This window comes from Colossoma macropomum, unplaced genomic scaffold, assembly GCF_904425465.1.
Source record: "Colossoma macropomum unplaced genomic scaffold, Colossoma_macropomum, whole genome shotgun sequence".
NCBI classification, from domain to species: Eukaryota; Metazoa; Chordata; class Actinopteri; order Characiformes; family Serrasalmidae; genus Colossoma; species Colossoma macropomum.
In genome coordinates this window covers 33,418,002-33,490,090 of record NW_023494787.1, presented here as the reverse complement: position 1 = coordinate 33,490,090, position 72,089 = coordinate 33,418,002, and the positions used below count along the sequence as shown (strand labels likewise).

Below are 72,089 nucleotides of genomic sequence, written 5' to 3'. Positions count from 1 at the left end.
TTCTAAATAGAACCATTCCCTTTATGAAAGAATCCTTGAAGAACCATGTTTTTTAGGAGTTAAGTTGTACCCAAGAGTGTATTCTTGTCACATCTGGCTCTGCGAAACTACAGATATACCAGCTGCAACCTCTAGCATTACATAATACAGCAATGTATGTCTAAGTCTCCAAAAATAGATAATAAAAATGACTTGCCAAGGGACCTACCAGCCATGGCTGACTGGAAGGGATCTTCGTGGGGGGTCTTGTCACACATCCACTCCTCGCAGCACTTGCCAGGGATCTGGATACGTCGTGGGTATGGGCAGTTTGGAGAAGGCAGGCGAATGTCGCTGGCACAGGTTGGCACACAGCCGATTTCGCCATTCATGCAGACGCACTGGTGCTTGCAGCTCGGTTGAAATGTCTCTCCACTGCGGTAGATCACTCCACCCAGATCACAGATCTGACCTTCCTGAGCTACCATAGGAAAAGGAAGAGAGACCACTGTAAATGGGGAGATTTGATTAGTCATCAGGACTTGTTTTGAATTTTTGTTTGCTCTTCATGCTCTGGGCCAGTGTTTCTTAATTCTGTTCCTGAAGACCTGCCACCATGCGCAGTTTTCAACTGTTCCCAACCCCAATCCACCTGATCCAGCTTATTAACTGAGTCATAGGTCCAGGGCAGTGGGTCCCAGAAGCTTTATTAAGAAACACTCTTCTTGGTGGTTTAGAGAGGAGTTATTGTTTATTTGCTTGTCAAAAACAGACCCCTCCAACAACACACTTCCCACCCCTAAAAATCCTAAAAGTTATGAATGAACGGTAGGGGTCTGTGGATACATACTTAAGCGCACTGGTTTTGTAGTAACAAAGAGCTCCCAGTGGCGAAAAGATCCACTTCTAACATTCTGCCTGGAAACACCTCTGTCCTTTACCACAACTGAAGTAATGTCATGTTTCAATAATAAAGACGCTTTTTATGACGCAACACACAATTTAGTCATGCAACGGCCCACTCACCCATGCAGATGCCAGTTTCTGTGTCACTCAGCAATGCATAGTCACAGTAAAGGTCCTTATGGTGGTCACAGGGCTCCAGGAGAGAGCAAGGTTCTCCCACTTGCCGGGCACACACTTTACAGCAACCACAGCTGTCCAGCACCAGGCTGGTCCCAAACAGGCAAAATGGTGTCTCTGCAGGACAGTCACAGGCCTTGGAACAGTCTTCACCCACCACCTGAATAAGAAAAATTAGGAAGAACTAGAGTAGCAAATGAGGGAGCATTTCCAGCGATTTGTAATGCTTTTTGGTGGATTTTTCTGTTTTCCCAAATAAAAAATGCACTAAAATAAAAGTTACCTCACAAGCTACAGCTGTGATACTTTATATTTGAGAAATACTCAGATGAGCTACCCTTAACTTCATAGTTCCTCAAGGCTAACTTTGGTCATATATTACACACTTGAACTGAAGAGCTTTCCACTTTTGTTGAGAGCAATATGAGGGTCAAGATTCACTGCAAACAGTCACAGTCACTTATCTGTTTTTGACAGGAATGTCGTACTGGATCCAGGAATAAATGCAAAACCAGAATCGAGAGAGATCTTGCATCAGGTGAGTTTCTGCAATACTCATCATGGCCACAGGATGGAGACAATCAAAACAGCACTGACAATCCTAAGTAGGGTCCAGTTACGCCACTGCACAAAGTAGTATTTTACCTGCTTAAACACACCTAACACAACCCCTGACAAGCTTGATAATTTTAGTCTACTGAGAAATGTTAGAACTGATATGTTGCGTCAGACTTGATCTTGAAATGAGGAATACTTGGTCACTAAACAGAAGTGCAAACTACAATGCAAACCTGTCCAAGCATTTTTGGTGGAGCCATGATGTAAAGCAATTTTTAGCTAATGCCCTGCGTTCTAAAAAGCAGATAAAAGTGTTGATAATTTATTATCAATATAAAAAAAAGTCAATTAACTTAATGAAAAATTGTTTCTGTAATACCAAACTTTGAAGCAGTTTTCACTACACGTTAAACTATCCCTGCATGGCAAGCACTCCACCATTACACAGCACTGCCAACATACCCACTTTATTACTTGACTAGCATTCATTATATAAATTCACTCCATTCTGGATTACTTTATTACATGGTATTACTCTGATTCAACACATCGTCACAACACTTAACACTGTAGCTTATGAAGAAGTATGCAGTTACACAGGCTTTAGACGAGTTTGTCCAATGCAGAAAGGTTCCAGAGCGTGCGGGTACTTTTTGACGAACAGAAGTACTTTCGATTGCTTACCATGTGAGTTAGCAGCAGAAAAAGGCAGGAAGCGGCGAATGTTTTCGCAGACATGTTTAGAGGCGTGGAAAGCGCGTGGGCTGCTGCTGCTTTGTGTTCCTTTTCGGATTTGCGCGCCTGTGTTTGCCGTAGAGAAGCCGCTTAAGTAGCAGCAAAACGGGGTGTAGCCCGGAGAGGCGAGGTTCTGCCACGCGACCCAGAGGGGTGAAAATAACTGAATTCCAGATGGCCTTTCCTAATGTTCGGGCATTCTGATCCTATCGAATCTGTCGACTAGCTCCTCAGTCAACCATGTCTCAGATTCCAGCTAGCTGCCAAATACCTATGGCTTTCCTCTGGTTTTCTCATTGGGAAGATATGCGCTATAGTAATACGCAAAATAATATGTGGGCTCACACATACACACACACACACACAGATCGGCACCTCTGGTAAACATGAGCAAAACAAGCTGTAAAAACAGCTTTTCCTTTTGATGTTGATGTTTCAAAATATTAACAAAATATAATTAGTTAATTAATTAATTAATTAATTAATTAGTTCAATGGTTAAAAAACCTAAATCTTATCAGAAAATAAATATTTTTCCCAAACCTGTGTTATAACCCACAGTTATTGGCACCCCTTTGTCTAATACTTTGTGCAGCCTCTCTTTGCAAAGATAACAGCTCTGAGTTATCTCCTAAAATGCTTAATGAGACTGGAAAACACATGATTAAGGATCAAACACTTGATAAGAGACCATTCCTCCTTACAGAACCTCTTCAGAGCCTTCAGGTTCTGAGATCCACACTGTGGACTGGAGTCCTCAGCTCATTCCCAGGTTTTCTATGGGGTTTATGTGAGGAGATTGGGGTGGCCTTAGCAAAACCTTAATTTTGTGGTCAGTGAACCATTTTGTGTTGATTTTGAGGCATGCTTTGGGTCATTGTCCTGCTGGAAGATCTAAACTATGGCTCAGTTTAAGCTGAGTGAGGCAGTCAGGTTTTGATTTTATTTCTGCTGGTACATGATTGAGTCTGTGATACTATGTACCCAAATAAATTGTTCAGGGTCTGTGGAAGAAAAACAGCCCCACAGTATCACAGATCCACCACCATACCTCACAGTTCTTTTCTGCATGGCTATATTTGTGTCCATGCCAAACTCACCTCTGGTGTTTGTTGCCAAAAACCTCTATTTTGCTCTCATCTGCTCATAGAACACAATCCCACTGGACTCTGGAGCAGTGGAAATGTATTCTGTGGAGCAGGGGTGCTCATTCCTAGTCCTGGAGTCACATGGTCACATGCAACACACATCTGGCTCTTAGATCAGAGTCTACCGAAAGTCTTCATTACCTTGACCAGGTGTGTTAGCTCAGGGTTGTAGCTAAACTCTGCAGGGTAGTAGATCTCCAGGTCCAAAATTAGACACCCCTGCTGTGGAGGGACGAATCACGCTTCTCTATCTGGCAGTCTTATGGATGAGTCTGGGCTTGGCGAATGCCAGGAGAATGTTACCTGCCTGACTGCGTTGTGCCAGGTGTCAAGTTTGGTGGAGGAGGGATAATGCTATGAGGTTGTTTTTTCAGGGGTTGGCCTAGGACTCTTTGTTCCAGTGAGGAGAAATTCTAATGCCTCAGCATACCAAGATATTTTGGACAAATTGTATGCTTAACTTTGTAGGAACAGCTTGGGGAAGCCCCTTTTCTGTTCTGGCATGACTGTGTCCCAGTGCATAAAGCAAGGTCCATACAGACATGGTTGGGTGAGGAGTGAATTTGGTGTGGAAAAACCTGACTGCTTGCATCGAACACCTTTGGGATGAACTAGAACGGAGATTGTAAGCCAACATCAGTACCTGACCTCACCAATGGTCTTCTGGATGAATTCCCACAGACACACTCCAAAGTGTTGTAGAAAGCCTTCCCAAAAGAGTGGAAGCTGTTATAGCTGCAAAGGGGGGGACCAACTCCATATTAATGTGTATGTATTTAGCATGGGATGTCATAAAAGCACCTGTAGGTGTAATGTGTAGGTGCCTATAAAAGAATACTGCAGTGGACAAAATTGACAGTGGACACATCAAGCCTTTAATAGGACAGTGTGAGTGACTGAATTATATGCATGTGTCAGACTGTCAGGCTGTCACACTAACCATGGCCCAGACTGTCGAGGCAACAGAGATCCAAAACAAGATCATTAAACAACAGCCTGTCCACTTTCTCTCTCTCTCTCTCTCTCTCTCTCCACCTGCCCCCCCTGCTCTCCCTTTTGTCAGGTGCAGAACAGGAAACATGCATGGGGAAGCAAAAAAATCCACTGTTGTTTTTTCTCCCCCTCTCTCCCTACAGCTATTTCCTGAAGCATGCCAATCACATGAAGTTTTGTTTGACAAGTTCACTTTCAGAGGAGAGTGTGCCAAACCACCAGCAAGTACAAAAATACCTGCATGCAGTTTTAATGAGAACATCTGCTCCACAGCAACCATGCTTTGTGCGTGTTTACCAATATTTGATTCCACATGGCTAGTGCTTTGTGTTTGTGTTTGTACTGCATCTGAGGGACAGTTCTTTGCGGCTGCTGTCCGTTTTAACCAGGGCAACTGGTTGGGTGATCTTACTGCTAGCTTCTTTTCTCCTACTTCCAGAGTGAGTGGATAGGAATTACTCTTTGGCAGTGAAAGGCTTGGGCCCAGCCCTCAAACATGGACATACATTCAAAACACACCCGTAACTAAGGAGTGTCGTAAATATTCCTCAGACTGTAAGGCTACAGAGTTGCTGTAATCATAGTGCAACAGGAAACCCTCCTGACAGTCCTTTGCTGGGTTCCCTCTCTCCCTGTCTCTCTCTCTCTCTCTCTCTCTCTCTCTCTCTCTCTCTCTCTCTCTCTCTCTCTCTCTCTCTCTCTTTCTTTTTCACGGTTTCATCTCCCAGCAGCTCTAGCTCTACTTAGAGGGAAAGGAGACCTCATTTAGCATGGCCCAGATGTTGGGTGAGGAACTTGCATGGCAAACCAATATATTATGAAACCCCTCCCAAGGAAGTGGAGAAAAGCGATCCAATAGTTGTCACAAACAGAGCTGAGTTATTAAGATTGTTGAGCGCATTGATGGCATGAAAGTACTGTTCAAATAGCATCACAACCAAAACCAAACAAACATATACTGTTTTATATTTTAATTGGTGTTGCACTGGTACCGGATCGGTGTCAGTTTCGGCAGGTCAATACACTATTGGCAATAGAGAATTCTGATACCATGAAACAGTTTTTGATGTGCAAACACACTACTGAGTGATGCATGCATGTGTGCCAGTAGATGGACCTCAAGTGAAGCAAGCAACAAATCAGCAGTAGCAAAAAAACACACTAATGGTAGCACTAAGTGGCTGGCATCTTTCAGCAATTTCCCACTGTATAGTCAGTCAGAGTCTAAGTTAATGTTAGTCCAAGATGTTATCAAGGGATCAAACATTAGAGAGATATATGTATGAAACAGTCAATATCTATGGCTAAAGATTAGTTTAATCTATTAACAAACTTTAATCTATTTAGCCTTTAAGCAATTTAATCTTTTATCTTTGATCATTCAACCTTGTTTTCTTTAATAGTCTCCTTTCCTTACATAGCTCATCCCTCTGAGTAAACAAGGAAAAGATGCAAGGAGATGTGAGGACAGAGGAATCAATGTCAAACAGACTTGCCAAACAAGACATCCTTCACTTAATCATAACTTTCACGGATCTGCCAATAATAAACACTTATATCCTGTTATCAACGGACTTTTAACATAAGAATGATTTATTAAAATTCAGCCACATCAACAATTTATTTTCATACTTTTGTGGCAGTAGCATCCTGTTAACTGTAATCATACAATGACATCTAAGTCACAAGTTGCAATAAAAAACTCAGGATGGCTTGTTTCTTCTCTCTGCTATTTAAAGAATTGATACGTCCTTAAATATAGCAAAGTACAAAAGAGTTACTGTGTCATGGGCTGGAGGAAGTAGGACAGATGGAATTGAGGAGGCAGCAGTTAGATATATGAGATCCACCCATGATACCATGACTGCTGATAGCATGAATGACTGGAATATTTCATACTATAGATGTAAGCATGAGTGTTTGGAATGCACATAATAATAGTAATAATAATAATAAAAAAAAATAAAATAAAATAATAATAATAATAATAATAATAATAATAATAATACTCATCATCATAATATTAATTATATATTTAGATATGTAGCAGTTTTCGTACTGGTGCCAGCTCAAAGTACTTTACAAACAGGTGATTTAACAGTAATAGAAGAAATTAAAGTTGAGTTTGATTCCTTCTATAATAGATACTATTTGGTAACCACAATATAAGGGAAAAATGAAATAAATAAAAGTCAAGAGAATAAATTTAAAATCACCTGAAGCAATGGCATCAAATTAAAAGATAAATACAACTTCATTTCTAAAATGGGACGCTGTGCAAAATGTAAACAAAAATAGAATGCAATGATGTGCAACTTATTTAAACCACATATTTAACTGAAAATAGTACAAAGGCAACATATCAAATGTTGAAACTGAGAAATTTAATTGTTTTTTTGAAAAATATATGCCCAGTTTGAATTTGATGCCAGCAAACATTCCAAAAAGCTGTAACGGAGGCATGTTTATCACTGTGTTGCATCACCTCTTCTTTTAACACTCTGTCAGCATTTGGGAACTGATGAGGTAAATTGCTGTAGTTTTGAAAGTGAAATGTTTTCCCATTCTTGCTTGGTATAGGATTTTGGCTGCTCAACAGTTCAGGGTTCTTTTTTGTATATTTTGTTTCATAATGTTTTCAACAGGTGACAGTTCTCGACGGTAGGCAGGCCAGTTTAGCACCCGGCCCCTTTCACTACAGAGCCATGCTGTTGAAATACGTTTGGAATGAGGTTTGAGAATAAGCATTGTCTTGCTGAAATAAGCAAGGCCTTCCCTGGAAAAGATGTCACCTGGATGGCAACATATGTTGCCAAAATCTGTATATATTGTTCCGCATGAATGGTGCATTCACAAATGTGCAAGTCACTCATTCTATGTGCATTAATGCAACCCTATACCATCATGGATGCTGGCTTTTGAACTGTACTCTGATGACAAGGCAGATGGTCTTTAGCCCAGAGGACACAGTGTCCATAAGTTCCAAAAAATTTTAATTCATCAGACCACAGGACACTTTTCAATTTCACCTCAGTACATCTTAAATGAGCTCGGGCCAAGAGAAGGCGGTGGCATTTCTGGATCCTGTTTGTTATGTGGTTTCTTCTTTGCAAGGTAGAGTTTTAACTTGCATTTGTGGATGCAGTGATGAGCTGTGTTCACAGACAGTGGTTTTCAGCTGTTATTCTGAACCCGTGCTGTGATTTCCACAATAGAATCGTGTCTGATTTTAATGCAGTGCCGTCTGAGGGCCCGAAGATCATGGCCATCCAGTTTTGGTTTTCGGCCTGGTCCCTTGCATACAGAGATTTCTGTGGATTCTCGAAATCTTTTAATGTTATTATGTACCGTAAATGATGAACTCTCCAAGTTCTTTGCTATTTTATGTTGAGAAACATTATTCTTGAAACAAGAATTACAAGATATATTTTTTCAAATGTTACTTAAAAGTGTGTACCAAGCCTGACTGCCGAATAAAAGATGGAAAAGGGGTTCCACAGTTTAAAAGCATGATAACGGAAAGAGGTCTCTCCAAATTTTCAGCATTTTATGGATGGTATTTGCAGAAGGAGAGTATATGCATATCTAAGACTATGACTTGGAATATAAACATATAAACAGAAAGACATTCTGTGAGATATGCAGGAGTTGGGCTATTTAGTAAAAGTAGTAAAAAACTAGTAAAAGAACTTTAATACCAAGTTTCAATATTTCAGTATTTCAGGGTTCACTATTTTCTTTTCTTTAGTTGTAGAAAAAAATCCATCCACAGAAATTTCCATCCACAGAGAAATATCTGAGACACAACTTGTAACCCTGTCAACAGAGTTTTGATTTTCAGAAGGAATGGAAATTACATCTCATCAGCACAGCTATGAAAATTGACATTATGTTCCTGATGACATAGCCTAGAAGTAACAAGTGAAGGCCTAAGAGTGAACCTTATTGGACTCCACAAGAAATGTTGAATTTTTTTGATGAATGATTTCCCAGTGAAACCAAGAACTATCACTTGTAATGTAAACCATTCTAATACCGTGCCTGAGAGTCCTGCCCAGTTTAGAACAGGATAGAAGGATTTTGTGCATCTGTTTATTTGCTAAATTTAACGTATTGTGAAAAATAAATAAATAAAACATAAAATGTGGTGTGTACATAGTTTATGGCAGATTTAATATGTAGATATGAGTTATTTTTTCTAATATGTTTAATTTAGCAACTATTTGATGTTCCACCCTACATACTTTTTGTTGGTAAATACATGCTCATTCCAAATTTGATGCCTGCAACAAATTTCAAATTTCTTTCTTTTTTTTTTACCAGTCTCATGTCAGCTGTGCAACTGTATGGGGCCTTCGTTGTCATATTTTGTGCTACATAATGCACTATACTTTTTCAATGGGAGACAGGTCTGGACTGCAAGCAGTCTAGTTCCCACAGTCTCTGATTACACGGCCATGCTGTTGTAATACATGCAGAATGTGGTTTGGTGTTGTCATGATCAGCAAGGATCAACCATGCTTTTCCACTCTATCACATAGCCCTAAATATATTCCCATAACTTGAATGCATTCCCAGAACTGTATACCATTGCTAGAGGTCATAATAAAAGTCCTAAAAGACAAATAGTATAGTATGAAGGGAGATTGAACTATTTCTGAACTGATATCACATCTCTTCCTCTCACACTGTATGGCCAGCCTTTCCCTGCTGATCAAGACATTATTGTAAGACAGTGATCTTAGTTTGAATCCCCATGTTTATTGTTCAACCATGTTCTGCTGTGGGGAAGTTGCAAAGTAAACCCACTGCTCATAAAGGCGTCTTTTACCAGGTCTGGATCTACCTCATGCGTTCTCACTTCAAAGGAGTTCAGTAAATGCAGTGCTTTGAATGTGTTTTCATGCTTAATGAAAATTTGACCTTTTCAGACCCCTTTCTCCTTCTTGTTTAGTTCCCTAGAGTTTTGTTGAACATTTTCTTGCTGATGTAAGCACCTGTTCCCATGTCTTTGTTGTATTTCTCACTTGCCTTTCCTGTGTATCACATGTTTTTGCTGCAGAAAGAAGATTTTTATATATATATATATATTCACCCAAAGGAGTACACTAGAATTTGAGTGTTTTTGTGTTAAGTGTTTGCTGCTATTTTCTATTGTCTTGTTTTGTCCACTGTGAAACAGGGGTCAAATTCATGGGGCACTTGTATGAAGCCAATTCAGCAGCACAAAAAAATATTTAGCCCTGGTCTTTAGAAATGACTTTGTGAACTTATAGATACTTTTTGGAAAAATATTCTATTTTGACACAATCAATCAGATTCATCATTTTGACACAATCAATCAGATGGTACACTTAAAATGAAGGGGTCTCAAATCACCTTTAAGTTTTCTGCAACCCCAGCAACCCCTGCTGTGCTTTTCTGGCATGTAAGAAGGTCATTGAGAGTCAATCACAAATCAAGCTTTGAATTTAATGATGCTGAGTTTCAAAGCATAAATTGCAAAGATATCTGTCTGAAATAGTTAAGCAATTTAGTCAAATTAATTGAATGTATGCTAAATATTTTAAATTAAACAAATAAAAAAACGCTACTCAGTCATCGGAAATATATAAAAAGGACTGAGAGTGAGAGTATGAAGAAAACCGCAGTAAATTCTTCCTTCTAAAAAAAGAAGTGGGAAAATCCATTCTTCAGTGCAGAAGAAGGAAAAATGTCTTCATTGCATAATTTTGAGTTTGGGGCTCAAAGCATGCCCAAAATAAAATGACTCATAATCAAAATCGAAGTAGAAATATTACAGTCTGCCACACCTGTCCTTTTACACTGCTGATTTGGGGTTCTGTGCAGATGAGTCTCAGTGGGAGCTTACAAAAGTACTTTGTGTATAATGAGGTGAGTCTGACTGGGCTATAAATAGTCCTTGCTTTTGGACAGTATTGTCATACATAGTTTCTTTTCCTTTTGGATTTGTTGAAGCCTCACACACTTGGCCAGTCTGCATCCAAACTTTTTTCTCTCTTCCCCTTTTTCTTCTCTCATTCTCTTCTCCTGTCTCACTGTGGACGGTTCACATGAGACACTCTATGTCCCGTACTTGTCGTTTAGTGGTGTTCTGGTGAGTCATCCAGTAATGTTATGAATTTGGTTTAGTTTAGACAGCTGATTTTCCTTTGCATTAAATAAACTTCTATTTTCTCTCCTTTCTCAATAATACTTCTGTTCTTCCAACTGGTGCAGCTGCAACATAAAACAGTATAGTGAACAAGGCAGTTAATAAATACATTTAAACAAAGTCAGACTAGCCATTAAAGGCAGGTCCGTATCAGAATTCAAGGCCTCACTTCACAAAATGTACATATCAATCTATATTAGAATTGTCAAAGCTTGTCTGGGTAAAGCATTAATCCATGCATAAAGTCTGACATGTTTGACAAAGAAATTAGCAATGTTATTTTGATGTGTAGATTTATTAGTAATAATGAATAGTGTTGATTAAGTGCAGTTATTTTAAATGTCATTTAAGAGCTTAACCAGCATTCAGCCATTTCATATTTTTACTTCCCCCCACAGTGTCTATGCATACGAACTTACACAAATGTCACTTGCCCTCAGAGATAAATTAGATACTGCTGTGTACTTTGTAAGGAGGAAATATTGAGAAAAATGTCAGAATCTCAGTATGTCCAAATTTTACAGTGGAGTCTACCCCCCAGCAAAGGCAGACAGAAAACTGAAATGCCTGAGAGCTCTCTGCCCTGGTCTTTCCAGAACACATGCTTGTCTTTTCACTATTAGATGTGAAAGATGTGTATTAGATGTGAAAATAAGACTAGCAGACCACCTGAGCAGCTGCAACATGTCTTCTTTAATTCTGTATGTGCAAAACAACAACAGAATCTAATATGGGAGGCGCACAGTAGATGGCGCCTCCCATATAGAGTAGCAGAGTTTATCCTGATTGATTAATGATGGGCTTTTCACATTCTTCTTTTAAATCAGTGTCATATGCTTTTTGCAAAACTTAATTTAATGCCTAAATATATGTGCCAAGGGTACTTTTTGTCTCGCCTTTTCAGACAGAATTCAGCTCTATTGTAGCCGTCAGACTTTAGTCTATGTGGGAGGTGAAAGGTAGGCCATTTCACATTTCACGCACTACATGAATTATGGACCTGGTGCTTCATGGTCTTGTCCCAGCAGGGAACCGCACGAAAGCATCAGGGTGGTCTGAGGTTTAATACCAAGCCCAGTATATTCCCAGAGACTAGCAACTGTGATGTTACTATCAGTACTGTCCTACAGCAGCTTAGAGGGTTTTTAATGGCTAACAAACAAGTTCACTTCTACTTATCAAAACTTTTCACACAGTAAGCACAACAACATTATGTGAACCAATCTATGAACAGTTTTGTTCTTGTTTGAATACAAACTGCATTCAGTGAACACAGTACAGTGGCAGACTGCTTATTGAATGTATGTCAATACATTAAAGATCCCATCACCTTCCGAAGTCCTTCCCAAGTGATAACCATCCATAAAAAGGGTAACCTCTTTTGTTCACAATTGGCACTTTGTAAGCAAAACAGTACATAAGGTGTAATGTAGATGATAACATGTGGCCAAGCAATACAGAGAAGGTAGTCTAAGCATTTGCTGTATTTGCAAAAAATTCATTTACTCAAAATACCTAAAGTGATTGTTCTGGACTTGGTCCTGAATAACGCTTGCTAGCCGTTGTAAAAATTGTAGTAAATGTTCCAGTTCCAATGCCTTATTGTTTCAAACAGAATTCACTAATACACATTATCCAGTCAAGGTCCTCTGAACTGATTAGGGTTTTAATTACACTGTACAGTGAGACAGGAGTGAGGTTGCTGACTAGCAACGTATCATTATGTCACATTTGGTTATCACCGTACCTCAAATTTTAGTTGGCGATTTTATGTGTATGATCAGTGTAATCTCACTGTAACTAGTGCAACACAATCTCAGTCAATATAACAGTCAAGTTTTGAATGAAATAGCAGGTAATACAAGCACATTTTCAGGAGCATGCTTTCGTTGTGGGAAGCTTGGAGGATGTAATTCAGCAGTCTGAGTTAATGACCAGCAGATTGTGAGTGGGAAACGATCACTTCAGGAGGTGTAGATCTCTTCAGAATGCCACTTGGATCCAACCTTCTGTTTTTCCCATTTCACACTGCATTAGCTCTGGTGGCTAACAGCACAGTGACTCATACCTTTGAGGTGTATCTATTTGTTTATTATTTACAGTTTTCCATTTGAGAGGGGAAAAAGCAAAAAAAAAAATAAACTCCTAGAAGCAGGCAATGAGCAAAATTCCCTGCAGCTAATCTGAACTTAATTTTCAGTTGATGGCATTTCCAGGAGACAGTCCTCCAAAAAATGTGTGTGGCATCTCTACTCGATAATAGTCACCTAAAAAAATATTTCTTAAACATTTTTAAAAGATTAGGCAGGTCATTATAAAGGTCATTATTTAAAACACAAAAGTCCATAAAGCATTATACTAATAGAGCTTCTGGCCACAGCCTATAAGTATTACATACTTCATGGCATACAGATAATGTAAATATTCATAACTGCAACTGAGTACCTGCAAGACCTTATTGAGTACCTGCAAGACCTTATTTCCCATTATGAGCAACCACGATTACTCAGATCACAGAGTGCTGGCTTTTTAATAGTTCCCAGAATTCAGAAGGTTTCATCTGGGGGAAGAGCCTTTTCTTATAAAGCCCCCAAACTCTGGAATGATCTTCCAGAAAATGTTCGGGACTCAGACTCAGTCGCAATCTTCAAATCTAGGCTGAAAACTCACTTGTTCAGTTTAGCTTTTGGTAGTTAATGTTCCCCCTTAGATAAAGGCAGCAGATCCAGGGGTCCATGGACACAGGGAATTATAGTAAACTGAGATGCTGGTGCTGTTGTCCTGCCGCTCGCACGCGATCACTCAGGTTTGTGGACGGTGGAGCGGAGGGATGCCAGATTGTCTCAGGGTGCTCCCGTGTCTGTGTGTCCTTTTGGTTCTCTCCTTTTAGTTAAGCTGTTATAGTCAGATTTGCCGGAGTCATTAGCCACACTCTGGAAATGTTCACATTCTCTGTTTTACATACACTCAAACAAAATAAAACTATTTCCATCTCCCTACCTTTTTCCGAGTAAATGACTGCCCACCTGCCAGACGGACACTGATGGATGATTGTCTGCAGAGCTCTCCTGCTATCCGCTTCAGACCAGTTGCCCACGCCCCAGTCACCGCCACTTGCCCAGCTACCGCCACTTGACTTGGACTACCTGCCCACTCCCACTCTACACTGAAGTTTTCATGGACTCCTAACTACTACTACTATTACTACTACTACTACTATTACTACTACTATTAATATTAGTAGTATAATAATTTTGTAGGTAGTTTGACCAGAGGAGGATGGGTCCCCCCATGTGAGCCTTGGTTCCTCCCAAGGTTTCTTCCTCAGCTCTGAGGGAGTTTTTCCTTGCCACTGTTGCCCCTGGCTTGCTCACTTGGAGGATTTACATTTCATGTTAAAACTTTGTCCTTAATGGATTTCTGTGAAGCTGCTTTGTGACAACATCAGTTGTAAAAAGCGCTATACAAATAAATTTGACTTGACTTGACTTGACATATCCATTTGTTTATAGAAGACACATGATTGATCCAGAATGAGCAAGTGTACTCTAATAAGACCCATACATGCAAGCAACTCCAAACCTTTTAGGGTTGAATGGTTATAATGGAGTTGGAGGCATAGCAGCCAGGCTTACCACTACTCAGCATGCAGTAGGACGAGTGCCAAATCCGAATATCCATTAAAGTGTCTCATGACTCTTCCGATACCTATCTGTCTGCCTCCCACCCTCATTCTCATCTAGCCCCTCTTAGGACTACCACGGTGCCTGCTCAGCCATAAAAGCAGAAATAAAAAGTTATATTCTTCATTGAAGATAAACATGTATAAGGCAGTGAACAGCAGGGAATTGGATGCTGTTTTTGGCTGACCCTCTGCTCAGTGTCAAATGACCCATTCGTGAAGCTAGAATAACAGACACAGACAGGTGGAACATTTACGGGTGATCAGGGCCGTTTTTACTGGAAATGGTGCTTTTTCTTTATTGTTTTTTTCTTTTCTGGGTGTAATTACAAAAAGTCATTACTTTCCATTTACTAAAAAAATCCACCTTAAGTAAGTTAGTTCATCTCGTTAGTTATAAATAATTTTCTGCAGATGCTATTACCGTGCCATGGCTGCAAGGAACCGTTGGTCACATACCATCACTTTTTGCATTGATTGTGCAATAATACACAGAATATTTTTTTTCTGCACCAACATGCATGTGTAAGCACAGCATTGGAAACCCCATAACAGCCCTAAATTAGCCAATGCACACTAAGGTATGCTGGGAATTTTTTTTAAATGTGGGTTTGTGGAAAATGTGGGCTATATATATATATATATATATATATATATATATATATATATATATATATATATATATATATATATATATAGATGTGTGTGTGTGTGTGTGTGTGTGTGTGTGAAGTCAAAGGCAATAGCTCATCTGTTGCTGCACAGTTTGTGTTTGGATGGTGGATTATTCTCAGTCCTGCAGTTAAAAACAGATAATGAGTACAGATACTAGGATGTGCACATAATGACACGTGTGTGTGTGTGTGTGTGGTCACTGTTGGAACTTGTAATTCATTTAATTCAGTAAATGGGGTCATTGGTTAACTGATAAATGTGGGTTAGATGGGTCAGAGGTGAAACCTGCTGGAAGGTAGCTTTTCAAGAGGAGGGTTGGACCTTAGACCAAATGTGCCAACAGCTCTGGCAAATGTACATTGCATCAGCACTGCTGAGAGAGACAGAGAGCTTACACCCATAACCACCAGATGAAGCAGAGGCTGTTTATAATCCACTGCTTTCAAGGGCATAGCAAAAAAAGGGGACACGGGGGACATGACTCTTGCACTCTCACAGTCAAGTCATTCTGTCCCCTGCACTTTTCGCACATTGCATGTTTTCTGCAATGAACTTGCCAATCACAATTAAGCAGGACAAATCAGACCAAATGCACTGCACAAAGTCAGTGGGAGTTTGAAAGAGTGGATTAAATTAAATCAGATTTGGCATGACAAAATGGTAGGAATATGTCAAATTTGGCTGTGTTGGCTGGTATAATCATGCTGCAAATACTACTGAGTCAGAAAAAAACACTTGCTAGTAGTAGCTTGCTAGTAGTCATCAGCTAGTGGATGTAATGCTGGCAAATGTAACTGTTCAGTCAGAGGTGTGTCAGCAGGATTTTTTCGTTTACTGTTACTTCAAGAGTGCTCGAATTTTCAGGAAGACTTCCTCGGCCATGCAAATTGCCAGTGCACCAATACTTACTTAGAACTGTATCCCCCTCACTTTTAAAATGGCTACTACGATCCTGACAGCAAGCCCTGATGTCCAGGAGGACACTATACAATGGCCTTCACTGGCAATCCCATCTTGAGTCTTGGAGAGTGCCACCAAGCTGTTGTCTGGAACAAATGTGCTATCTTGTGCCCTGGAGAGCATCATATGCTTTCCAAATGGTGTCGTTTGTTTCTTGCTTCTCTTGGCAAGGTGAGAGGGTGTAGGATGCAAATCTATTATAGAGCTTCCATTGCATCATAATTATTAACTTAAATCTAAATCAATTCTGAGCTCAACTATGACACACACGCTACTTCACAAATAAATAAAATTGTCCCCTGAAGCATGTGCATAGAATAAGGTCACACCCAGCTCAGATTATGCTCTCTGTGAATTATTGCTGTTTCTTGGCACATGAAACCAGAAGAACAGCTTTAGGGTGGGACACATAAAAGATCACCTAAAAACTATTTACTACTAACTCCATCATATATCCAGCCAAACTCCTAATTGAATATTGTTTCCTATCTCTTTTACATATATTTGATGTAGAAAAATGCCATCATGGATTCTGGTGGTTATGCGACAAAACCAAATAGTATTAGAATGTGCTGTAGATAAAATGCAGTGTTTGGATGTGTAACTCTACAAGGCTTAAAGAATGTTCTTCAGTGCAGCTGCATTTCTCGCTCACGGCAGGAAGAGCTAGTCAAACCACAGGAATGCGAAGCACTACAGCAGACATGGTTTTCCATCTGTATTTAACTGTATCTGTGTATCAGGGACAGAGGGAGAGAAAGAGAAATGTGATTTTAAATTACAGGGTTAAATATACAGTTTGAAGTAAGCTAATAATTGAACCTGAAAATGTAGCTTAATTTCAAATAGCACTTCAAAATACTGTATGGTCATGACCTTTTAACTGAAGTTTTGAGGAATTTGAGGCAGTAATACTGAGTTCTTTGGTGTCATATGAAATAAATTGAAGTTTAGAATAGGTATATATAAATTTTATAGTTACACTGTAAAACACTGTCTTGACAAGATTTCACCTATACCAATCACGTGAAAGTGAATATCTCTGAATATCTGAGATATAGTTGATGTTACTTTCAGTTGCCTTATCCAAGGACCATATCATGGATGCACAGGATTCCTCTGATAGACCTACTATTTCCTATAAAAACAGTTGTGGGTGGTGCTGCATCGGCAGTAAAGGTTTTTTCAGGCAATTTATATGTAGTTGCTGTTAATTGGAAATGTTTGCTCTGAAATGTATTACTTGACTAAAAAGAAATTCATGTCTGCAACCAATTAGTGATAAACGTAGCTATTCCTGATGAACATAGAGTGAAAACATAGCTTCTTTAAAAAGCAAGCAAAGGTGCTGTTTGACTATCCCGCCTCCAAAACACCATCTTCAGTTGTTGCAGGGTTTCATAATTAGGTGTATCAATTAGGCAGGGAAAAATGCTATAATGTACAGAACTAGGGTTAGGAGACACTGGTCTATGTGATGACAAGTGGCAGATAGCTGAGTCTGGCAGAGATGATGTAACACAAGGCAGCCACAGGTATTTACTAACATAAAGCAGTCATGAAAAGGAAATGAATATAAAATTAGGTTCATAAGTTTTTGGACAGTGACACAGATTTTGTAAATTTGCCTCTGTACACCACCACAATGAATTTGAAATGACACAATGTGATTAAAGTGTAAACTTTCAGCTTTAATATAAAGGGTATATTAATAATATCACATTAAACATTTAGGATTTACAGCCTTTTTTTACATAGTACCTCCATTTTCACAGGCTCAAAACTTGCGAATTGACTGATAAGCAGTTTCATGGCCAGGTGTTGCCTGTTCCCTCATTATTTCATAATAGATTAAGGAGATGGGTCTAGAGTTGATTCCGAGTGATGAATATGCATTTGGTAGCTGTTCCTGGGAGCTCTTAATATGCGGCCCAAAGAGTTACAAGTGACAGGGGCCATCATTAGGCCAAAAAAAAATGAACCTATCAGACAGACAGCAGAAACATTAAAAATGGCCAAATCAACAATTCGGTATATTTTTTAAAAAGAAGGAATGCACTGCTCAGCAGCACCAAAATGCCTGGAAAACCATGGGACGACTAAAGTGAATAATCACGGTATTCTTTCCATGGTGAAGAAAAACCCCTTCATAACATTTAATCAACTCAAGAACATCCTGGAGGAGGTTGACGTATCATTGTCAAAGTCTGCAATCAAGAGACGCTTTCATGAATGTGAATACAGATGGTTTACCTCAAGATGCAAAACACTGGTAACACTCAAGAAAAGAAAGGGCAGAAAACATCTAAAAAGCCTGCCCAGTTCTGGAACAAAATTCTTTAGACAGATGAAATCAAGCTTAATGATGGGTAAAGAAGAGTATGGAGAAGGAAAAAAGAAGGGTTCGTGATTCATGGTTCATGGTTCATTCTACATTATCTGTCAAACATGGTGGAGATAGTGTTAATGGTATGAGCATGTATGGCTGCCAATGGAACTGGGTCACTGGTGTTTTCTGATGATGTGACAGCTGAAAGACATAGCAGGATAAATTCTGAAATGTATAGAGCTATACACTTTCTGCTCAGATTCAGTCAAATGCTGTAAAACTAATAGGACAGCATTTCACAGTACACATGGATAATGACCCAAAACATACAGTGAAAGCAACCCAAGAGCTTCTTAAGGCAAAGTAATGGAATGCTCTTAAATGGCCAAGTCAGTCACCTGACCTCAGCCCAATTGAGCCTGCATAAAAAATCGCTGTAATTCCTAAATGGTAATGTAACATTATTGTTAAACCTCTTGAATTAAAGCTGAAAGTCTACACTTCAATCACTTCTTAATTGCTTCATTTCAAATCCTTTATGTTGGTGTATAGAGGCCAAATTGCAAAAATTGTGTCACTGTCCAAATACTTATGGACCTGACTGTAAATAAAGAACAGCTTTATTTGATTCCAGATGCAACCTGACATGGTATTGGTTTGGCTAGGTTCTAGTAGTGAGGGACCACATGTTTTTTGGTTAGAACAGAGGCTTGTTTTGACTGGATTGCTCTAGTTTGGACTGTTTTTCACTCTTCGTAGAAATAGCTCTTGCACTCTGAAGGCAGTCTCAGGGGTGGGTCGCCATTAAGTGGGCTGGGTGAAGCATTGCAGTAGGGGCTAGAGGCCTTGGGGAAGGAGAGAGCAAGTAAAAGGGCAAAAGGGTAAAAGCAAAAGAAGTTTGAGGCGTTGGCTAGTGTCTACACTGACCTGACAGCCCTCAAGGATATAAGCAGTGGATTTTTATTTTCTAAGCAAAATCCTACAGGTGGTGGCTGGGGATGGCGGATTATGTTGCCCTACAACTCTCATAAGCCTTCTCACTGTGTCTCCCAAAGTGTATTCACACATTCCAGACAGGAGAGGCCCTTGAAGATCTTCCAGCTTCAACATTCTGCCTGTCTGGAAGGAACTAAAAAAGGGTGGGAGGGGCATGAAGGTGGATCAAGTGCTCTGACCAATTTTCTCAGAGTCAAGGAGACACACCCAAATACTGAATGTGCCACTACCTAATATTCTCTTTACTTCTACACACATTGTTTTCCTTGTGCCATTGTGGTATATATCTCTCTGCACTTCATTGACACATCTCTTCAAAAATGACAAATAATATAATTTACTTTAAAGTTTGTGTTTGTTCCATTTATTTCCTCAGTCCTCAATGTCTTAACCAACTCTAAGCTTCTAACACTTCAGTCCTTTCCTTTCATTAAGAACCACTAAAACAAAAGTGGAAGAAATACATTCTAATGTTCTCTGTGCTGAGATGATGATTACAGACCAGTTTCCATAACGAAACATCTCCACTCAGGTCTCAGGCTAGCACTGAAGAAGTTTCATTGTGCACATCACATCTTTTGACTGAAATGTGTTTCTACTGCATTTTACTAAACTTGGCCAGGTCTGATGTAGAGTATGGTGAAGGTATATTGCAACTATTTAGAGGCAGTCCTTTCCAAAACAGAACAGTATTATAAACCAATTGCCAGTGGCAGAAATTCCTGTTCCTATTGTTTTAAACAAATGTGATAGAGGAATTGATTAGTGAGTGTTTTTTTACAAATATAAATGAAGGACTACTCTACCCTTTCTATATTATGGGAAATGTCTGTTTGGATGTCTCCACCAGCAGCCTAGAGCTGGATTTCACATGACCAGGCCAGCTGGCCCATGATCAATCAGTTTGCCTGCCAGATAAGATCAAGAACATTTTATGCATTTCAGGAACATTTTTTTCTCCTCCCCCCTCCTCTCCCTCAACCCTTCTCCACTCCCCTGCTACTCCTTGCCCAGGATTAATAGGTTTGTTTTATTTTGTTAGTCACCCAGCTCTCTTGGAGATTTCCACTAGGACTGTGGTCATTTCTGGGAGAGGCCACCAAAAGAGTGTCCAATGGTAGCTCATTGATGCAAGCTCAGCTCCAACTTTCAATGGAGAAGTTCGTTGATGAGCGCTACTGTAGCGTTTTTTATTTTTTAAATAAAATAAATAAAAGCTTCAATAAAAAGAGCCCAAGCACACAGAAACTCTTATAATGTAATAAAAGAAGGTAAAGGCTGGCCATTCATGGAAAGGACAGACTTCCATACCACAAACCACTGATAACCCCTCAGCCATAAGATTTGACTATAGCATAAAGGATAAAGTTTTCCTATCCCATGGCCATAAAAAGCATCCAATTACCAAAGGAAGAAGATGAATGAAGAATAATTACATTATCATAGATTATTGCCATGATAAACACAAAAGGTATAGCGAGTTGCAGAGTATAGCTGCTTTGCTAAGCTGTGCTACACACTGCCATCCATTAAGAGATTTTTATCTACAGCTCAGTGTGTGTGCATCTTCAAACACATAGCTCTCCTCTGTGTTAGTTTTGCAGTGACAACTCAAATGGATTGGTATGGGACATTTTATGGAAAAGCCATCCTCAAAAATGTTATCAATAATATCAGCGCTGTACTTTTTTTGAAAACTATTCTGCCGCCCTGCTTCAAAATTCTCTCACTTCTACCCATCAACATACTTTCTAATAATTATGTTTTTCACACTAGCATATGATTCATATGCATAGGTTTACAGCATAAACACACCTACAATAGCAAAGGTTACAATTTTGTGGTTGAACATGGTGCATTCAGACAGGACTACAATAACTGAGAAACGCCAGTAATAATTACATTAACCTTACCTCCTCATATAAAACTAATCCCGCCCGAATAGGGTTTTAGTCTATAGTAGGCTATAGTAGTATTTGTCTCCTATCTCTTTAAAGTGTGAGCAGTGTGGGTCCTTGCCAACTAACTTTGTAGTTTTAAAATTACTTCACATTACTTAATTATTTCAATTCTGTGGTGAACTGAGTAGCACGTTGATTATGCTCCACTAAAATAGGAGGACTATACATAAAGAGCGTTGTAATTCCTTCATTCCTTCAATTTCATTTGATATGGATATACATGTGCATTTTAACATTGTCATGTTTTGGAGTGGGAATAGTTTTGCCTACACACCACTGAAAAGTCAGACAAGTCAAGCAAAAATGTAAATTTATTCTATTACAAAAAGCCAGACAAACCATCAGTGCTCATGAAGCAACTCTCTCAACCTACTCCCTTTTTGAAGATTCAAAAAAATTGCCCTCACCTGTGTAGGCTCTGCTGGGGGCTTCTTAAAGTGACAGTACAACAGGAAGAGGATATACTCAGTTGCAAAGACAAAAAAACAGATGCATCAAAAAGCATCAAAACCTGTTTCAAAATACAATACATTGATCAAAGATAGCCTCTTTCACAGAAACAATTGAGATTAAGACCCTCATTCATACCATTAGGGAGCAGAGATCCAAAAGTACTCCTAATAATCTGTAATAATCTTTTGTTCTGATCTCCCCTTCTTCTCTGCATCACTACCTCTCAATGCCCAGGAAATGTTAATCTGAAAGAGAATGTTTAGGTGATTCAAAATGACGAAAAACAAGAAACGTATCATCCTGTCTGCGAATCGCACTTATATGTTCAATTATTCTGGTCCGCAGAGCTTGTCTAGTTTTACCTACACAATAGAGGAGAAGGACACATGATGATATGTAGATCAACACATGTTGCATGCTCTCCAAGTTATGAATTGTCTGATATTGTTGTGACTGTTCTTTTATACATTGACTATTCTATTTTATAGCCACTAGATGGTGCTGCTAAGGTTAGACAAAAGTGTTCCTTAATTCTGATTTGCGAGTTAAGTCACATGATGAGGGTTAGAGGTCAGTGCAGCCATCTTGGATTTGAGCTGTGTGTGATGAAGCAGGTGTAATTTCATCTCTGTCCATCCTCACGTTTTGTGCCTTAGACATCACTGTTTGTGAGTAAAACTTTGTACATTATGTTTTAAGATGCTGATGAGTAGAGTATTACTTACATTTTCTTGAGCTGTTAGTAGTAAATGCTGTTAGTAATGTTAGATGCCTTTCTATATCACATACCGCGTGGATACAAAGCATGTTGCTTTGCAAATATCTCAGTGGTCTATTTTGTAAGCATACTGATGTCTTCCAAAACTGAAGATATGTAATGTTGTTTGCAGTTTCACAAAAAAGATTGGGAATCTGGATAAAGTAAACACTGAAGACACTGAAACGCCTTTGGTCCAGCTCTTTATTCAATCCCAGCTGTTTAGCTATCTGTCAAGTTGCGTTATGTTACACGCAGTAAGGACAGAATAGATATTATATGTTTATATAAAGTTTGAGGGTGTGTAAAGGATTTACATTTCATAAACTGAGAACAAGAGATACAATTGTGACAAGGAAAATTACCTCAGGTATTGGAGAGAGTTGCAGAAACAATGAGAATATATGTATCTGCCTGTACCAATTTGTGGCTTAAATTTTTTCCTCTTGAAAAGACCCGAAGGGGAGGATCTGTAAAAAGATTTGATAGCTGATCATCACTTTGTAAAATATGCGAATGATTGTTAATGACATTCTTAGTTATCTGACTTGGAGCACTGAATGTAAATTTTTGTTTTCTAGAGCCACCTTCTGGAGTCCTAAAGGGTGTGAAATATGTATCTTCTTTAGAGCAGAATCAAGCCAATTCTCTGGATACCCACGGCCACGGAAGTCCTTATATAGAATCTGGGCTCTAGCCTCAAAATCAGCTGTATCTGAAAAAATATCAAAGCCTTGTGAACTGACTACAAGACAGGCCCGTTTTGTGGAACTGAATGGGCACTTTTAGGATGAAGAAGACTTTACATAGTTCTTGTATATGATGAGTAAACTGAATGGAAAGTCCAAAACAGTTCATATACAGTGCGAAGAATTCAAAATCCTTCTGTGAACCGCTGAAAATGACAAACCGGTCATCAGTATACCTTTTGAGCAGAATAATGTTTTCTAAAAAAGGATTATTACTGAGAACAGTAAAGATTATATTATTGAGAAGTAAAGATTTGTGTAATTAGGGGCCATAGTGGCTCCCATAGCAGTGCATTTAATCTGCAGATAGAAAGAGTCCTTAAATGTTTAATTTACTGTTTTGTGTCCCCTTTTTTAAACATTACTGTAAAAAACTATTTTCTCCCGTCTGGTGGTCTGTCCGTCCTTTAGATCTTCTGCCCCTTGCCTTTGTCCTTGTTTTTCAGATTGCATCTTCTGCTGTTCTTGTTCTGGAGAATCTGAGATCATGTTAGAGTTGCTGCTGGCAGGTTGCTGTTTAGTTTAGTGGTGTGAATCAAGTTGTGTGCTGATATTTGTGGGATCTGCGCTGCACTGTAGAACGTTTCACTGGCATTAGACCCATGCTGGTATCACCTTACCGTTACAAAGCTTGAGGCAATCATGATGCATAATCTTCCTGTGTTGCGTTCCTTGAACTTCATAAAGTACAGGGCCATAACATGCAGAGACCACACATGGTCCTTTTCAGGAGGCCTGCAGTTTTGGGTTCTATTTGCTCTGTCAAGTGATGTCCCTCACATAGACAAGTCTTCTACATTGAAAACCCTCTCTTGTGCCCCCAAGTCATACACATTCTTTTGTCATTGTTGCGCAACTCTGAGGTGTTCCCTGGCAGTGTTGTGGACCTCATTCATCCCCTATTCAGGCTGTGGAGGAATTCTGGGACTTCTGAAGTTGGTATACTTCCCTTCCTAGCATTAGTTTCTTTGGTGTCTATTTAGTTGCTGCATCTAGGGAGCTACGATACGCTGCAGTCAAAAGTGGTAAATGCTCGTCCCAGTTTTTCTGATTCCTATCAATGTAGCATCTGATAATCTGGAGCACCTTTCAACTTGTCTGCTAGATGCAGGGTGATAGGGCGTTGTCCTTGCGTTAGAAACCTGTATGAGTCTACACATGCTCCTGAAGAGGGAGTTTTAAAAATTGTGCCCTTGATTAGCCCCTTGGTCTGGAATTGCAAAGGCCTTGGCCCAGCGGGTAAACTGGTCAGTGATGACAAGGAAATGCCTGTTTCCAGAGCTGGACACTGAAAATGGTCCTAATATATACAAGCGTAGCCGTTCCAGAGGTGCTCCAGCTTGGTAATTTTGTAGTTTGGCATGTTTAGCAGGGCCTGCAGCTTTGCATTCATTACAGTGCTGGCATCTCTTTATGAATGAGTGGACATCTCCTCCCATACCATACCAGTGGAAACTGTGACTGAGACATTCCAGCATCTTCTCCTCCCATACCATACCAGTGGAAACTGTGACTGAGACATTCCAGCATCTTCCCCTCCCCCAAATGACAAGACTTTGGAGGATTGTCGCAAGCTTGCAAAATTTCTTTCTGCAGTGAGGCAGGAACCAGCAGAAGTAGGGAGGGATTTAGTTTCCCAGGTCTTTCCCATCGATAGTACAGCACTCCTTTCTGTAGTTCCAACACAGCCAGTACTTCCGCACAGCTGGGCCTTCTAGTGCTACTTGTTCCTTTATAGGTGGCTGACCAAGTTCTTTTCATCGGTGCAAACTCTACGACACAGGGTCTGACTTCTGCTTCTGCTGTCAGTTGCTCACTGGTGAGGGGCTGCAGCCAGTTTGCAAATGGAGTCTCTAGTGGGGTTTCTGTCTGACCCTCTCCTGTTTAACCCCTACTACTCATCTGCATCTTCTCCAAGTTTAATGACCCTTAATGCCAAAGAAACAACATTGTCAACATCATCTTCCAACAATATGTGACATCTTTGGCAGTGCTTACAGTCTCTACGAAGTAAATCAATCAATCTTTACCTGCTTGGTAGCAGTTACAGTCATCCCAGCTTGCCTTATCTTGTCTTCACATTGCATCTGCATTAGAGTGCCGTTTTCCTGCTCTGTGTCCAATGTCAAAATTGTACTGACCTAGTTCTTCTAGCCAACGAGCCAGTTGTCCCTTAGGGTGTTTAAATCAAAACAACAAGGTAAGGCTGTTGTGGTCAGTACGCAGCACAAACCTTTGACCAAGAAGGTAATGGCAGAACTGCTGAGTGTAGCGGACAATGGCCAGTAAATCCCTAGTCACACAGTACCTCTTTTAGCATATGTGAACACTCTCTCTTCCCTTCACTGGAGTTGTGAAAACACTTCTCTGATGCTGTGGTTAGAGGCATCTGTGTCAAGGATGTATTGTCCAGAATATGCTAGGACAGGGGCTGAAACATGTTTTTCTTTAAGCTTCTCCCTAAACTTAGTCCAAAATGGTGCTGCAGATTGTACCCTCACTGACAGCTTTGTATGTTTAATGTTTGTTTTGGTTAATGTTATCTATTGAGTGTGAAACTCAGTCATTTGGAGCAACAAACTGTTACTGACCTTACATTTTACATTTACATTCTATGGCATTTGGCAGACGCTCTTATCCTGTATACCTCTATTGTATATTTTTACCTCAGTAACTGCTGTGCTCACGTATGTATCACAATATGACTGCGTATACCCATATCATAGCATGTTAAATATCTCTGCACCTTATCCTCACTACCTCATGCTCAGAAATAAGTGCTGTGCTGGTGCTGCACTGTCCTGTATGTTTACTGTGTCTAATGTCTGTTTTATTTATCGTACTTATTGTATTGTTTCTAGTTTAATGTTTTGCACACTTACGTTTGCACATTTGCACTTTGTCTGTACTGTCTATTTTGTTCCATGTTGCACCATGGTCCTGGAGAAACGTAATTTCGCTCCACTGTGTACTTGTACACAGATGGAATAACAATAAATACTTATCCAGACCTACTTACAATTTGATCATTTTATAAAGACAGGCAATGGTAGTGTTATGAGTCTTGCCCAAGGTCCCCAAGGTCACAACGGGTGCACTGGCCCTGCTCAACCTAGTGAGAAAGCGGCAGAGAGGCAGGACCAACTATCTTGGCAAGGAACAACTCTTGTTCACTGAAAGCCTTCCCACTGGTGTGAATCATTATGACAGCAGCTCTTAAGAGATCAAGGTCAAGAAGGATATGCTCATGGATAGGAGCCACCTAGACTTCCCATGTAAAGCTTCTAGTGCCCAACTGAAAGGTGACCTTCAGCTCCCTCCCATAGCAGTCATTTCCTTCCCTGACACAGCACTCCTAAGGCATGTTTTCTCCAATGCAGTCTGTTTCTGGACGACGGAGTTGCCGCTTCCTGCCAGATGCCAATCAGGCACTGAACCCCCTCTCAAATGGGATTATAGCCTTTGTTCATGGAATGAGTAACCTAGCTTTCTGAATTTTCACACCAACTTACTACAGAGTAATATAACCGGTTGCGGAACTGGCTCAACCAATCAATATGCAAGTAGCATGAATACATTACTAATATGGGAGGGAGCAAAGGAGCAGCTTAACTCCTATACACTACAATAATAACATTTCTTAAACTTAAAGCATTCAAAAAGTTCAATCTTGGTAATGAATGTATCAGTGGTATGTGAAGGAACAAACCTCAGACCCTTATTCAAAAGGCTTACTTCACTAGGATGTAAACCTGACCAGTAAGATTGAAGATCAGATTATTCTTTGATGATCACCTTTCTTCTTCCTGTTAAATTGTCGTACACCTCTTTGAGCCACCCCATCTGCCACAGCATGTCCTCTTTGATGCAGAGGATATTTGCACACTGCTGTTGTTTGAGTGTCGGTATTGCTGGATTGTTCTCTTAAAAAATTGCTTCACTCTTACCACTGGAAGCTGAAGTATAAAAGGCCTCATCTACAAAATGGACTTTACGTTGAGATCCACTTGAAGTGTATTTCTAAGATATATATTCTTTTCTCTTTACAGTCCAAAGCATCTCAACAAAACTTTGTAATTTTCATTTGTTGAAGATCCCCCTTTAAATCAGACAAGTTGTTCCACTTCTTCATTGATGCTTACTTCACTATGTGATGTAATTACTGAAGCTTTTGTTTTACCTAGCTATTCTTGGGCAATATTGGGTTCCTTTTATATGAACTCGTTGACTAAAAGTGTTACATCTAAAAAGGACTTATTCAAAATTTTACACCATCTTATGCAAAATTCTGGATCCTCATGCCTGATGGTAAGTGTCTTCTGTATTCTAAGACCTCTAGGGATCCTGCTTGCTCTCCAGTATTCAAAGTGGAACTATGAAATTTGTGGCAAATCTCATTTTGCAGAAGGTATTTGCAGTGTTTCATAGTGTGCTCAGATAGAGTAAGAGCTTTAAGACAACTAATTTTCTAAAAAATGTTTCTTACTGATCTGTCTCTTAGTTTTGCACTGCGTTATTTATTTATGTAGAAAATGACTGCTAAAATAGCAGATAATACATTCAAGCTCTGCTTCAGTGAGCACTAAGAGCTGACTTTACAAAGACACTTTTATACAAATACAATACGAAGTTGTTCCTCTGTTCCCCTTTGAGGTTAACATAGAAGTAGAGAATACATAAGAGTAAGACCTCCTGTATTTTCTTTGCATTTGAAAACTCTGCTTTAAAGCACGGCCTTGCCCTTTGACCATTTTATCTATTTGAGTTTCTTTTTGTAATTTTTGGCAGGGGAATGGCACCCCCTAGCTGTCTTACACTCGTAGATGATGTAACTATTGTAGCCCACTGGTGGAAAGGAATCTTGAGGAGAGAGAAAGTACAGGGAACTTGGGATGAGTTAAATCTTTTTGTATACAGCTGCATTAGACAGGACAGGATCGTTCTGGGGGACGCTGAGTGGACGCTTCTACTTGTAGACTCACTTTGACGGGCCAGCTTGCATTACTTGTAGAAGCAGCATGTGGGCAGCACAGTAAGTTGCAGTACACGCTGTCAGATAGAAGGTTTAGTTTAAAATGAACTCAATTATAGATCAACCCTTAGAAGGCACAGTTATCGTTGGTAATAACAAAAACATGTTTTGATGTTATATTCATTATTTTTCACAGGTAGCTCATTAAAACCATTAGAGCAATTTTGTTGAAATTGCAGATTCTAAACCTTCAGTTTACATCTGTAATGTAGAGCAGAAGATATTTTAATATAATATATATTTGATGAAAAGAGAAAAATAATTTTTATAATTCACTTTTGTTTACTGGAAGAAAAAAAATTAGAGCTGAGATTCAGTGAAGCAACAGAGGGCTGTTAGGCACAGCTTGAAGCCCGAAGCAGCAAATGGGAAAACTCTCTCCAGATGCTGGAAGACACTCCATGAGAGATGTTCATATAGCATATTTTCCTGTATAGAAAAAGGATAAGACAACGAGCAAAGCAGAATGAATGAATGCAGCAAATTATAGCCCCTATGTACTTGAATAGACCACTGACTCTTTTTAGATTCATGTTACTGTCAGCCCCTGCCATTAAAGGGAGTTGATAACATTAGCTGTTTGCAAGTGAGCATATTGTGTAATTTTAGTTGCTTATTTTCACAGTGCTAGGTAGTTTTACTTTTACCTTTAGCTTAGCCACAAGCGTAAGTGACAGTAAAAATAATACAGATAAGACACACCCCACCTTCCCTTTCCAGCTACCAGGTCTAGCATCCCAGGCGTTTGTCATTAGCTGCTGACTGTTAACCCTATGTACCCCTGCTGCAGAGCCAAAAGTCCAGGGCGTGGAGTTGGACCTATATCCATCTTCTCCTATTGCCATTCTGCTGATCTACCCAACATCCAGCTGCTCCAGTCGTATTTGATATTGATCCAGGGGTGGAGTTGGACATGCTGTCATAGGAAAAAAAATTGCGTTTGTTGGCTACTTGTTTCTGATTTAAAGCATATAATAATTTGGAAGTGTATTTAAGTGATAAAATGCTTGATAACTATCAAATTGCATATATGCAGAATAAGACAGTGTGAGCTAGATGATAGTTGTATAGTATGAATTGTGCAAAGAGTGCACAAGAGTCCTGATTTACCCTGTAACACTGTAGCAAGATAACGTTATTTAAGGTGAGAGACCATTACAAATAGCAGCAAAATATACACTGTATTTTACCAGGAATTAAATGATTAGCCCTTGAGTGGTAGATATTGTCCAGGGTAAGAAGGTGTTGTGCAGTACAAAAATGGTCTGCATGCCACTGACCCTTCTGGTGATACTGCTGCAGTATCATCTATATATACTATATAACATATATAGAACTATATAATCATAGCAATTGCTTCACCTGATTTTCCCTTTTTCTGTATTTTTAATATTTGTACTAATGGTAAAACCTTCTCTGTTCATATTGCTCTTGTGTTATTGCTTTGCTATCTGGCGAGGAGGATGGGTTCCCCTTTTGAGTCTTGGTTCCTCTCAAGGTTTCTTCCTCTTGCTTTTAGGGAGTTTTTTTTAGGGAGTCACCATTGGCTTGTTCCTGGGGACTTGGACCTGCATTTTTCTGCAAAGCAGCTTTGTGTTTTTACTTTTTGGCTGTAAAAAGTGCTAGATACATAAACTTTGACTTGACTGACTTGACTAGTACAGAATTTAGAATTGCTAAGAAGCATTTACCAAGTTCACCTCTCTGCAGAAACAAGCTACAAGGTACAACAGTTCATTTTATGCCCCAAAACGCTCTAAAGCTGCCAATGTATAAATACACCAAAAAAGAAATGAATAAATTATATATATTTACAAATGAAGGAAGAGGAACAAATGAAGATAAGAAAAGTCCAGTATTTATGTATTTATAATGTAGCAAAGAATAATAAAACACAGGTCACAACAATAGTAAATGTTTAGTCTACGTGGTCTTTATCATTTGGCCACAAGTCCTCCCTTATGTATACATCGTGCTGCCATAATTCCAGAATTCATCCCTTTTTTTATAGAGGATCAACACCAAGGTATAATTTCAGCTTAGATGGGAATCAGCTGTGATTAGCCTATTTACAAACATTCAGTCAGCAGTTTGTCTCAACCACCGTTACAATCGTTGGGCTTTGACTATTGTTCAGAATCTTATGTGACTGTAAAAACTCATGCAGTTTTCATGTTAGGTTCTGGAGTTAAGTGTAACAGTTTTGTAACAGCGTATAAAAGCATTTGCAAATTGAGCTATAAAAGTATACAGTTTTGCTAAAGCCTGAGACTGAATGAGAAGTTAATGACAGAATTCTGTAAAGTGTTTCATTTAAAGCATTCTGTACTCAAGCAGGGAAAACATTGTTCATGGTTTAATTCACATAGAATGTTGTTAAACTAATTGTAATAAAAACTGTATAGTGGCTTTACAGTTCTAAGGGTAAAAGTTGGACAGCGTTTGTTAATTGATTTGAGAAGGGCACCTCTTGAGTATCCTGATAGCTGTTGCAGAGTCCACCAAACTCTGCTTTCATGAATGCACTGGATTTTCAGATGATTAACCAGAACACAATAAAAGAAAACCAAATATAAAAGCATTGAAACAAATACTAGAGGATTCACGTGGTGAATGGTTCTGTGATCAAGGATGGTCTTCTGCTTGCTGTTAAATGTTTTACTGTTTGAACATTTCTTAACAGTCTTTGGGAAATATATAGCTGACTGTCTGACTTTTAAGTACACCTGTCTAGACCAGCCTGGCACTCCTCACTCAACTCTTTGATTCAATTTCGTGACAGCTTAGTTAAATTCTGTGAAAAACTATGTGGGAACATTTGGGAAAAGTAGGAGACTAGCGCCATTTGTTTTCATAACAAACTTCTCTTCTCCTGTTTCTTTTTTCCTGTTCCTCCTTTCATAGTTTTGTTTTACTTTTTTTACATTTAGTTAGTTTTTTAAAACCTAGTTGTTTTGTTTGTTATTTTAGGCATATGCTCATATGCTGAAGCCACTATCCTATAACCACCATCTTACCATTGAGACTTTTAAGAACATCTCAATAAACCTGAGCTGTTTTCTGGTTAAATGGTGTGCAGTGTTTGGTCCAGTAACAGGCCTGGGGAGGTAGCTCACTCTCATTTTCTGTTACAGCCAGACCCTGGACCGGGTCATAACAAGCTCTATTTGGATTGGATTAGATTGTCAGAGGGACATCCGTTAAAAAAAAAATACTACAATAAAATTACTACAGGGGGTGCAAATTTTTTACAAACCAGAATGCTTGCATTACACAAGGTCATATTATTATGCTCTATTTGTTTTTTTGTAAGTGCATATGAATATAAAGTGCTTTATACATGTAGTAGAACCACTTGAAATTCCACTACCACCAGACCAAATTAATGGTTGAAAGACTTCTGAGGTATCCACGTTTCGCCATCCAAAAAATGTTTAAAATACACGCTCACTAGGAGACTAAATACAGGGAATAAAAATCTTTTTCTAATTTTCAACATGTGCCTGGAAAACCAAACAAAATCTCAGATTAAAATTTTATTAGCCGACTGGTGAGTGAGTGGTGAAAAACAGTAGTAATTCGGGTAATTTGGTGTAATGTTCTAGGGGAGGAGGGAGAAAAACACAGGAAAAATGGAAACAAAATCTCCAAAGGGCATTACTTAGACCCCATGTAAATTTATATCCATCCAAATAGGGCTAAGCCTAATCCAACAACCGTAAAATTTTAGCCGAGGAATTTATGGTACATTAGTAATTTAACAGAAGAAGCATGATTCAATAGGAAAAGAAGAAAATAGAAGAAAATCAAGATATCGTAAAGTGGAGAATGTCAACCAGTCACCTTTTAGATATGGCCTTTACTATGAATAAGCTAAAACAAGCATTAGCAAATGTAAAGCAAACATTGTCTGGAAAAGATGAAGTTTGTTATGAAATGATAAAACATCTGTCAGCCAGGGTGCCTCAGTATGTTTTAGAGTTGTTTAATAAGATATGGGAGGAAGGGAGACTGCCAGCTTCTAGGAAGTACAGAGTTGTAGTCCCTGTTGGAGATCCAGGTAAAGACAAGTTAGAAGCCTGTCATTACACACCTGTTGCCTAGACATCAAATTTATGTAAATTAATGGAAAGATTGATGGTAAACAGGCTAAACTATGTTCTAGAACTAGAACTAGACCTATGTTCTAGTTAATTTAAAATGTATATAAACTATTCTCAGATTATCCCTTGCTTAATATATTTGTGCATAGCAGTTTTTCTCATACGTTCCTCCTGTCTCTGCATATTTTGTGTATATTTTGTGTATATTTAATTTATTTCAGTTTTAGTATTTCCTTTGGTATTTTTACTTTTTGTCTGCACTGGTTTTAGTATGTATATAATGAATAAACAATATGTGGCACCGCAGTTCTTTCAACAATTCCTCCATGGCTTTTTCCAACTCCCATCGTAGATTTACAATTGCATAGTGACATAAGGAATAAGAAAGAACTTGTATGAAAAGGACAGATGGTGAGACTTTATATAGAACAAAGATATAAGTATGAGCTCCAGATATATTTACAGGTGCACTGAAAGACCCTGTGTCAGGGTGGTTAGGAGTTGCTGTGTATATCCTACAGTTTAAAACCGAAATTAAAAAGAGAGGATCAGACAACATTGCAGTATTCTCAGCTGAATTGGCAGCCATATTGTTTGTTGGGGTAGAGGAAGTGCAGCCAACGTTAACAGTAGTCTGCTCAGACTCCCATGCAGCATTACAAAGCCTAATAGCCAGTGTTCTGACAGTGTTCTAATTTGTCCTACCCATTGAGTGGTACTACCAAGCATGCGCATAACGTTACTACAGCGTAATAACTTGTGTTTCTCATGTTAATTCTGGCTTACTTCAAGTCTAGCATACGGACCAGTCTTAATATTGCCTCTTACTCCCTGATAAGCTGATTTATGCCATCAAAATTTTCTGATTATTCTTTTAATACTGGTAACACTTTCTGATAAGGTGGTTTGGGCTATTAAACAATCCTACCTGTAGTTGTAATGCTGGTAGCATTTTCTGAATCAGAATTGCTGGATTGGCAACTCCGAGTCATCTTCTGCTGCTGAAATGGGTGGCTGAGTCAATCATCTTGGTTTGCAGATAGACCTCTGGATAGTGGAGAAATACTGCATACGAATGCATTTGGGAGAAAGGCTTCTACACTAACTAAAGGACTCCCTTGTTAGCTGGTGCTGCAATCACCAAAGCAGATACTGGTGAAGAAGGACATCCTGGTGAAAATGAAAAGAAGAATTAATCAAATAAGAGAACTCTGGTTAGCAGGAAGGTAACATGATGTGTAGGTTGATGGTAGGACTACCATGCTTTTTGACCATGAAAGTGCAGCATCTGACAAATGAGGATATCAGAGATTAGTCATGATACAAATAAGCGCAGCAAGGCTAAGGATACAAGTTAAGTTTCAAATATCCATAATATATTAAACACTGAACTGATATCTGTTGGTTTTATGGACTACTTATTAGAAATGATCATTTTATAATGTTTTTAGTTTTACTTACAATTAAAATATACAAACAATTGTGGAGATTTGAGCTGCCAATTACTTAAAGATTCTATAGAAGAATCACTTAATAATTTCTATGTACATAGAATATTAAACTCCAAACTGATATCTGTTGGTTTTATGGATTACTTTTTAGAAATACTATTTTATAATATTTTAACTTTGACTATTCATTAAAAAAACTTGAGAAATGTAGGGATTGGGGCTGCCAATTACTTAAAAATACAGTAGAATCACTTCAATAATCATATGTACATATTTCGTTAAACTGAACTTATGTGTTGGTTTTATGAATTACTTAGTTGAATTCATTATTATTTTAAAAAGTGGTGAATTTGACTTCTGATATGAACTAAGGGCTTTTTTCTGAAGTCTGCATGTGCTGTGACTTTTACCACTAAGTGTATAGTAAAAATAACTTGTTATGTGCAGCTATAGTTTAACTGTGTTTTGGTGAAAGGCAGCTGGCTTAACTCCAGTAAAATGAAGCACATTGAACTTATGATCCAATTAAGTTAAGTCATGAAGTTATTATTAGTGTTCTGTATACAGGGTAAAGCTGCTCTTGGGACACAAGCTCTACTCCTGTCACCTGTAATACTTCCTAAAGTTAAGATTTATGATACAGTTTAAAGAGTAATGCTCATCTTGGGGCAGGATACTGGGGAGTACAGTAAATATATTTGCATATTTTGCTCTGCTAGTAGCCTATCAACCTCCTACATAGAGTGTAATGTTTCTCTTATGGAAGGACTGCTGGCAATAGGAGTGGACTGATACACTCAACCCACGATTTGATTCAATTCATGATACCCAGTCAAGGTTCAGGATTCTTATATTTTTATATTTTAGAATTTGAAAACTTAGGACTATGTTTATGTTGTTGCACAACTTTCAAATAACACTAGAGCTGGGACGCAGGAGGAGTGCTGGAGCAAGGTGATGATTGGTGCTGACTGCTTAAAAGCTTTGGTGTTTAACCAGTGTAGTTGCATTAGACGGCATAAATAAAATGTCCATTCTCCTTGATGCATTGCGGATTCTTAGTGATACATTCATATCGTCTGCATAGTACTTAGACCATTAATTCTTATGATGTCTGAGCTGATACCAACTACTATGTATATAAATTAACACCTTGTTAACATTTGTCCTCAAATATAACATATTGGTTGTGTCATAATATGTTTAAGGAAATAGTGTGACATTTTCCTACAATGATTCCTTAAAAACTACATTGAAAACCGTGTTTTACACTGTCAATCCTTTCCTTTATTTATGTCTTCAAAGAACTTTCAGCTGTCACAAAGGAAAATGAATGGTAAGCATGAACCTTTTCTTCATGTGCACGTGCCTTTTAATAACATACCATATAACATTTCAAAAGTTTGGTGTATGCTTGGTGTATGAGATAAATGTATAGTAATTGTTAAAACTTAAGAAGGCACAAAAGCTTACACCTTCTTTACCGATGCAGTCTTACAAACCATGAAGTCTGGTGGACTGCAAAGGGACACCAAAATTGGAAGTGTTGGCCCCTATCCTCTTTAGTTGAGACCAACTTGCAAGGTGTCAGAGGTAGGTAGAGGATGTTGTGAACCAAAGTATAGACACATTCTTCACTATGACTATTTGCTATGCATGTACAAAATTTTGGACTTTTGTAATTTATAATTCCTACACTCCCATCACTGTGAAAGACTGTGAGGCTTTCATCATCTGAGATGTATGAAAGACTATCAATGATTTTACTAGCAGCAGCAATCCTGAGTTCCTGAATGTCTGCTCCTTGCTGTTGTGCAACTACTCTTGAGAAAACGACATGTTTGCATACAAAACCGCTTTTAGATCTTCTGCAGTCACATTTGACCATCACCAAATCAACTGTGTGAGACTGTGCACTCGTATCAGGTGGAACAAAACATGTTCCAGTTTCATTCATTTTAAATTTTAAATCTAGTCCTTTCTCAATCATAGACTTGACAGCATTAGAGAAGTCATCAGTGTTGATTCCCTTGATTTGTCCAATGTCTGCCAGGTCATCCATGTAGCTTAAAATAAAATAAATAAAAAACAGAATCAGTCAGTACAAATGGAAATCAGTCAAAGTAGTAGGAAATAATTAATAATAAGTCAAAGAACAATCTTTGTGTTTTTTTTTTTTTTTCAGGACAATAGTGAATGCTACAATAAATAGTGTATTTACCAGTAATATAGTAATATTTCTGAACATCCCCACACAGCAAGCGACCCGCCTGTTAGTGTTCCCTTTTAGGAATTGATATTTCATTAATATTTCTGAAATATAATGTCAGTTATATTTTAAGAATTATGACCAATAACATTTAGATTTTCTAAAAGCAGAATGTTTCAGACAGAGAACATGGAATTGCAAGTTTTAAAAAGTGCCTAGATGGGCTTAACACTCCATGGGAATGCAGAATATGCACTACAGGCAATACAATTCCTAAAAATAGTTATAGCTGTTATTTTGTGTTTTTAAGTATGGGTGTGCATATTGATTTCATTATAAAAACAAATGTTGATTTGCACATGGAAATGTGAATGCAGCCTCCACCAGTTTCAGTGATAAGAAGAAGGCATGTTGTTTCTTATAAGAAACAGGCCTATATACAATCTTGTACCTCTCTGCCTTGTTGTTCGTCTCACTGTTTTCATGATTGAATGACCTCCCGAAACTGGACCACAGCTCCCCACAAGAAATCCACTGACTCTTCAAGTAGGTAGATACATGTGAACTACCAAGGTAGGAATCCAGCTCTTTGCACTTTGTGACAGAAGTGTTATTAAACTCTTCTTCCTGAAAAACACAAAAACTTTAAATGAACATTTTTACAACCTTACAAAACAGTTTTAAAAAAAAGCTAAACATCTGAGTAGAAAGCCAAAATGACAAAGACAATTTCAGCTTAATAAATCTGAGAATAAAGAGTGTAAAGTTTAGCATGCACAGGATGAGGACACAAGCCTGTACCCAATTAGAGGAAATACTGGAAAAAGTGAGAACAGCAGACAATGCTGTTTTTATAGCACAAAAAAGAAAATCTTTAAAAGGGGGCTCTTGCCCCCACTATCAGCGTCTGAAGCCCCCTTAGTGAGTTTTGAATCAATTTGTCTTCTAAGTTTTACAGAAAGTATAAATTGTCAAATCAATTCAAGTCTTTGCATTTTCAAAAATTAATATTAATAAAATTACAACACTACAAATATTATATATGAAAATAAAATTGAGATGTTTATCAATTTACATCAATTATTCCACTTTATTTTAATACGCAATGACAAGACAAATGACAATAAAACAGAAACACCTGATGCCAATTTTGATAATTAAATATTTTTATGATGAAATTAATTACATAATCATGTGTAAATTTATTGTTACATATTATTATTATTATTGTTACCAACAATTATAGTAACCTCAACACATATCATTTAACTGGTAATTGTAAACAATTAACATGATATGCAAAACTCAAGATATCATATTTGTAATTTTTTCTTTTACAATTTCATATAAATGCACAAATAACTATTTTTCAAATGACAAAAAATTAACAGCTGACCCCAAAATAAGGCTCCAGGGGAATAAATTTCAAGAATGCAGTGATTCATAAAATTTCAGAATTAATTCAACCATAGCCATTCAGTCAATAGTATGTGTCAAAATTAAAATTGGCCCCATAATTTGGCGAGGAGACAAAAAAAGTGGGGGGAGGTGGGGTGCACATTACCTTGGGGACTTATTTCCCTATCTATTGTATGTATGTGATAGAGTCTTACCGTTAAGCACATCTTCATTGCCACCATTGCTTGAATCACCACGTTTCTCTGCTCCACTGGCAGGTTCTCTCCATCCCTTTTTACCAACCACCTATGTACAGCCTACATGTTAGAGGAAATCAGAAGAGTTAGATCATATTAGCGACATGTATGTGATTATTCTAAATGGTATGAACATTTTCCTGTATATACTTTAGACTGCATAAGCTAAACCAATGATTCCCACAGCTCTAAAAAATCTGGGGGGTACCACTATGTAGGTGGTGGGGGAGGTTATTAGAATATATGGAAATCTAAACTCATCATAGCATTTATTACTCATTCCAATAAGGTCAAATATGTGAATGTTAAAGATTCCATGTTTTTGTTTTTGGATGTAAAGCACTACATGGACTTGACTACAGTGAACATTCAGGTTGTGGAAAAGACAACAGGGAAAAACAGTGATGCTTTGTATCAAGGATGCAATGTGCCCTTGTTCATCGATAACAAAATAAAATATAAAAAAAAAAACAATTTAAATAATTATCATAAACAAATAATACATTTAAGTAGTGGAATAATAATACAAAATAATGGAATGGTTTTCAAAAAATAAAAAATAAAACAGTAATAAATTGTGTGATTTTGGAAAAATTTTTCCATAAAATCACCCACACCAGTGATTCTGTGTCACTACTGCAAGCTAAAACAAAGTGGTTTCTGAAGCGAAGATGCATCTCGAAACCCCTTTCAAAAGCAGGCTTTTCAGTTACCTCATACATACTCATTTCTGGCTGTTTTTACTTCTGGCCAATTGTGGTAAAAAGAAAGAAGCACTAACCTGCTGTGTCACAAATAATTTTCAGGATGTATTTACTGTACTTTGATCATTTGTTGAATTATATAAAGTTATTAAATGTCTATCCTTCTACTTATTCATCACATCCCTTATTGAGGTAGTTTCCCCAACGGATTTATACCAGCATGAAGATCAAACTAAATACTTTAGTGAAAGTGGAAAGACAAAATGGCATTGAATCTCCATACTGAATATAGCAGAAAATATGACCTTATTCCTGTTAGGTTTGTTTTTGTGTAGCACGTCTAACCAGGCCTAAAGGCAGAGTTACCACTTGTACCACAGATCACAAAAATACCCAAAATATATCTGCCACACCCGCACACACCAGCAGCAGGATTCAAGAGAAGTTTTAGTACATAGGCGTATACAAAAACATCTCTCGTCATACATAGTCCATAGTGTAAAATCAGAATAAGATTATTAGCGTACTGACCTGGGAAGAAAGCCAGGATTACAGCTAGAAAGCTTTTCCAGGCAGAGAGAGTGTGTGGCTGTTGATTCCTGACTGATGATGAAGTATGTAAATGGAATCCCTCTTCCAATACTATTAGTCAGAAGAAGTGCATAGAATGCATAGCCATATGAGGTCATGCTTTTGTAGGTGGCGTCCATGAACATCATGGGATGTAGATATTCTTTTAGGAGCTGCTTTTGCCAGGGTGTCTGTACTACAGTTATCAAGGGTTTTTAATCACTTAAAGGCTGGTAAAAACAAATGTTTTTCTTTAGCTCTGATGTGGCTAGAATGTCAACACTGACACAGTCTTTCACATCATGAAAAATGAGGGCATTGGTGTTCTTTTTGATTGTTCTTATATCCTCTGGTGTAACATACAAACCGGATTCCAAAAAAGTTGGGACACTAAACAAATTGTGAATAAAAACTGAATGCAATGATGTGGAGGTGCCAACATCTAATATTTTATTCAGAATAGAACACAAATCACAGATCAAAAGTTTAAACTGAGAGAATGTATCATTTTAAGGGAAAAATATGTTGTTTCAAAATTTCATGGCGTCAACAAATCCCAAAAAATTTGGGACAAGGCCATTTTTACCACTGTGTGGCATCCCCCCTTCTTCTTACAACACTCAACAGATGTCTGGGGACAGAGGAGACCAGTTTCTCAAGTTTAGAAATAGGAATGCTCTCCCATTCATGTCTAATACAGGCCTCTAACTGTTCAATCGTCTTGGGCCTTCTTTGTCGCACCTTCCTCTTTATGATGCGCCAAATGTTCTCTATAGGTGAAAGATCTGGACTGCAGGCTGGCCATTTCAGTACCCGGATCCTTCTCCTATGTAGCCATGATGTTGTGATTGCTGCAGAATGTGGTCTGGCATTATCTTGTTGAAAAATGCAGGGTCTTCCCTGAAAGAGATGACATCTAGATGGGAGCATATGTTGTTCTAGAACCTGAACATAGTTCTCTGCATTAATGGTGCCTTTCCAGACATGCAAGCTGCCCATGCCACAAGCACTCATGCAATCCCATACCATCAGTGATGCAGGCTTCTGAACGGAGCGTTGATAACAACTTGGGTTATCCTTGTCCTCTCTAGTCCGGATGACATGGCGTCCCAGTGTTCCATAAAGAACTTCAAATCGTGACTCATCTGACCACAGAACAGTCTTCCATTTTGCCACACTCCATTTTAAAAGACCCCTGGCCCAGTGCAAACGTCTGAGCTTGTGGAGCTTGCTTAGAAATGGCTTCCTCTTTGCACTGTAGAGTTTCAGCTGGCAACGGCGGATGGCACGGTGGATTGTGTTCACTGACAATGCTTTCTGGAAGTATTCCTGAGCCCATTCTGTTATTTCCTTGACAGTGGCATTCCTGTTTGAGGTGCAGTGACGTTTAAGGGCCCGGAGATCACGAGCATCCAGTAGAGTTTTACGGCCTTGACCCTTACGCACAGCGATTGTTCCAGATTCTTTGAATCTTTTGATGATGTTATGCATGGTTGATGATAACTTAAAAGTCTTTGCTATTTTACGCCGGGTAACACCATTCTGGTATTGCTGCACTATCTTTCTGCGCAACAATGGTGGAATTGGTGATCCTCTTACCATCTTGGCTTCAGAGAGACACTGACACTCTGAGAAGCTCTTTTTATACCCAATCATGTTGTCAATTGACCTAATTAGTATTAATTGGTCTTCCAGCTGTTCGTTATATGCTCAATTTCCTTTTTCCAGCCACTTATTGCTACTTGTCCCAACTTTTTTGGGATTTGTTGACGCCATGAAATTTTGAAACATATTTTTCCCTTAAAATGATACATTCTCTCAGTTTAAACTTTTGATCTGTGATTTGTGTTCTATTCTGAATAAAATATTAGATGTTGGCACCTCCACATCATTGCATTCAGTTTTTATTCACAATTTGTTTAGTATCCCAACTTTTTTGGAATCCGGTTTGTAGAATCAACGATTGTGTTTGTTCATATGTCCGTGTCGTTCTGCCCAATCAACACTTTTCAGAAGTGTTTCAGAGACTGACAGCCTTTGTTCAAGCCACATGTCAATGAAAGCCAGTAGCTCTGGATCAACACGATTTTTTACACCCTCTTCTTGAATGCCAGCATCATGTCCATTGTGTTTTAACATTTTGTGCACCACAGCACCTGTAAATCCAGCATCATTGATTATACCGAAAAACACAGGCCCTGCAAGAATTAGCCCTGTTTTTTGTTGGTTTTCCTTTGCTATTTCCAGTTGCTTTGCCGGATCTCTCACAGGCATAGTAGTAGTAGTCCTTGCGAGTACATACAGGAGATTTAAAAAATACTGCAAGTTTCCTCTTCCAAATTCTTCATATAAGACTGCATAAAGTCCTTCTCCTCAAAAACAACAACTTCTTGGATGATCTTAGGATCTGTAACTTTCTTCAGCTTTGGTCTGACACCTTCAATCCAAATATTCTCCATTTTCCCTAAACAAGGGAAATAAAACAAAATTAGGGTTGCATGCAAAGCTCTATTCTAAACACATTAGACTTCTCTTGACCCAAGAGCAATATCATGCCTGCAGTACATTTCTCCTGCCTTGAAAGCAGAACTACACTGCATAGTACATTTATTCTGCCCTAAGAGCAGAACTACACTACACAGTACATTTCTCCTGCCTTAAGAGCAGAACCACACTACACAGTACATTTATTCTTCCCTATGAGCAGAACTACACTACACAGTACATTTCTCCTGCCTTAAGAGCAGAACTACACTACACAGTACATTTCTCCTGCCCTATGAGCAGAAGTACACCATATAAGCATTGCCCTGTTAACAGTACACTAGTGGACACCTACAGAGTACATTTCTTGTGCCCTGTTTACACTATTCAAATATCAAACGAAACTTTGTGGAGCATGATATTTGGCTATACTACATTTCTCTTGCCCTTATAGCGTATTTACACTGAATACAATGAACTGAAGTAAAGTGTTCTTTAAGACAATGCTTAAGTAAGTGTGATTTATCTCAAAAGCATAGTTCCCTTGCCCCAAGAGCAGCATTTCTGTCTCTGCAAATATCCTAATGAGCTAGCTATCTGGCTATGCTGTGGTACAATAAACGAAACTCAAACAGCTCACTCCCAAAAAATGTAAGGCTGCCAAGCATGCTAATGCATAAACAAAAACAGCTAACATAACTATTAACAAGTCAACACTATGGGATTTTTGACTGCAATTATAAATGGCTAATCTAGCTAGCTAGCTAGCTAAGCTCTCAAATGCAAGCTTTATTTGTTGATTCTCCATCAAATCACGCTCGTTAGGTTATATCCGTCTTTAAATTTTGTTGGCAAACTGACATAATTCAAATTGCTAGCTGACATTAACTGAAACTACTGTTAACTTTGAGGTTAAGTAGCTAACCCAGCTAGCTAGCTAGCCTAATAAAGGTGCACTTACTTGGTTCAAGCTAGCTCAACAAGAAAAAGCCACATAATAAATAAATAAAACTGAAAAACATTTTTACCTTTTTACCTTTGCCCCCCCCCACAATTTGATTAGTTATCTCTCTGAACCAATCATTTTTCATTCTGCCCTCAGAACACTTTTGAGTAAGTAAAACTCCCACCTGCGACTTGATTCTTGCTCTTCCACTGGTGTTTTGGATGATGAGAATATTTTGTCTTGTTGGGTTTCACGCTGAGCGATTTGTTGATTATTAACAACGATATATGCTAAAAATTGTATCCATATTTATTCTGGTAATTGTTGCCTCTGACTAGTGGAATTGTGGCAATCAGTTTTAGCCTAAAATGACGCCAGCGTTATCATAACAGTAAAACATTATTCTGACTAGTCAAAATGTAATCCTTTCTAGTAGGAATAAGAATTATAGATATCTGTAATTTAATTTTAACTAGTGAAAATGATATTGTTTAACATTATTACAGATATCAACATTTTACTAGTAACAGTAAACATTACAGATCTCCATTATGTAAACGTCACTCATTGATGGATAACTATGACTAGTCAAACTGGTTTTCTGACTAAGTTATGAATTCAATTTCAGATATCAAAAACTGACTTCTTACTGGTCAAAACTCATATTCAACATATGCTAATTTGTAGAAGACAACACACCTCTTTGTCACATGCTTAGTGCAGAATTTTTAGGCTTTATTTCAAAATAAGTCATTCATGGTGTATGGCAGGTTACCATGAAGTTTACTAAATGAAATTATAACAATGGCCGCTCATTGTGTAGCATTAAAGCCCTGTAGTCCCACATGGAGCAGTCTATGTAAGCACTCAGTAACTTTAACATTTGCACAATGCACGAATCTGGCGGATGAGGTAAATCTCTCGGCAACATTTACCTGCATTTGGCAGAAATGTGGGAGATACTTTGGCCTTCATGTGGCTCTATTAAGTGATATAATAATGTATTTTTAATGGTTTGCAAAATTATATACCCGCTAATGCATTTTTACTGAGGTGAGGTGAGTTTTCATGCAGACTTTGTTTGTTTGTCATGCTCGGCTAAGAATTTTTTGAGATAAAAAAAAAAACACAGGTCTGCCAGATGTATTCCGGCCAGATTGCTTCATTAGTTTCCAGCAATAAAGCCCACCAAAAATATCAAAGGTCACCATTTCCTCCGAAATGCTAAACAGCATTTAAACCAACATATATCGGTAATAAGTATCAGTAAATCGCAATTTGAAAGAGAGCAGTTTTTGAAATCGCAAGACCTACAATTTTTACTATAGCTTAACAACAAAATTTGAAGTGTAGAGAAATTTAACAAATAATACAGAACTTGTAAACTGTCTGTGGATAAGAATTTTGTGGGGCTTCATAGTGCTTTAAAAACTGGGTCTATATTCTGTGACACATCATGTTTGAACCTTTATTCTGTACACACACATGCTAAGCTACTGCTACCTGCACCTGTTACATTTCTACACACCAAAATGCTGAATATAAATTTGACACGGTCATAATTTTAAATACCACCATGATTGATCTATTTTAGGTAACTGTTGAGTGTAGTTCAAATATCTCAAACATTTAGTCAGCTGTGATTGCTTTCTGTACAAGTATCAGTTTATGTAATCATAATACTCCATCTAAGAGGAGCTAACCATTTAAAACGCATTTTTGTGTGAAGGGAGTCTTTAAGCATTCAGAGGCAGCTGTAACTAGACAAACTAACAGGGGTTACCAAGGGTTCTATTGCCTTGCACTCAGCCCATGATTTGGTTTGATTCACAATACTGTGTTCACAAATTGGTGTCAAAAGAAATTGACTTTAATCATTTTGTTGCACATCTTCCTAGTAACATAAGCTGGGAGGAAGGAGTGTTCGAGTGAGATGTTGATTGATGCTGATTGCTTGCAATCTTTGGTGTTCAACACAGTTGCATTAAACAGCATAATTAATAGCATGTCCATTCTCCATGAGCACACTGTCATAGACCGTTTTGCAATGCGATGGTTTATGAGCAGGGTGATTATTATTTGCCATAATTAGGCTTCATATTTGTCTGTAAAACTGTCTTGTAACCTCCACAGCCAATATGCTCTTTCCCTATGACACTTCAATTTCAGATCAAACCATTTTTGTTACACTTGTTGCATTTGATATTGAATTTTGCAATGTTTTTGTTTTCCAGAAAGAAATGACCTCCATTTGAAAGAGTTCTCCTGCTCCTAGAGTCAGTTTTTCTATGTGATTTAAATTTATTTCCCCAAACACATCAGGACATACCAGCAAGAGGAATTGGTCACACTGCTGAAATAAGGAACGATTGAATGTGGGAATATGGCGTCCAGAAGCAGCTCTTGTGTTCAGCAAACATCAGCTGGTGCCCTCCATACATCTCACAAAGGCAGAAAAAAAGAATTTTCTGCTGCTTAGAGTGTGGAAAGAGGTTTTTTGACGGGTGCAATCTGCAAAGACACTGGCTTATTCACACAGGAGAGAATCCATACCACTGCTCCGAATCTGGAAAGATTTTTACTCTGAAGAGTCATCTCCAAAGGCACCAGAGCATTCACATAGAAGAGAAACCCTTTTGCTGTTCAGACTGTGGGAAGTGTTTTACTTTACACAGTCATCTCCAAAGGCACCAACACATTCACACAGATGTTACATGATTGTTGTTCACAATTTCACCTCTAATGTTCCAGAACCCTGCTGGAAAAGATTTGGTTCTGTAACATTTCAGATGCTACTTATGGGATCATGGAGTCTCAAGAGACCTGTGTTTCTCTCTGAATATTTTTCTCTCTGAATATTCTGTTCTGTTTTGGTGGTGAAGAGATAACAGGCTTTGTAAAAGTAGGACAGTAGCTATTATGAGAATGACATTTCCATTGTTGTGTCTCCAGAAAGGAAACAGTAATACAGAAGGAGCTGAACTGAATTATCTTAATGGTGTCCTAATATCTTTTTTAAGCTTCTGTTGCTACTGTTAGTGGTATTTGTAGGGTAGCAAAAAAGTTCACTTGCATTATCTAGCATAAAGGTGTTACATTTACTCAAATTGTGAGAGCTTTTTTTTCCCCACTTCTGCATTTCAAAAAATATTGGACCCTGCAGACATGCACTCAACAATTCCCTGTCATTATCTGTGTTGATGTTGTTGTGCATGTGTAAAATGAATGTTAAAAGTCTTAACTTGAAAAGATGTTAACTTAGGAATAAAGATTGGAAGTTTCTAGAATACGGCTCCTGGCTACCGTCAATCTCAAACATCGCTTTTATTGTTAAATTAATTGCTGGAAAAAGGTTGTTGCCGCCCAAATACAGTTCCATCAAATAATCCATTTGAACACTTCCAATCTGGTGTCTGTTCACTCCACAGCACTGGGACTGCTCTCCTGTTTTTCTGACTGCCTTCCTGACTTTGTATCCTTAGTAGTACTTTAGTAGACCTCAGCTTTGCTTTCATTGAAATCAGTGCCCACTTCTCTGCTATTGACATGGCTCATACTGCCCTTTCCTGGTTTACTTACTACTTCACAGACAGACAACACAAAACATTAAACATTCAGACCTCTTTGCTCTTACCTCATTTTATGTCACAGCCATACTCCAAAATGAAATTAATTTTTTTTCATCAGCAAAAACCTCCATAGTAAAAAGCATAAACAAGGTTTCAAAGTTTTATAAGTTTATTAAACATTACTAAAATGTCATATTTATGAGGATTAAGACACCTTAAATATTCTTGGGTATGAGGCCACAAGCTTGGTATGTTTGGGTTTGTGAAGCTTCTCCCATTCCTCTTTACAGAACTTCTTATGCTCTGTCAGGAGCATTGCTGTACCACTGTTTTTATTTTGGCAATATTTTTTGCAGATTGATGAGAAAATTAATCCATTTTAGAGTAAGGCAGTAATGTGACAAAATCAAAAAAGCCAAGGAGTGTGAATACTTTCTGAATGTACCATTACACTACTTGGCGATCCCCCCCCCATTGATTTTGCTTATTAAGATTAAGAGACCCTCATTAGTCCCACAACAGGGAAATTTCACCTCCACATTTAACCCATCCATGCAGTGAAAAACACACTAGTGAACACACACACACACACACTAGTGGGCAGTGAGCACGCTTGCCCGGAGCAGTGGGCAGCCCTATCCGCAGTGCATCCACACTACAACATATTTAAAACTCAGATGCTTGAGTAATCACACACATTAAACACTGCCCACCAAGCAGCCATTCTCTACACACTGCTCTGGTTACCCATCCCCAAGCGTTTCAATACAAGCTAATTTTCATAATCTTCAGAACCCATCCATGGACTTGTGTACTTCTCGATACTGTATCATTAATGTCGCCTTCTGTTTGCTTCTGTACTTTTATCTTGCTGTTTTTGTAATTTTCCATGTAAATTTTTGTTCTTGTTTTGGTGTTGAGAAAAGTGCTATATAAATAAACTCATTAAAGTTTTCAAGTATCATTTTCTTAAAACAAGTTTAATCTTCTGAGAAGCAAGTAGTCAAGGGCTCCAAGTCAGCACAACAATCAATTCTGATGTGCTGTGATGCAAAAAGGATAATGTTTGAAACATCCACTTGAACTATGCAGCTATGAGTTTAACTGTCCCATTTATGTATTCCATTAATGTATCTATAACCAAGACAGTATGGATTTATCCAAAAATAAAACCAAAATATTGAATTTTAAGTTAGAAGAATATCTCAATATTGGTTTACATTTAGAAGTCTGCATTAATGTGAGGTAAAATTTAGTTATTGCTGCCATAGCAAGAACTCGAGAAATTTATTGAGCCCCATGATGGACTGGCGACCTATCCAGGGTGTTTCCTGCGCTTAGAAAATGTGTGTAAATACTGAATCTACCAAAAGAATATCTGAAATGTCTTACGTCTAAAGGGCATGCTAGAACCAGATAAATATATTGGTTGGCCAGTAAAATCTGCTGACATGTACAAGCTACAATTTATTGGTATTGGCGGAAATATAATTGATTAATGCAAAAAAGCACACCTTTTTTGTCACAGCAATACAGGCTGAACTTGTAAAATATCACTTATGGTTAAACTGACAAAAACGTAAATTTAGCTAAATTTAAATCATAGCATGAGGATAACATGAAAACTGATGTTCAACTGAAAAAAATAAGAGATGACAGTCCTATTTCACATCAAAAATTTGAACTCTGTTACTCATTTAAAGCAAAGAAACTTTGTAAAAAAAAATTGTTAAATGCATGTTTTCTTGGATTCAGTTTTGAAAAATGATGCAAAAAAAGTTTGAGTTACCAGGGCCAAGTGGCACCCCAATTATTAACCTCCTATTCTCCAGGGTATATTATGGTTTGTCCATCTGAATTTACATGACCAAATTGTAAGGCAAATTATTCAGTAACTGCATGAAATAAATGTAATTTTTTATTTTATTTATTTTTTTGTAAAAACTCCCCTCAAATTAACAGAACATGTGTTTTATGATCATACACATATTGCTATATGCTTACAATTTACTGCTGAAAGCCAAAAATCTTAGATGCTTTGTATTATTTTATAAAAATAATTTTTACAGAGTATATCATTAAAGAGACACCATCTGTTTATAGTTTATAGCCCAGATTTGTGGAAAAATAGGTCAACTTTCAGTAGACCAAAAAAAATGAGTTCAGCTTCTTCTATTATAAGGGTTTAAAATTACATTACCCATCTATTTGACTGGAAAGAAGATAGTTACAGTTCTCATATGACACCCACTTTTTGAATGTAGCTTATGAAATACGAAAGTTATGAAGAATATGACGAAGTGCGTTTTGGAACCACCGGTGGTCTCAAGGAATTTAAGAGGTTAAATCTCCAATTTATCATAAGACATTATAGTAATCTTTAGCAGATAAAGTATCCTAGATAAAGTTGCAAACAAAACCAGCACGATCCTTCAGATGATCAAGGTAGCGTGTCAGGCATTACACCTTTCCACTATTTCTTACTCTAATAATTCTGACATCTGCCGTTCTTACTGCAGTACTGTGTAACAAGTAAAAGGTAAACTGAAATTGGGCAACCTTGCCTGTCTTGTCTCTTTGCAAACGAAACCTACCTCCATGTGCAGTGTTCTGATCCCATTACAATAAACAAAAAAATAAAGGGTGCAAATCTAAAAATATAAAAACATCACTTGACGTAAGATCAGTGTAAAGTCAGGCACCAGTCTTTTGTTGTTAAAGATGCCCGTTTCTAAATTCATACTTTCATTAGCTGAATCTATGACTCTTTTATATCTTTTGGCAAATGCAATATCAAACAGTTTATACACAGTCAAGCAAACTAATAGGTCTCCAGTTGTCAATAGCTGTTTCTGTCAAATTTCTGAGCAAACTGCAAACAATAAAATTGTGTAAAAAAAATTGTGATAAAATGATAAATCTGGTGCCATGCTGCTTAGGTCTGTCTCTAATTACATGTATGTCACAACTTGTGTACCTCTGGCCTCAAAGACACCCCCATATATGAGGTAATTTATTTTATTTAATCATTTCCCCTCAGTGGAACTAGTGAATCAAAGAAATTGTCACCATTCATAAAATACTGTAGAAAAAGAGCACTCTTATTTGACTCTTATGCTTTAAAGTCAATGACTTATAAAGATGTGATGCCATAAACTTTGAAAGTTTTTTCAATCCAGCCACTGTGTCTCACTCAGGAAGGCTCACTGTTGTCATAGTGAGCACAGCAGGCAATTGCCTAAAAACAGTTGTTTCCTGTTGGACTACCTAAAAACCAGGGCATGAGGGTGTGTGCACAAAGATGTCTGGAGAGTTACTAAGAATCCTTGTAATTGTGGAAAGCTTCTTGTACAATAAATATCAGATGCTCTGTGTACCTCTGTGGCTAACCCCTAGGTAAGACTGACAATGACACAGAAAATCTCTCACTGTGATAGAATCCATAGAGATCAGACAAATAGATGTTCATTTCCATTTCCATTTCCTGGAACGGTCACACTTCTCCAAATTACCACAGTAGAGGCAGCAAGGTGGGTAAAGGCAACATTTATTCCACATGACACAGACACAGAAAATGATCACTAAAGTTTTATGTACAAAGCACTCTAATAAAGGTAGCTCTAGCGCCCTCTCCTAAACCCACCGCCTTTCCCTCCTCTGAACCTTCCTCCTTTCACTTTCTTCCTCACGCCGCTGGACTGTTCGGCATCATCACCATCTTCATCTCCTCCTCTTGGCCTTTTCCTCTTCTCCCCCTGCTCCTTCATTTCCTGCAGAAAGAGAAGATACCATCAATCACCAAAAAGTGCCTGAAAATGTAACCCAGATAGAACAATCCCTAAATACACAATAACAAAAAAAAACAAAAAAACCTGAAAGTGACCAGCAACCACACTAAACTGGGGGCAAACTGCAACTTGCAAATCCCCAGAGTAGAAGCTATGTCTGGGAGATAAAACAATAAGGATAATTCTAAGTCAAACACTGCAGGTGCACACTGAGCTATTTTTGATTAACCTCTGCTGTTCTGTTCCATAATCTGGAATTAGAAGCAAATGCTTTCAACAATTGTTCCTAGTTGCTTACTACAGTAAGTGGCAACAGGCACCTTTTGATTGAGCAAATTATATTTACTTTTTGCAACTGAGCAAATTATGTTCACTTTTTAGTGTATTAATGTTTGTCTGCATTTGTTGTAATGTTAAATGGTGTTTAACAGCACACACAGTTATTGTCCAGATAAATGGTTTCAAACAATTTGCTTATGTGCCAAGGTGTTTAACAGCACACACAGTTATTGTCCAGATAAATGGTTTCAAACAATTTGCTTATGTGCCAAGACTTTTGCAAAGCACTGTACATCACAGTAATTTTTTTAGCCACATCATCCAGCCCAACTAAAACTTCTCTCAAAGCTCACAAACATGAAGTGTAATAATGTAAAATGTGAAAGTGTGAAACCTGAAAAGCACACATACAATACGAGCAAATCTTTGAGCTTCGCTCACTCGCTCCACCAGCATCATCACTTCCTCTTCCTGGATTGGGAAGGCAGGAAGTTTCTTCCCAATTAGAGCCTCAATACGCTGGAAAAGCTCTACATCATACCTATGCAAGGCATAAAGTGCAGTCAGTATAAGTGCTGTTCAATGCTTAAACCATAAAATGCTATCATGTTCTGTTTCATAAATAAGCTCTATGTTAAGGAGACAATTACACTAAGACTTGCAGTACTTACACTTATTCACGATTCTCTGTACAACAAAGAATGTATTGTTTTGTTTTTTCTGTGAGTATTTTGCCACTGTTCTATAACCAGTCTGTGCGCATTCATGCTATTATTAAAAAAAAATAAATAAATAAAAATTTGGGCAGATCCTGAAAAATCAGTTGGCTCTCACCAAATCAGCCTTAAAAATGGGCTAAAATCATTTGAAGAAGATGCAAAGGTGACAGATTTAAACAGAAAGATGTTGGATATGAACAGGAAGTGATACATAACTTATAAAGGTGACAGAATCTGCAGAGTAAGTGAAGTGTGACTGACTGTGTTACAAAGGTGATTGATTTCCCTGACCGTCCAGCTCGTGCTGTTCTGCCCACACGATGGATGTAGTCCTGAGACAAACAAGAATATTACAATTAACCCATATATTTGTCATGTCCACATATAAATACACCACTATAACCAACACTGGTATTATTACAATAGACAATTATTAGGACCTTATTATAAGGACCTTATTCTGCTCAAAACATCATTGTATCCTGCGTCAGGAAGCAGACTGCACAGGCTCCGCTTTTTCCGCCATGGACTGGTGGTGCTGGGTGGAGAAGTGGGGTTTCAGGGGTTGGCCTAGACCCCTTAAATCCAGTGAAAGGAAATCTTAATGCTTCAGCATACCAAGACATTTTGGACATCTGTATGCTTCCAACCATGTGGGAACAGTTTGGGGAAGACCCTTTCCTGTCCCAACTCCTTATTACTGCCTATGCATTTAAAAATGGATGTTATAAATGTTCCTGTAGGTGCATCCCAATACTTTTGTCCACATAGTGTAATTATTAGTTCACTGGCATATGTGCCATCCTCTACATTGCAATCATTGAGGTTTGCTAAAATACCTTAAGAAGATGACCAGTACCTCTCAGCATCGTAGCTTGAGTAGTTTGCTTGTCATTTTACTTGCTGATTGTGGTGTTCCAGGCATTTGCTAAAGTTGCCAACGTTCACATAAGCTAAGCTGCTGAGTTTTTCTTCCCCATCTCTCTCCTCCAATAAGAAGTGCAATAAGTACAAGTTTCTAGTGTGTTTCTACTGTGTGTAACCTTACCTTTAAGAAAGAGACAGACAATGACAGACACAGTGTTCATGTAATCTTACCTTTGAGTGTGTAGGAATATCGAAGTTAATAACACAGTCCACATGAGGAATGTCCAGCCCACGGGATGCCACATCAGTGGCCAGCAGCACAGAGCGGGATTTCGACTTAAACTTATTTAAAGCTCCCAGACGTTTATTCTATACACACACACACACACACACACACACACACACACACACACACACACACACACACACAAACAATATGTGTTATATATTTAATGCTTACACCATATTACTGAACTAAACAAGTAGAACTGCATTACAGAGATGTACAGTTGGTTATCTTGCACACTCAAGTTCATGACTGTATTAGGAATGCAGTCACCAAATATTTTAATTTGTGGATGTTGTACAGAATACTGTCTTGAATACAAAAAAACTACACTTAAAAAGATTTTACTTTTAACCTGATAACACAGTTCAACAAATGAATTATGATAACCCAGAATAGTCACAGCGTTGTGTGTCTATGTGTGTTTATTTGGAGTTACCTGACTCATCTGCCCATGGAGCGGGACGGCAGTGATGCCCAGGTTTCTGAGCAACAGTGCCACCCGCTGGGCATTATTACATGTACTGCAGAAAACCATAAAGGAGTTTCCTGCCAGCTCATTCAGGATAGACACAAGATAACAGTCCTGCGAGAGACAGACAGCATATTATAACAGAGATACAAACCTGAAACAAAATGAACTTCAGTATGAAACTGTAACAAAGCTTTAGCAGGCATGTGTCTAACCTTGTATTTTGCTGGGATAAAAATGTAATACTGCTGTAGTTTGTCCACTGTGGCATATTTGGTGGAAACAGCACATTTCACTGGGTCTTTTAAAGCTGCTCTCTGCAACTTTTGAACCTAAACAACACACACGACAGACAAAGAGAAGCTCAAGGCTAGTCTGCATTATTGGTCTGTGTTTCCTCTACAATTGCAACTGCTAGGCCAAAGTCTGTGTTTGTAAGTGGTACTTGCTCAAATTTGTGCAAAATATCTATTTTCAAAGTGTCAATATTTCAATATTGTCTGCAATCTGAAATATTATTTCAGGGTGGTCTTGTTTTACTGAAATCTTTGTTGTACTTCTGAAAAGGGAATAACAAAAGAAAGGATATTAAAGAATGGTGTTTAGTTTATCAATGAGCAAAACATGCAAGAGCTCCCCTTGCTGGATGTTAACAGCCATTATAATCAAATGCGTATTTGTTTGGACTATCTTATATACCTGACAATCCAAAAAGTATGTAGTGTTTAAACAAAAAGGTTGTGCAATATAAAAACTCTTTAGATTTAAGAAACTATTAACACTATGAAATGTTTTCATTGACTTCTAAAATCAGTAACAGTTACACATCTTTAAAATAAATGTGTAAAGAATGTTTAAGTGCATTCACATCTATAACGCATTTTACTAATAACTTAATGATACTACAACAGCCCCAGGGTGGTAGCTGGCAACTAGTAGCTGCGAAAAGTCCACTTGGCCTGGGTGACTAAGCGATGCAATCAGATCTTCGATGATAAGTAAACCAATGGCAATGTGTAAAAGGTGAAAATCACTGTTTTAGAAAAAGAACTATCAGAGAATTACAGATGATTATTTAACATTAAACCACTTGTCAATATGTTGGGAATTTGGGGTTCACATTTCTTTAAGAAGCGGTCACGGCCTAACAGTCAGTTCTTTTCTGTTTGTGAGAGAGAGTAGAAAGACAGAGTAGAGAGAAGATTGTTGGGAAGCTGTCTGTTAGTTCTCTCTGCTACGCACTGTAATGCTAGCTTTACCACATGGCTTTTCCTCGTCTACTTATCTTACTTGCGTTAAGTTTAACTTGAGTGAATGGAACCAGAATTAAATGCAGACGTGCTTTAGAACAGGGGTTCTCAACCTTTTCCAAACCAAGGCCCACCTGCTTATAAGTACAAAGCATAGAGGCCCACAGGAAAACTAAAATTAACTTTTTAAATACAATTTTCTTGCTGACTGTCCAATTTGGTTTAATCACAGGACCCAAAATTTTCAATTATTTAAAAAAATATATATATTTACACAGATGTTTAAAAAAGGGGGAAAAGCAAAAAGAACAGAAACGTATGAGGTGGATGTGGACGGTGATTTGGAGCTGCAGTACATTGCGTTTTCACTGAAAATACTCCAATAACTTCGGTCTCGATTATTTCTCTTTAGTTTTGAGGGGTTTCGTGATTCATTTGAAATAGCCAACCCATAATCCACTCACAAGGCTTTTGGCATCAATCAACAATAATGATAAACTTTATATCTGCTTCTTTAGGATTGGTTTAACCACTCGTGTCGCTGATCCTTGGCCAAAAATGCGCTCCTATCCATGAACCAAAATTAAACACAGATCTTCACTATTATTTTATTTTACAGCAGCTCGTGCTGTAGAAACGAGAGCAAATGAGGGTCTGTCAAGAAAGATATTAAAAAAGGCAGATTATGCTAACGGTACAGTGCCGATGTGCTGCTAGATAAGAAGAAAAGACAGCTTTGTTGATGAGTTTCCTCATATCATCATAGACTGCGTTCCCACCAGTAGCAAACTGAATCAGGGTTCGGTTAAAGCAGACAGAGACCCGCATGCCCCACTGCATTGTCTCAAACTGATGACGTGCAATGTTTTTGTTTGTATGTATATTGGTTATAATTTGAAAATGATTGCTTATTCAATTCATAATGAGGGAAAATATTCTCAACGTGTTATTTTCCCTTGTGTTATTTTCTTAAGGTCTAAACCACGTTCATTGTAGAGTTTAAGCAAATGGCAGAAAGGTGAAACTGGTCACACTCTCACCTTGCCCCCTCACTCCTTTGTTTGTATTGAAATGACCCTTTGTCTCATGACCTTAAGCTGATAACAATCTTATCTCTACCCCCTACATCTCTATTCATATTCTCCTTCTACAACCCCTTCTTATCCCTCCTCAAACTCCTTTTCCTCCTCCTTCCTCCCCCTTAGTTCAATGTATATAAGGTCCTTCCAAATTATTCTTGTTGGACTGGACTGCTGACCAGACTGGACTAGACTGGACTGGTGACCAGACTAGACTGGTGACACACTGATGACCAAGCTGTGCCCATGCATGATTGTCTGCATGCACATGATTAAGACTAGACTCCTGATGCTGCTGATTGACTGTTGATTGACCATGCTGTACCCATACTCTATATGTGGAAATAAAATTCCAGTCAATGCTGAAGGTCCAGTCTCCTGACTCTTCCTGCTGAATTTCTAACAACTTGGTGCCGTGACCCGGTTGGCTTACTGAAACCTACTTGGTAGTAAAAACGCCAATTTCAAACTGAAGAGAAATTCTGGCTTTATAAGATAGAGGAGTCAGTAAAGGTTAGCCTCTCTGAAACAAGGGAAGTCACCGGTAAAGAAACCTAGCGTTTTTTTGTGGCTGTTATCCACTCTGTTCTAAGGGAAGGTTACTTATTGTCACTGGTAAAAAGATCCCTAGTGTTTTTTGTGGCTGTTACCCCTCTGTTCTGAGGGAATGTTACTCGTTATCACTGGTAAAAGCCTAGCGTTTCTTGTAACTTATCCTCTCAGGTAGTGAGGGAAGGCTGTTATCCTCTCAGGTAGCGAGGGAAGACTGGTATTTGGGAAGACCAGTGGTTTTGTAACTAATCCTCTCAGGTAGTGAGGGAAACCTTGTAGCGTGAAGGCTGGTAGTTTATATGGGTTATCCACTCAGGCAGTGAGGGAAGATTGGTTGTGTTTTTGCCTTAGCTTGTTATCTTGTTACCTCACCATGAGTACTACATGCCAAAAACTACAGAATCTTGAGAAAGACTCTTGGAAACCTCTTAACTTCAGAAAAAGTACACTAGTTAAGGGAGGAACTGAAATGCCTGAATGGACTGAATTTGCATTTGAAAAGGTAATGGATGACATAATAGGGAAACACATTCATGAGCAAAAGAAAACTCAGTACTTTTTATTCAAAAGTTTTCTGCTGATAGAGAATGGACTTTTCGGGAATGTAAAAAGCTTTGGGTTAAGGTATTAACCATGATTCAGTTAAGGAATGTCTTTTTGTAATAAAGCAGTACTGGAAGTATAAGCTTAGATACATGGAGGGTAAGCTAGAGGAAACTGAGGGAATGATCCTAGAGCTAACCAGCGAATGTAAAAAGCATAAAATAGCTGCCATGAATGCCCAGAAAACATGTAAAAAAAACCTAAGCAATCACTGACCAAGGTTGAACAGCAACAGGCCAAATGTAAATCTAAGTCAAAGCGTCAGTGCCAATCTCTACCTGTAGGCCCTCCCCCAGGTCAGCCATGCTACACAGAGGATGAAGATCCTCCACTGTTGGCTAGGCTGTATCCAAAATTGGATGCAATCCTCTCTGATGGGTCAGAAACCTCCTCCTCTGATGAGGATTCTGAACCTACTAGTGATGAGGCAGTTCAGATGAGACCAATCACTATTAGATCTTCTGACGTCCTTAATAAGGGAGGTGAAGTTAAGGAAACCAGAGTAGAAGTTGATCATGTTCCTTTACATGCAGCCACCTTGGACAAGCTGTCCAAGGAATTTAAACCTCCTAGGGAAATGGAGCTTGACTTTATTGATCTCATGCAAAAGAAAGGGACCCTCTACTTATTGCACCCCAATGATGCTGTTGCCATAGCAAGCCAAGTACTTAACATAACTGATAGTAGGCAGCTTGCTCATAAGGTACTGGATGCGTTGGGTGACAAAGGCTGGGACATTGACATCGAAAGGGGTTGGAAAGCTTTCCATGACTGGATCAGCTGTAAATGTCGCAAAACTACTGATTGGGGGCAAATAACCGAATATATGTATTTGTAAAATAAAAAGCCTGGAGATGAGACAGGGTGTGTGGAGTCAATACTTAGAAAATACAATTTGAATAGATTATAGTGCAAATATGTTCCCTGACTAAAAGATACTGAGATGTACCCTTGAGGATGCCACCCTAGTGATCAGAGGTACTGCCCCAGTGACAGTTTCACACCCTTTTTCTGAGAATGATGGGGAAATACTAGGTCTGCTACTCCACCCAAGCCATATTTTATCAGGTTTTGGGCTGGGTTTGATTTGGGCTGATTTTTGTCTATGTTCTAATTAAATTTTTTGGTACATTTTTTATTTAAAGAACTGTGCTTACATACATTTTATGCACTCACACATTTTCTCTCTCTTACATGCTCTCTAGTAATGTTACAGTCTACAGATGCACTCAGAATGGCTCAGGAGGAGTAGGTGAACGTGCCCCTAAATCTGTTCTTTGTTTAGTTTATTTTTTGTAGCAGAAGTCTATAAAAAGGGGTGCTTGTCGTGGTAATCTGCCACACAGGAGAGATTAGTTCTAACACAACAGTTCCAACACAACACACACTCTTAATATTCAGATGTTCCTGAAGGCCTTCAACCAAATCAGGTGTTTTAGAATAGGGCTGTAACTAAACGATCTATAGTGGATCACCAGAAGCAGGGTTAAGCACTTCTGTCTTAAGAGAATACACTCTCAGATAAAAAGGTACTAAACTGTTAAGGGTCCCAAGGGTACAACTTCAGTACCTTTAGTTAGGGAACATAAGTGTACCACAATCAACTGCAATTATATTTTTTAAGTTGTATTGACTCCACGCACTGGGTCTTTAAAAGCCTTTTAATTTTATTGTTGAAATATTATATATTATATATCTATTATATGGTATGATAAAGGTATCATATAAGCACCTGTAGAGGTAAACCTGCTCAGCAAATCTCCCTTCAAATACGACAGGGCGTGGGCCAGAGGTGCCGTGACTGCATAATTTCTGATGTGTGCACCCACACCAGTGCGTCAAGTATAAACCTAGCTTTTCTCACAGTGAAGAAGCTAGTCACAGCAGCGGTGTGATGAGATGACAAACAGCATGGGGGGAAAGTCCAGGAAATTCCATGATTTTTCCAACAATTATTAGGCCTGGAAAACCCAATTTCTATATTCCATAACTTCTGCAGGCTTTTCAAATGTGTACAAACCCTGAGAATTCCACTGTGTTGTGGAGTCCAGCGGAATTCTACTGTGACATATTGGCTTAATTTCCAAAAAATAACATTCCAGTTACAAATGAGGCAGAGTGAATATATAAATGTTTGCGTTTGGGAAGACTCATACCTTTTTAGTCATTGTGGCAGAAAAAAGGAATGTGCGTCGGTCTCTGGGAATAACCTTCAAAATCTTATCCACCTGACAGAGAGACATTAAGTTCAAAATTCAGTGTTATTGGAGGCTTCTGTGTGTTTCTCAGACACAAACACTACCACAGTGCACAGAAACAGAACAGCAAACATTTCAATTTGGAAACTTCCAGATTTATACAGACAAACAGGTTACAATAAAACAACTTTTAGATGCATCATTTATTTATTCATAATGTTGACTGCAGCAAGAAAAGCATATTGTCCGAGATTGACATTGATTTTACCTCTGACTCAAAGTCCATGTTGAGGATTCTGTCAGCTTCATCCATGACCAAGAACTTCAGTGCTCTCAGATTAAATCCTTTGGTGTTCTCCAGGTGATCTACCAACCTACCAGGCGTTGCTGAGAGGGAGGGAGGGAGGGAGGGAGAGAGAGAGAGAGAGAGAGAGAGAGGGAGGGAGGGAGGGAGAGAGAGAGAGAGAGAGAGAGAGGGAGGGAGGGAGGGAGAGAGGGAGAGAGAGAGAGAGAGAGAGAGGGAGGGAGGGAGGGAGAGAGAGAGAGAGAGAGAGAGAGGGAGGGAGGGAGGGAGAGAGAGAGAGAGAGAGAGAGAGAGAGAGAGAGAGAGAGATCTGACATTCTGTGCTTTTCTACTAAAATTAAGTAATCGCATTACATCCAGAGAGAGATCTGACTGCTCACATATACTCACCAATCACTATGTGAGGTTTTTTTGCCAGCACGAGTGCCTGTGACATCATGTCAATTCCACCTACAATGACAGCTGAAAGAAGATACACACAAAGTCAGAATTCCCACTTCATACATTTCCATTTAAAAACAGGTTTGACAACTAAGCAGCACAACTGACTGCATACCATGTTATAAAATACTCTAACAGATCAAACAAAATTTCTACTGAATTAAAACCCATCCAGTAAAGCCTTGTGCACGTAACATAACTTTTAAAGTCTTTTTAAAGAGATTTGAGGACGTAAAGATATTGCCAATAGGGTAGATTTAGAGTTTCTGACGTAAATGCACTTGACTGTGGTTGTGCTAACTCAATTTATTAATAATTTTCACTACATAGGTGAGTGTCTTCTCTTAAATTCTTTATTTGCTGTATTTACTTTTTCTCTCCCAACTGTTGACTCCAACCCCTAAAATCTGTACGCTAAAGTCATCCAGCATAGACTAGGCCAAACTGAGAATCAGGCTAAAAGTTGTTTAGTGCAGGGATCTTCAACTCCAGTCCTTGAGAAGCAGTGACCAGCAGTTTAGTGATTTCCTTGCTCAAATAAACCAGATTCAACTCATTTGTTACCTGCTAAGTTTAAGAGGTGTTTCTTGAGTAGGTAATGTGTATGAATAAGTTATGATGAAATGACAGACTGTGAAATTATGAGCACAGTCTATGTGTATGAACCTAACAGATCCCAACTATTCACATCATTCACACACATTATTAGGGTCCAAGCACGCCGTGCGTAGGACCCTATTGCTTTTGCTAGGATTTTTAGGGTCCAAGCACGCAGTGCGTAGGACCCTATTGCTTTTGCTCGGATTTTTCTTCTTCTCCTGAAAAGCATGTTGTGGAGAACAGACCATAAGGCCTAGAGACACCAAACTTGGTGGGTCGATGTAGTTTGTGTGCATCTCGCCAGGCAACAAAAATGACCCCGATTGGCCAAAGGGGGGCACTATAGAGCATCAAAACACGTTTTGCCTTATAACTTCTACGTCATGATGTGTGGAGACAAAATTCTTTTTTTGCCTGATTCCTTGGGTCAAGCCAAACAACTTTGCAATTTGGACCATTCAGCTCCGCCCACTTAGATTTTTTGCTAATTTGCATAATATGCAAAACTTACTTTTGCGAACTAGTTCTAGGGTTTTCACTCAATCCTCATGTGTCTGGTATCAAAAAATTCAGAAGAGTCTGAACCTCAATAATTATCAAAAAAATGTTGACTTTTATAAACAATATGGCTGCCATATGCTAATGAACCCTTCCGAAATAGCTCATAATTCATTTAAAACTCTATAAGTGGAGAATGCTTCTGCCTTAAACATTGAAACTTGACATGCACATTTAGGACAAGATTCTGGGGTAGCATATCAATTTTGGTGGGCATACGTCATTAGGGGGCGGGGCAATTGCCAATTAACTGTTTCTCAGCATCCGTGCATCCGATTGAGCTGAAACTTGGCATGTAGCATCTACTAGACAGACTATACGTGAATCTTGAAGGATAATTTGATTCATTGAAATTTATGGCCGCCATCAGCCAATCAGCATTCAGCAGGCTTTTGACAGGCTTAACATTGACCAATCATGACGAAACTTGAATGGTGTCTACATGTAGCCCCTTTCTAACAACCAGTGAAGTTTCAACAGATTTGGCCACTGGGGGGGCGCTATTCATAGAAAATCATATATTATTACATGATATGAACATATTATTACTATTTTTGACCCATGCTCTGTATGAATCTTATGTAGTACAGTATGCCAAACAATTTTACCATTGCATGTTTATTATAAAAATGCATAGTTTTTTTGTAAACCATGTTTGAAAACCATGCTTTTCGAACTAGTCTCTGAGTTTTGATCCAAACGTCTCGAATTTGGTCTAGAAATACTCTGTGGCATGTCTAGGTAAATAATTATCAAAAAAATATTGACTTTTTCACTCGACCTGGTGTTGCTCCATCAATACATCACTGCGGCCATGGCATAGCCAGCTTGATTTGCTATAACTCATCAGTCTTTGGTTGTATCATCTCAAAACTTTGAGCACTTACAAAAATTGAGACTCAGACAAGGTGTGCAAAATTTGGTCCAGATATGACCTTTAGAGGGTGCCTTAGCTGTCAAAAACCTCAAAAATCATTAAAGATGCTATTACAGTGTTATTACAAAGTCTACAGATAAACACATGGTGCCATTTGATTCAGTTCACTGACCTGAATAACTTTGTAATTACATGTTATGTCAAATATTTCACTTCTTGTGTAGTATTTTGAACTATTCCTTCAACAATTACAGCTTATTATACTAAGGTCAAAAGGTCAATCTGAACATAACTCAGTGAACAGCTTTGATCAAGTTCCCTGATCAATTATCATAACATGTGGAGACCTTTTGACCAATTCTAAACCACTTTCAGTGAGCTCCTCTGTGCCAAAAGGGCCCCTTATGAGTGCACTGGGTCTAATTATGGCCCGATTATCAAAGCCTTAAACATGGAGAAACAAAACCCCTTGCAAACACAACTATGACAGATATTTTATCATTACTCATGTATTTTTGACATCTTTGTTGATAATCTTTTGCATGTTCTACAAACCTTTGTAGATCTGTCCATAGAAATGTAAACATATGTTGAAAGTTAAATGGTTCATGACAAGCGTAGGCCTTTTGATAAACTCAGACTTCATTTCAGCCTCTATGCCTCGAAGGCCCAAACTGCATGAGGCCTGATTAGGCCTATTTGGCTCAAAGTGCATGAGAGCTTCTTGTGCTTATGCGTGCTTGGACCCGCTCATTGCCGCTTGCGGCTATATTTTCTCTAATATTTGCTGGGCTCCGGTACGGCTAAAATTTCACATTCAACTTTTTTTTCCTGATGCGCTGAAGTAATCTTTGGTCACATCTGGTGTTTCTACAGCCGCAGTCAGAAAATTCTTGGGCTATGTTTGGGTTCAGACCAAAGATTTTTCAAGCTGGATACAGCACACAACCGCAAAAACTTCAATCTAAGGAGGCAATAATGGCCCACACACACTACAGATCATGTCTAGAACAATACTGACAGCATCCAAAACAATACAGACTACATACAGAATAAAGGACAATATGCAAATGCAGAACAAATGCTGATGTTAACCTTCTATTTAAGAAACACCTCTTAAACTTGGCAGTTAACCAATGAGTTCAATCAGGCTTGTTTGAGCAAGGAAATCACCAAACTGCTGGTCACTGGTTCTCCAGGACTGGAGTTGAAGATGTTAACTGAGTGAGTGCAAATGTCTGTCAAAGCAGCATGAGAAAAGAAGCTATGTGTGTACCTGTTTTGACTCCGATGCTGGAACCCAAAGCCTCAAACTGCTCTCCTATCTGGAAGGCAAGCTCACGTGTGGGCGTAAGAACAAGTGTGTGGAGACGCTGCGTGTGGGACAGCAGGGACTGCAGGACTGGCAATGCAAATGCTCCTGTCTTACCTGAACCTGTCTCAGCCAATCCAATCACATCATGTCCTGAGGGAGAGTGCAGCAGTGAGAGAGAGAGAGAGAAAAAAAAAAACAAAAAAAACACAAATTAAAGATGAAATAAAATATGAGCAACAAAGACTACATTACATTATAGGTCTCACTGCTTAATTTAAATTTTTGCTCAGATCAGATCTTACTGCCTTGATAATTCACATTTGTATGTGTAAATAACTCATATCTGTCTTTACTGTGAATCAACCTGTGACCTGAAATGGCCCACATGCACACATCCTGCATGCACACAACGGTGTCACCTGAATTATCCAACAAATACAAATAATCAACAAGCAAGCAGCACAAGCCTTCATAAGATATACAACTTCATGTTAGCGACTTCTTCCATGCTGCTAATGTGGGATGATGACAGTAAAACATGCATGTGCAGTAGACACAAATATTTGGCAATAAGAGTTACATTATATCTGATCTAGGATCACATAGGAAAGTGGCTCAGATCTAACAGAACAAGATTAGATTTGTGTGTCCACACAGTTCTGAATACGTCGGACTTGCATCACATTAAGGAAAAATGGATTTGAGCCGCTTTCGACCTGACACAAATTCCGCTAATCTGCCGTACTAGAGAATAAAAGTGCCGGAAACACTTCCTGTTTTCATTTATTTAGGACCTACAGCAGCAGCACTCACCTTCCAGAGCCACAGGAATGGCCTCTACCTGGATTTTAGTCGGCCGCTTCCAGCCCAGTTGGTCACACGCTTCACACAGCACTTCTGTAACTCCCTACAACACACACTGTTCGTTACAATAACGCCTAATGATGACAGCATCTTAGCCTACACAAACGTTCTCCGCAAGAGAAGAGACATAACAGGGAGTTTACTGAATGTTACAAAAATACAGTAAAACATTCCAATATACATGAAACCTGTTGATCTGTTGTTACTTTAACACGGAGACATGAGGGACCCGACAGAGACACAGACAGACAGATATCACAATGTGAAACATATAGCTAGCAAACACCCTGGAATCAAATGACATTACTAAAACTTACTAACATACTCATATGAATAAGCTTATATAAATAAAATAATAAACTCAGCTCAGCAGAAAGTGAAACATTCAAAGACCAGCTATGTACTTAAGTTTTATAAACAACAGTAGCTTTTCTATATTTTTTATCTTTAAATCTTTTTACCAACTCTTTGAAGCTGTGCGTGTTTTCTGCTGTTTCCTCTTCATTGCTGTTTTCTGCTTTTTCTTCATTTATAGCATTTATTTCTGCCTCGTTTATCTCGTGCTCCTCCGCCATGTTTTCTACAGCGTGTTCTGAGTCCAACAGCGCAGCCCCGGAAATCGACGCAATGGCTTCTGGGAAATGGAGTTCACAAAATGTGACGCCCCGTGCACATAAGCAATTCACAATCACAGTACTGATGTGACTGTAATGAACAGGTCTGTACGATTTTATACTGTACTTCATTTGGCTTCTCAAAGCCACCTTGCTGTTCTTCATAATTTTTGTGGTATTACTATTGCAGCATTCTGCTACTGGCTCTATGGAGTTAATTTTGTGCCAAAAGTTGATAAAAAATAAAAATATTAAATTCCACAAGCAAAATTATGGGTATCAAAATGTCAAAAATATCAAAACTTCATTTTTCAAAAATATTACTACTCATTTTCTTTCACACTGTTGTCAAATGTATTACTCACTTTACCAGCTTTTGCTTCTCAAATCTTTCTTTTGTCTCTGACTTTTGTCATTTTTAACAGGGGGTAGGTCTTAGAAGAGGACGTTCACCTGCACTCTCTATTGGTCAAATGATTTTAAATGACAGGTCTTCTGAACACATAAACACCCAGCATGAACCGGCCCAAGAGGGCAGAACTTGTCATATTGGGTATTGGCGTTGTACTGGCATATCGGACATTATGATCAATGTTTGTCATATTCGTTTTAAATTATTAATGAAACACATGTTTATAGGTCCTGTGTCGACATGTCTTAAGGGATATAACTTATTTTGAGCACTGAAGAACACAAACTGAGTTATGAATGAACAAAGCTGTACCACCTTTCAACTAGCTAGCCTAGCAGTGTCCTCTAGGGCTAACTAGGCGAGCCATCCTGGTAATAAAACTTTTAGCAGTGTCCTCTAGGGCTAATAAAATTTTTAGCAATAAAACTAATAATTTTTAGCAATAAAACTCTAGGGCTAACTAGGCGAGCCATCCTGGTAATAAAACTTTTAGCAGTGTCCTCTAGGGCTAACTAGGCGAGCCATCCTGGTAATAAAACTTTTAGCCCACTGTATTAATGTGAAGACAACAACATTTTGTTAACTGGTGTGCTGAGACAGCTTTAAATTGCTGCAAAGTTCATCTTGTTAGCCCTTTAGTGAACACTGCTAGGCTTGTTAGCTAGCGTTAGAAAACTTCAAAGATGGTACAACTTCATTCAGCAAACTAAGTTTTCCTAATATACTTGAATTTTCCAAACTTGTATTTTACACAGCTTGACACAAGATCCTGAGCATGTGTTGCATTAAAAAATATGACAAACTTTGCTCACAATGTTGGACATCTGCGTAATCCTCTCCGGCAATTCCAGAGTCGTTACGAAGCGCTCCGCCATGTTCGAGGCAGATCATGGCTCTCAGAGTGGACGTGGCTATGTGTTTAGAAGACTTGTGTCTTCAGTTAACCAGTTAACCAATAAAGAGTGCAGGTGAACGCCGTCTGCTAAGACCCACTCCTTGCTAAAAAAGTGCCACAAGTCAGAAGCAAAACATTTCAAAGCAAAAGAGTGATTCCAGAAGCAAAAAATATATTAGCAATATAAGCAAATAGAAAAAAATGTAAGCAAAACCTGGCAAAATAAGTAAAAAATACATCAGACTGACAGAAAATGAGTAGGAATCTTTTTAAAATGAAGTTTCATTTAACTTTCATTATTTGTATTTGCAACATATTTTGAACATTCTAATAAATTTTGCTTGTAGATTTTATTATATCATTTGAAACTTTTGGCACAAAACACATACAACTTGCTCTTCCATGGGAGTGCGGGAGGTTCTTGAAAAGAGCTGCCTGCTATCCCAGCCATTGAGATCGCTGGGCGGCTGTTTTCTCTTGCTGCCTGTTTAATAAAATGGCATTACGTGCAATGTTTCCTGCATTCCTTTTTTTATTTACAACACAAAATATAAGATGTATCTCCCACAGTTTTCTAGTAGATCCTATACCTGATTAAGTTGCTTATACCAGTCCGACATATGGTGCTGCATCTGATTCCGAAGTGTTCACTGAACAGAAATCAATGCCGAGTGACACTGGAACTACGGAAAGCAAAAAGATTCAAAAACGATTATACAGCCATTTTAGTCACCCTACTGGCGCCGAACAGTACAAAAAGTATTTAGTACACAATTGTTTATTGTTTCCTCTGAAATAATGTGTCAATCTCAGCATTATGTGACATGCAAAATGGATAAATAAAGTAGCATGATAGCTTCTGATTACCGTCATTAAGTACAGCTATGTTCATAATAAATATTGCTTTACTGACTAACACAAACATATTATTACTGGTTCTGTTGTTGTTAAAACAGTTTTTAGGAGAAACATATTCCCCCAGATGAAATACCCCATACAGATACCTGGCAAATACAGCTAAGAGAAGCTCAATAGTGGACACAATAGGCTATAAGTGGATGAAATATGTAGTCATACTTCTCTATGATACACTGTAGGGGTGGCCAACATGACAATATTTCACCGCTATGGCCTTCTATGTGGATAAAATATGTATTCATATTAATGTATGATACACTGTAGTGGTAGGAAATGTGATATTTTATCGTTATTATGATAGTGTCTCAATACACTTTTCTAAAGCATATTATGGATATCACTAAAAAAAACACTAACTACACAAAAAACTAACTACATGCTTCATTACATAGTGCATAATTTATCATGTTTAATTGGATTTAGTGCACTGCTATTTGCAAGACATTGAATAAATTCAATGCAGTTTTATCATTATCATTATTGTAGTATTTTATATGTGGCACTACAGGTTCTGTCTGTTCCAACTTATTAAATCTCAGAAAAAATAAAAATTGTGATGCATATCATGTATCATGAAAATGTCTTGAGGTATCATGATATATTTTTGCCATATAGAGCACACTTAATACACTAGCATTTAGCTGTATTTGGGAGAAGAAACAGGCCACTATCTGCAGATCTTAAATTATGTGCCGGAACATAAACAGGCAGACACTCTGTGATGTAAGCAGGTGCTAGGTCATTTTGAGCTTTAAAAACTAATAGCAGAACTTTAAAATCTATCCTGAATGATACAGGTAGCCAGTGCAGTTCTTTTAAAACAGGAGTGATATGATCTCTCTGTTTTGTTTTTGTACAAGTTGTAAGGGACGTATAGTTTTCTTTGGAAGTCCAGTAAGAAGAGCATTACAGTAGTCAAGTCTGCTTGTAACAAATGCATGAACCAGTTTCTCTGCATCACTCTGAGAGAGAAAAGGCCGATCTTTAGCGATATTTCTCAAATGATAGAAAGCTACTTTAGTGACTGTGTTTACATGCGGGATAAAACAGAGCTCAGAGTCTAAGATCACATTCAGGTTTCGTACTTCAGGTTTGGTATATGAAGCTAAAGAACCAAGTTTCTCATAAATCATTTTTCTCTGAGTTTCTTTATCAACAATCAGTATTTTATTTAGTTAGGGCTGCATCTTCGGGGCTTAAGTCCTGAATATTCAGATGCTCCAGCCTAGAATTATTGCTACAATGCGCTTTTCTTAACCAGTGCTCTGACTTAAAATGTCACATTACGTCATGAAGTTACTGTGGAGTGAAGGTCTGGAGAGGGAGAGGCGAGATAGTAGAGTACTGTCATTGTAATTTGTTCCCTCACTGGTTCAAACGTCAAGCACTAGAAACCTTCACTCTGTAACATCACTGCAATGCAGTAATGCTAATTTTATTTATTTATTTTACGTGTCATGCAATACCAAGATTGAAAGGCACAACTGAGATTTTGTCAAATACATTATTTCTGAGTAAACAATCACAGCAAACAATTGTGCTAATAATTTCTTCTTGTACTGTTTAGGGTGAATACACACAGCCGTTTTTGAATCTTTTCATTTTTCATAGTTCCAGTGTTGCTTGGTGTAGATTTCAATGAATGTGCATGCCAAAGGACCTGATTTGCAATTTGAATTACAATAATAGCATTCATTCAAAGACAAAAAAAATGTTGGAAATGTTGGAAACGTAGGAAATGAATGGCGGAATGTTCCAAGAATTCTACCACATATTATGTCACAATGCAATCTCACATAGACACTCATTAAACAATGCACAAACATAAACACTAATGCACAGCAATAATAGCAAAACATAATGAATTTATGGTATCAGTGGATGTAAGGTACAAGTGTATTTAAGGTTTAATTGGATTTAAGATATTAGTGTATTTAAGGTACCAGTGTATTTAAGATTTCAGTGGTTTTAAAGGAACCAGTAAATATAAGCTACCAGGGATATAAGGTACCAGTGGGTATAAGGGGCCAGAGAATTTAAGGTACTAATAGCTTTAAGATACCAGTGGATATACCATATCAGAGGATTTAAGGTATCAGTGGATTTAAGGTACCAGTAGATTTAAGGTATTGGTGGATTTAAGATTTCGTACAGCGTTTGTTCAAAGACAAAATGTTTCCCATAGGAATTGAATGGAAGAAAGCTTAAAGAATTCACACAAATTCACACATATAAACTCTAATGCACAGCAATAAAAACAAAAAACTAGATATGCAATTCCTGAGGAAAATATCAGTGCTTGCAAATAAAAAAAACTGAAACATAAAATAATAAAAAAGCTAAAAATTAGAATGATGCTTAATACAGATACAGGTGGTTGCTAAGGTGTTGCAAGGCTGTTGAGCAGTGTCCAAAAACTTTTGGCCACATAGTGAATACTGACTGTGCTGTATGATCATGATATAAGAGCAGAGTCTAAAAACTATGGGCTACAGAGTGTATACGCACTGTGATGTATGGTCATGATATGTGTCCAAAAACATTTGGCTAGTGTGTTTAATGACTGTATTGTGTAATGTATGCTCGTGATACAAGAGCAGTGTCCAAAAACTTTTGGCTACAGACTGTGTATTGACTGTGTTGTGTGATCATTAAACAAGAGCAGTGTCCAAAAACCTTTGGCTACAGAGCGTTAACAGACTGGAGTCTGATTGTGATATATGGGGCAGTGTCCAAAAACATTTGGCTACATAGTGTGTACTGACTGGTATGTGGTGTGTGATCATGAAATAAGAGTAGTGTGCAAAGAACGTCTGGCTACAGATTGCATACTGAATGGTCAGTAACAATAATCTGATTGCTTACAAAGTCTCACTGAATATAGTTTATACAAGATAGAAAAGAGGAAGAGACGATAGATAGATAGACAGATAGATAGATAGACAGATACAGTTGAGAGGGACAAAAGAAAGAGAAACATTGACAGTGAAGAACCAGTTTAAACCTTGAAGATCCGGTTCAAGCCAGTTTACATCTGATGATGACGTAATAATGGCTCACTGTAAGTCTACGGGAAGATTTTTACTAGTTTTTCTTTATTACCTTAAGCAATACAAATATGGATTTAAGGTACCAGTAGATCTAAGGTATTGGTGGATTTAAGATTTCATACAGTGTTTGTTCAAAGACGAAATATTTCCCATAGGAATTTAATGGAAGGAAGTTTAAAGAATTCACACAAATTCACACAAATAAACTCTAATGCACAGTAATAACAACAAAAAACTAGATATGCATTTCCTGAAGGAAATATCAGTGCTTGCAAAGCAAAAAAACTGAAACATAGAATAATAAAAAAGCTAAAAATTAGAAAGATATTTAATACAGATACAAGATCCAGATACAAGATACTTAATACAGATTCAGAAGAAAGAAAAGTCTCAGCCATTTTCAAGATCTATGCAAAGAATTTTGAACAAAGGTTCTGTGTTAAGTGGTTCTTGAGTTATTGATCACTGAATAATATTAAAACAATAATAATAATGATAAATATAGCTGCAAGTGGCAATGAGCAGGTCCAAGAACGCATAAGCACAAGAAGCTCTCATGCACTTTGAGCCAAATAGGCCTAATAAGGCCTAATGCAGTTTGGGCCTTCTAGGCACAGAGGCTGAAAAGAAGTCTGAGTTTATCAACAGGCTTTCATTTGTCACGAACAATGAGTCTTTAAACATAATATATGTTTACATTTCAATTTACTGATCTACAAAGGTTTGCAAAACATGCAAGATTATCAACATAGATGTCAAAAATACATGAGTAATGGTAAAATATTATGTTAAAGCCTTTGATAAGTATGACATAATGAGACCCAATGCACTCATAAGGGCCCTTTTAGCAAAAAGGACCTCAGTGAAAGTGGGTCAGAATTGGCCCAAAGGTCTCCACTTGTTATGAAAATTGATCAGGGACCTCCACAAAAGATGTTCACAGAGTTTTATTCAGATTGACCTTTTGACCTTGGTCAAAATACCAGAGAAGGCGTTCAATTTATGACATAATATGTAATTACAAAGTTATTCAGATCAGTGAACTGAATCAAAGGACACCTCTTATTTACCTGTAGACTTTGCAGTATCATTGCAACAACATTTTTAAAGATTTTAGGTGTTTTTGAGTGCTAAAGCGCCTGCTATTGGCCAATCAGGATCAAATTTTGCAAGCCACATCAGAGTCTCAATTTATAGATATCTTTAAAATTTTGAGATGATGGGACCAATGACTGATGAGCTTTTCTTTTTTTTGCAATTTAAGCTAGCAATGCCATGGCCGCAATGATTAAGTGCTGGAGGGAGACCACAATGACCAAAAAATTGAAAATGTGCTGGATAATTATTTACTTAGAGAGGTTACAGAGTATTTCTAGACTAGTTTTGAGAAGTTAGCTTTAAATTCAACGGACTAGTTCGAAAAGTGCTAATTTCAAACAATTAACGATTGAAAAAAAACTGCACTTTTTTAATAGACTCATAATGAAAAAATTGTTTGGAATACTGTATTGCGTGAGGGAATCTAAGTTGCTTGACCAAAAATGAAAATCTGTACAAGATATACTTGATTTTCATTAATAGCGCCCCCCAGAGGCCAAATATTTTTCTAACTTCACAGGTTGTTAGAAGGTGGTGAGATAGAGATAGCTATCAAGTATCATGAGGACTGGCCAATGGTAAGCCTGTCAAATGTCTGCTGAAAGGTTACTGGCCGATGACAGCCATAAATTGAAATATTTCAATGTGTCCTTAAAGATTTCCTTGTAGTCTTTGTAATAGAAATTAAATTTGTAATAAAAATTAAAAATGTGCTGGATAATTATTGAGGTTCAGACTATGCTGAATTTTTTGACACCAGAAACATGAAGATAGGATGAAAACTGTAGGACTAGTTCACAAAAGTAGTTTTTGCATATTGTGCAAATTAGCTCAAACTCTAAGCAGGCGGAGCTAAATGGTCCAAATTACAAAGTTGTTTTGTTGGACCCAAAGAATCAGGAAAAAAATGTGTCTTGTCTGGCAAAAACATGAGGAAGGAGTTAAAGGGCCAAACGCATTGTGTTGCGCAATAGTGCCACCTTTAGGCCGATTGGCCTCATGTTGCGCGCCTGAGTAGCGGGAGGGACTACTACCTATTGACCAAGTTTCACATCTCTAGGACTTACGGGTTGGTCTGGGTGATTCGTTTTATCGGAGAAAAAGAATAATAAGAAAAACTCTAACAAAAACAATAGGGATCTACGCACTGCTTGCCTAAATAGTTCGAAGACGAAGCCAAGGAAAACCACTACAGTGCTTTGCAAGCACTGTAACAGCAGGATTTTAATGTACTGGATTTAAGGTTTCAGAGCTTTTAAGGAATCAATGGAATTTAAGGTACCAGTGGATTTATTCAAACAGCTTTACACTCTACAGTCATCAAGTTACATCAGTTTAACCATATCCTACAGGTTTAAACCTCAATAGCAATATTTAACACACTCTATATCCCGCAAGTCCAGTTTTCAAAATTTAAATCTAAAACAGTGAAAATAACTGATTAACCTCTTCAACTCCTTGAGACCACCGGTGATTCCAAAACACATTTAGTCATATTCTTCATAACTTTCGTATTTCATAAGCTACATTAAAAACGTGGGTGTTATATGAGAGCTGTAACTATCTTCTTTCCAGTCAAATAGATGGGTAATGTAATTTTAAACCCTTATAATAGAAGAGGCTGAACTGAAAGTTGACCTATTTTTCCACAAATCTGGGCTATAAACTATAAACAGATGGTGTCTCTTCAATGATATACTCTGTAAAAAATTATTTTTATAAAATAATACAAAGAGCGTCTAAGATTTTTGGCTTTCAGCAGTAAATTGTAAGCATATAGCAATATGTGTATGATCATAAAACACGTTCTGTTAATTTGAGGGGAGTTTTTACAAAAAAAAATTACATTTATTTCATGCAGTTACTGAATAATTTGCCTTATGATTTGGTCATGTAAATTTAAATAGAAAAACCAAAATATACCCTGGAGAATAAATAACCCATGTTTTACACTGTAAACATCCCACTACCTTGAACCAATCATTATTTTATAAACACAATTAATTCTTTAATGATAACAGGTATTTACAAAGTTTTCAACGTAATTAGCTGGCTTTGAGAAGTTCATATACAAACTTTCACAAACTATATGCTG

General features: G+C 38.1%; 2 protein-coding genes and 1 long non-coding RNA gene across 4 annotated transcripts in view; 1 reads left to right on the top strand and 2 right to left on the bottom strand.

The window, feature by feature from the left end:
• The window catches only part of ccn2b (cellular communication network factor 2b), a 7,104-nt gene extending 4,500 nt beyond the window's left edge, over positions 1-2,604 (bottom strand). The window contains exons 1-3 of one of the 2 annotated variants that reach the window (XM_036567046.1): positions 2,305-2,604; positions 1,006-1,222; positions 197-460 (exon numbers count right to left, since the gene is read on the bottom strand). In XM_036567046.1, the coding sequence (XP_036422939.1) occupies positions 197-460; positions 1,006-1,222; positions 2,305-2,358 (535 nt within the window). In that variant the 5' untranslated portion in view covers positions 2,359-2,604. The remainder of the gene's footprint in view (positions 1-196; positions 461-1,005; positions 1,223-2,304) is intronic. The other variant, XM_036567047.1, reaches the window with a different exon arrangement.
• A 19,691-nt stretch (positions 2,605-22,295) lies between these two features.
• On the top strand, positions 22,296-46,863 carry LOC118805896. The gene is made up of 4 exons (XR_005007066.1): positions 22,296-22,394; positions 35,124-35,154; positions 35,311-35,411; positions 44,621-46,863. It is a non-coding gene; the product is annotated as an uncharacterized LOC118805896 (long non-coding RNA).
• A 2,621-nt stretch (positions 46,864-49,484) lies between these two features.
• On the bottom strand, positions 49,485-63,620 carry ddx47 (DEAD (Asp-Glu-Ala-Asp) box polypeptide 47). The gene is made up of 12 exons (XM_036567045.1): positions 63,469-63,620; positions 62,957-63,050; positions 62,105-62,293; positions 58,743-58,814; positions 58,317-58,435; positions 58,007-58,078; positions 52,582-52,698; positions 52,334-52,480; positions 51,840-51,977; positions 51,003-51,073; positions 50,434-50,563; positions 49,485-49,725 (listed from the first exon to the last, which is right to left on the bottom strand). The coding sequence occupies exons 1-12, from the start codon at positions 63,580-63,582 to the stop codon at positions 49,576-49,578; spliced, it is 1,413 nt and encodes a 470-aa protein (XP_036422938.1). The 5' UTR covers positions 63,583-63,620; the 3' UTR covers positions 49,485-49,575.
• Between the last annotated feature and the right edge of the window lie 8,469 nt (positions 63,621-72,089).

Excerpts from the sequence above, each read along its gene's own strand:
- ddx47 (XM_036567045.1), bottom strand. The coding sequence starts at position 63,582 with ATGGCGGAGGAGCACGAGATAAACGAGGCAGAAATAAATGCTATAAAT. Across the intron at positions 52,699-58,006 it reads CTGCCACAATGACTAAAAAG|GTTCAAAAGTTGCAGAGAGC; the intron begins GTATGAGTCTTC and ends TGTGTTGTTTAG. Across the intron at positions 52,481-52,581 it reads TTATCCCAGCAAAATACAAG|GACTGTTATCTTGTGTCTAT; the intron begins GTTAGACACATG and ends TGTCTCTCGCAG.